The sequence below is a fragment of the Rhododendron vialii genome, chromosome 5a (assembly GCF_030253575.1).
Source record: "Rhododendron vialii isolate Sample 1 chromosome 5a, ASM3025357v1".
Lineage (NCBI taxonomy): Eukaryota > Viridiplantae > Streptophyta > Magnoliopsida > Ericales > Ericaceae > Rhododendron > Rhododendron vialii.
This window is the reverse complement of record NC_080561.1, coordinates 1325842-1396227: the sequence shown is the minus strand read 5'-3', so window position 1 is coordinate 1396227 and position 70386 is coordinate 1325842. Positions and strand designations below refer to the sequence as shown.

At 39.1% G+C, this 70386-nt stretch overlaps 6 protein-coding genes, 2 long non-coding RNA genes and 1 other non-coding gene across 13 annotated transcripts in view; 4 read left to right on the top strand and 5 right to left on the bottom strand.

Annotated features, from left to right (window-relative positions):
- Nucleotides 1-14350: 14350 nt before the first annotated feature.
- On the bottom strand, nucleotides 14351-19099 carry LOC131325374 (threonine synthase, chloroplastic-like). Its single transcript, XM_058357596.1, has 3 exons — nucleotides 18739-19099; nucleotides 16903-17239; nucleotides 14351-15777 (listed from the first exon to the last, which is right to left on the bottom strand). Exons 1-3 carry the CDS (start codon nucleotides 19029-19031, stop codon nucleotides 14770-14772), a joined length of 1638 nt encoding a protein of 545 aa, XP_058213579.1. The 5' UTR covers nucleotides 19032-19099; the 3' UTR covers nucleotides 14351-14769.
- A 3341-nt stretch (nucleotides 19100-22440) lies between these two features.
- Nucleotides 22441-35812, top strand: LOC131325371 (myosin-17-like). The gene is made up of 39 exons (XM_058357595.1): nucleotides 22441-22690; nucleotides 23399-23527; nucleotides 23747-23890; nucleotides 23991-24136; nucleotides 24213-24369; nucleotides 24506-24564; nucleotides 24735-24894; nucleotides 24964-25113; nucleotides 25186-25322; nucleotides 25419-25565; nucleotides 25704-25805; nucleotides 25883-25940; nucleotides 26040-26141; nucleotides 26304-26341; nucleotides 26455-26581; nucleotides 26668-26838; nucleotides 27389-27520; nucleotides 27666-27775; nucleotides 27975-28035; nucleotides 28344-28521; nucleotides 29373-29578; nucleotides 29664-29783; nucleotides 29896-29994; nucleotides 30086-30307; nucleotides 30770-30909; nucleotides 31603-31720; nucleotides 31797-31847; nucleotides 31953-32033; nucleotides 32177-32347; nucleotides 32536-32691; nucleotides 32781-32987; nucleotides 33895-34032; nucleotides 34123-34193; nucleotides 34278-34377; nucleotides 34452-34508; nucleotides 34603-34659; nucleotides 34805-34885; nucleotides 35014-35096; nucleotides 35204-35812. The coding sequence occupies exons 1-39, from the start codon at nucleotides 22688-22690 to the stop codon at nucleotides 35325-35327; spliced, it is 4593 nt and encodes a 1530-aa protein (XP_058213578.1). The 5' UTR covers nucleotides 22441-22687; the 3' UTR covers nucleotides 35328-35812.
- LOC131325373 (uncharacterized) lies at nucleotides 29459-31596 on the bottom strand. The gene is made up of 2 exons (XR_009199673.1): nucleotides 31346-31596; nucleotides 29459-31191 (listed from the first exon to the last, which is right to left on the bottom strand). It is a non-coding gene; the product is annotated as an uncharacterized LOC131325373 (long non-coding RNA).
- Nucleotides 35813-37353: 1541 nt separating the features above from the next.
- LOC131326829 (uncharacterized) lies at nucleotides 37354-44468 on the bottom strand. The gene is made up of 3 exons (XM_058359714.1): nucleotides 44341-44468; nucleotides 43405-43762; nucleotides 37354-37919 (listed from the first exon to the last, which is right to left on the bottom strand). Exons 1-3 carry the CDS (start codon nucleotides 44466-44468, stop codon nucleotides 37872-37874), a joined length of 534 nt encoding a protein of 177 aa, XP_058215697.1. The 3' UTR covers nucleotides 37354-37871.
- Nucleotides 44341-56009, top strand: LOC131325369 (ethylene-overproduction protein 1-like). Its single transcript, XM_058357594.1, has 2 exons — nucleotides 44341-44621; nucleotides 53404-56009. The coding sequence occupies exon 2, from the start codon at nucleotides 54259-54261 to the stop codon at nucleotides 54754-54756; it is 498 nt and encodes a 165-aa protein (XP_058213577.1). The 5' UTR covers nucleotides 44341-44621; nucleotides 53404-54258; the 3' UTR covers nucleotides 54757-56009.
- Nucleotides 48667-52916, bottom strand: LOC131325370 (uncharacterized). The gene is made up of 2 exons (XR_009199672.1): nucleotides 52184-52916; nucleotides 48667-49561 (listed from the first exon to the last, which is right to left on the bottom strand). It is a non-coding gene; the product is annotated as an uncharacterized LOC131325370 (long non-coding RNA).
- Nucleotides 56010-56081: 72 nt separating the features above from the next.
- LOC131328145 (small nucleolar RNA snoR100) lies at nucleotides 56082-56189 on the top strand. Its single transcript, XR_009200424.1, has one exon. It is a non-coding gene; the product is annotated as a small nucleolar RNA snoR100 (small nucleolar RNA).
- Nucleotides 56190-58367: 2178 nt separating this feature from the next.
- Nucleotides 58368-62372, bottom strand: LOC131325368 (glycerophosphocholine acyltransferase 1-like). The gene is made up of 8 exons (XM_058357593.1): nucleotides 62198-62372; nucleotides 61967-62086; nucleotides 61298-61355; nucleotides 61094-61194; nucleotides 60666-60761; nucleotides 60479-60572; nucleotides 59368-59605; nucleotides 58368-58996 (listed from the first exon to the last, which is right to left on the bottom strand). The coding sequence occupies exons 1-8, from the start codon at nucleotides 62276-62278 to the stop codon at nucleotides 58669-58671; spliced, it is 1116 nt and encodes a 371-aa protein (XP_058213576.1). The 5' UTR covers nucleotides 62279-62372; the 3' UTR covers nucleotides 58368-58668.
- A 6863-nt stretch (nucleotides 62373-69235) lies between these two features.
- Nucleotides 69236-70386, top strand: part of LOC131325367 (protein PLASTID MOVEMENT IMPAIRED 1-RELATED 1) — a 5845-nt gene continuing 4694 nt past the window's right edge. For 2 of the 5 annotated variants that reach the window (XM_058357590.1, XM_058357589.1), the window contains exons 1-2: nucleotides 69247-69366; nucleotides 69482-69544. The gene's annotated coding sequence lies outside the window, so the exon portion shown is untranslated. Of the gene's footprint in view, nucleotides 69545-70386 lie in introns of all 5 variants that reach the window. The other 3 variants (XM_058357592.1, XM_058357591.1, XM_058357587.1) reach the window with 3 other exon arrangements.

Here is a 70386-nt window from a genome sequence, read left to right as displayed (position 1 = left end):
TTGTATCGAATCCATTTTCTTTTCCTTTCATCTTCCAAAAGTGGAAATTAACTTAGGTAAATTTCCTCTATACATCAAGGCCTCGTTTGATAACAGTGATAGATAGATGAAATTCGTAAGGAGATGAGATTATGATTAGGATTGGTAATGAGAAGGGATTGGTAATGAGAATGAATTGATAATGAGTATGTATGTTTGAGATGAGATTCGATGATGTGATTATTAATATTATGTTTGTTTGAGATGAGATTAGATGATGGGATTGGATTGATAGAAGAAATTGATAATGAAAAGGGATTGATAATGAGGAGAGAATGGGTTGGGATTACCAATACCATCTCCAAGAGGGTATTTCTAATACCCCCTAATGGCCGACTTGGACATCCTAATAGACTAATAATCCGGATCTTTTTTTGTTACCAAACAAAGTATTAATACTCTCATGAGATTAGTAGTCCCATCCCAACTTTCAAACCCACTATCAAATGGGGCCCAAAAGATTTTGATATCTCTTCCTATCCTGCTCCCCTTAGACTTTCTTGAATTCTTCCGGAGAAGCCTTTTTCTTGGTTTGATCTCCTGTTCATCTCCTCCCTTTCAGGATCTATGTAGAAAACGGGCCTCCTCCTTTTAAACGACGACGACCAGGGATTAAAATCTACCCGATTGGGGATGGTGTTATGCAATTGTATGCGCATCACTGTGCTGCGCACCTCCGAGCCATTGGATTGGAGATAATGTTGTGCAGTTGTATGCGCAGCACTGTGTTGCGCACCTCCGAGCCGTCAGATCGTGCATCCGACGGCTCAGATCTCATCTCGGCAACGAACGGCTCTCGATCGTTGGTTGCCGAGATGAGATCTGAGTCGTCAGATGCACGATCCGACTGCTCGGATGTGCTCAGCGCGGTGCTATGCACATCACCGCACAGCATCAACCCGGAGTCCCGGAGTACCATATCGACTAACCCGGCCCCATTTAACTTCAAAGTTCAAACAAATGAATGCATAAGTATTACATAAATTGTATATTCTCCTTAAATATATACGCCTCAAACTAAGGTATAGTTCCACTAAGCAGCTAGCACTTTTTGTTCTTATTCAAATTTTTTTTTTGCGTTTGTTAGTTTTGCACTAAAATTTTGTAGATAAAAGTTAAAAAAATTACTTTTATCCAAATATTTGTTGAAATATCCAAGCTTACGAAAAAAATCAACTTTTTGGATTTTTTTAGCTGAAAAGTGCATATTTCTCAAAATATATGTGTAAAAGTAAAAAAAAAATTGAATTTTCCGATTTCTCTACTCGAGTCGAATCAATAATCTATAAAAAATTTGCACAAAACTAATTAACAAACACGAAAAAAAATTTGAATAAGAACCAAATCATTTTTTACCTAGCGGGACACCACCTAATATGGCCTGGTTAAAGTATGCAGTGATCTGTGACAGGTTTGTGGGTACTTCCCCATAGAAACCACTGAATTTGGGGAGAGAGAGAAACAGTACTCATCTCTGAACTCAACCAACTCCAAAGCCTTTAGATATTCCTGTGGCCTACTGATCGATGTGGTCCAAGAGTATGAGTAATGAGGTACTCCTTATACCAGGCCCGGCTCTAAGATTTAGGAGACTCCATACGAGATATGAAAATGAGGTCTCTTAAGTTTTCTTTATATAAATTAGTTGTTCAATTAAGAAGCAAGATTGCCTTATGGGCGTAGTGGCATGCTACTGGAGCGTGACTTTGGAGTCTTGGATTGTGAGTTTGAACGACTTTTGTGCACTTTTTTCAAAAAGTCAGCTCAAAAAATTAGTCCTCCGTGGATTAAACTCACAACCTTAAGGCTAAAGAGCCAAAATCTTACCACCGCCCTACACTTTCTTATTTAAAAATGTTTCACATACATAATATTTAACATCTCGCTATTTTGAGGCCTCATAATTAGGCCCAAAACAGAAGACTCTAGGCGGTCGCCTGATGAGCCTATGCCTAGGCCGGCCATGCCTTATACGATGTGGGTATAACTCATTCATACGGTACCTCGTTTGATCGACTTTGGATACTCCAAACCTTACATAAAGGGAAAAGTTATTAATCATTCTGTCAACTTGGAAAATGCTTTTAAGAAAAAACTTAGGATTGTATTCCAAAGAAGCACTTTTCACCTATTTATGTATGGTTAAAAAGGAGGTATCATTCATCCTCATGCTCTTTTTAGCTGCTCCAAGAAGCATAAGAAAAAAATTGGGCAAAAAATACAATTATATACATATATGTATATATACCAGTATACAGGACGGTTCCGGAGACACTTAAAAAAACATCTAAAAAAACACCTCAAATCTCAATCTCATAGTTCCCAATCAAATTTTGATGATCTGAACCGCTCAATGCGTTCAGAACGTAATTTGAAGGGTACACGCTCGAAATCAACAAAAAAAATGACCGGGAAATGTTTGATTTGAGCAATTTTTATTGAACTGTTCGGATGAAGCAGCCCTTCCCGGTTATTTTTTTTGCTAATTTCATGCGATTACCCTTGAAATCACTTTCTGATTACATTAAGTGGCTCAGATCATCAAAATTCGATCGGAAAACTTTGGAGTATTTTTTTAAGTGTCCCCGAAACCGCCCTTGTAAACACATATCACATTTTTGCACCAAGTTTTGTGAACTGGGTCTAGCTCAATGACATGGTTCATATCGGGAATATTTCGACTCCTCTTAACTCCTACTATCACCTATATATGTTAGATAATCGTTCAAAATGGTCTTCCTTCTATTTTCAATTCTCGCTCTGAGTTCACTTTCTCAATCTTTGCACTCACGAATTTTTGTAGTGCGGGCATGATGTGACTATAACCCACTCTGATGTTCTGCTGTGAAAAAAAAAATTGTTACTTAATTTGTTATCGCAAGATATATATCATGAGTTGAACCTACCCACTAATTTTTGGAAGGGGGGGGGGGGGGGGGGGCGCGGCTGTGGGCAATCACAGTAACGTGTAGTTGTGCCCATCTTACTGTCCATCTCGACAATCAATAGTTTGGATTTTAAATTTTTTTTTTTAAATTCGGACCGTCCAAAATATTTTTGAACGGTGCATGAGATCGAGGAACTGCTACACGCTGCTGTGATTTGCTCACAGCAGCCCCCGCTTCCCTAATTTTTTTTTATCAAGATGCGTGCGTGGTTCATGTCTGGACAGTGTCAATCCAACTTCAGCGTTCAATTTCTACACCAAACGTTTTTTAAAAATATTTTAAGTTGATAAATCAATTGAAAATACAAACTAATTTAATTTCTTAATTTGTTTAAAACGTGTGGCACCAAGGTGTAGTTTGTGCTGTACGTGAGTGCAAAAACCGTAGTTGAATGTTTGGGAAATTGACATCGAAATTAGTAATAGTTTAATTAATTGAAGTTCGATGGATTTGGCTTTGCAATATTGAATTAATATGAGGTTGACACAAAAAGACTTGTATATATTTGCATTATTGCGTAGTTAGCTAAGTGTCAATTTGAATGTGCATGTGTTTGTTGAAGATATATACGTATGCATGGATGCGTAGTGTGAATGAATGATAAATGATAACAAGACAAACCAAACAAAATTGGTTGGATCGGCTGGTAGTCAATGCCGAGACTTAAGGGCACTCTCACTTAAAATCTTAAGTTCAAAGCTTTTGATGTGCTATCAATTTCTTTGAGTTTCAATCCATACAGAGTTTTGCTATTGCTTTAAATGTGTCCCCCGCTGGTGGATGGTGAGATTGGTTGGATTAGTCCAGATGCACGTAAGTTAGTACGAACATTTAGTTATGTAAAAAAAATTGACTAGGAAATTTATAAAAAAAAGAAAGATTTGTGTTTTGAAGGGGGCTTTTGGAGGAAGAAATGAGGGGAAAGAAATGGGGAGGGTTACAAGTATAACAAATATAGAGAAGGAAAAGTGGGAGTTAGGGTTTTCTTTCTTTATTTTTTTAGGATTTTGGGATGGTTTGTTTTAACTAATATAAACTGGTATTGACAACCTCAGTAATTTTGCTGATGAAAAGAAAAGAAAAATAGTACTGCTTGTTAGTGTTTCATAGTGAAAAGCCTATTTCGATGTTGACCATAGTTTACGGATAAACATGTATACTAATTTCAGATAAGCTCGCAATTGTCATGAGATGGTAGAGATTATATCTTTTCGGAGAGCGGATCTCCACCTATTCAATACTTTTGGACTTGCTCTCAGATCCGATCAGTCAATTCAGTCACTCAATGGCCGGTTAAAACACCGCCACTAATCTTTCTTATTATATTTTTCGGTTTCCTTATTATATTTTGGCAGCGGGAATAGACTAATTTAACTTGTTGCAGATGACTAAATCTCTACCCCCATCTTCACGAACAGATCAATGGCCGGTTAAAACACTCCCGCTAATTTTCCTTATTATATTTTGGTTTTGCTTCTTTGTACTTGCTCGGATCTTTGGCCCATTTGTTTAAGTTGACTGATTAATATGTTAACTGTTGTTTGATGTGTTCCTCAAAAGACATTCTCTTTAATCTCACCCATAACACCAAAAAAAAACCTTTTCTTTTATTGATGAGATGATACGCTTCTGTGAATGATTCGAGGTGGAAGATTTGATGCTCATAGTGAGGGAAACTTAGAGGACACTTCGCAGCAATGGGGATGGGGGAGTCTTGTCATTTTGCTAAAGCTGGCATTTTCCCTTAAACCCCTACACCAACAAGGAGACCCAACTTATTAAAGTAATTATCCCAATATCTTTTTTTGATGTAAATTGTTTCGAGTCAGTTTGCGTGCATCACGAACTAATTCTTTCAACATTTTCCACAGCCGTTTCACACGTTTACGCGTGGGGGGGGGGGTTGGCGGCCCCAAGAGTTGTTGGTAAGAAGAATGAACTTGAGATCTTATAATAGAACAAACACCAAAATCTGAAGCCAAGACCACTTGGTCAATCCATTAAGGTTTAATTATTCTAATATTTATAAACACAAGACCACTCCCCGCCCCCCTCCCCCCTTAAGATCTCGAGCTTAAACCTCTCAGTTGTTATCAAATTCTATTTGAGTCTGTCCAAATAGAGTTTTGGCTTCAAATGGGCACCATAGCAGACGGTGGGATCAGTCTTTTGAAATTAGTTGAGATGCAAGTAAATTAGATCGGACACTATAGTTTATTATTAGTAAGAAAAAGAAAAAGAAAAAAAGTAGTCCCAGTATTTATGAACACAATACCAATAAATTAACCACCAAATTTATTATAGTCCCATGATTGAAAAAGCAAGCGCGTAATGTCACGTGTCCAATGAAAGCATGCAAGGTGTTTTTAGTGTTTTACTAATACTAATATTTTAATTTTAAGAACGTTGAAATTCGATTGATTGGTTTGTTGGGAGAGGGACACTTTCCTCTTTAATATCTCTCTCAAGTTACAATGATGGGACCAAACACTTTTCACGCACAAAGGCCTACATTAAATTTGAATCTGACGTTCTTGTATGGCTCTTTAAGGGTTTCGTGATTTTTCAGTTCCAAGCGGGTATTGCCTATGAGGTATTCGTTCAGTGTATCCGAGCCATTCGATATATTTTTAGACGGTTCGGATTAAAATCTTCTCTCTCCTCTCACCCTAACGCTTTCTCTCTCTTTTTTCTCTCCCTAAATCTGAACCGTTCAAACACACAATGAATGGCTCAGATGCGCGATCGGGCACCACGTAGTACCCTCTCGGCACTGAAAATTTTTCCCTTTAAGGGGGTGTTTTTTATTTTTTTTGGGTACTTTGAAATTATTAATTTTACCAAATTCATATTGGGAGTTGGGACAGCATTAAAAATTTGGAAATTCTTCTGAATTATTTGTTCGGTATAAAAACTATGAATAGCAGAAACCATTTTTTGAATTTAAAGCAACTTATTTTAAGGTTTTCAAGAAGAGTCCTACTATATGTATCGACTCCCGGCGTAGAGAAACCATACCGACGGTCGTGTCGGACCGTCTCCGGCTACTGCCGATCCGAGCCGTCTAAAAATTAAAAAAAAAAAAAAACAGAGGGGCCAGCGCGGGAATCAACGGCATCCGATGTGTGTAGGGTACTTGATCTAAACACCCTAGTTTTCGTGTCAAGCACCCTACACACATCCGATGCCGTTGATTTTCGAGATGGGCCCCTTGGGTTTTTTTTTTAAATTTTTTTTGGACGGCTCGGATCGGCCGTTTGATGGCCGGAGACAGTCTGGCGCTGCCGTCGATACTGTTTCCTTACGGAAACTTTCGGTACCTATATCATTTTCATTTCAAGAAAATGAATTTGTTTGTTCAATGTAGTAATAGAAAGCATGTATCGAGAAGTACACCCAATAAACTCTTTGAGACATATCACGCAAACTACTTTTAAAATTGCAAGGACAGAGTTGGTGGAGGAACGAGGCAAAATCAAACTTCTAATTTGGTGTGAACAGATAAGGTCGAATCCATTTCGCCACTCTAGCTAATATGTGACGTCAAATCGTTTATCTTGGATAGGCATGAGAACAATAAGTGAGAGAAATTTTGTATTGTATGCAAAAGAATCAAAAGATTGTGCATCCTTCGCTTAGCGAAGGAAATGATTTTAGGCTAAACGCCGGAAAATGGGCCCTAGAAATGGGGCACTAACTAAAAAGGATGAAGCTTTACTATTCTAATGGATCCCAAGTAATAGATCACAAGAAACAAAGTTGCTGCTTTTTTGTTGCATAATCCAAGAAGTAATTTGAATCAAGCAAATCCTTTAGGTAAATGTTGCTTTTTGCAGTGCCTTTTAAAATATTTCAAAGGCAAATTACTAAGTTGAGTTGTTTCATAAATTAGGTATGCTTTGATCAACCCACTGGTTATGGCCGTATCTGTTATTATATTGGTATCGTTTTGCTATCGTCAGCTTACTAGACAGTAGATAATCCATACTTATAGATAAAAAGTTTGAGTTTCAATGTACTTTCTATAGATAACAATGCACTTTTCTAGATATCTAAACAACTTTCACATATATCAATTTATCAATATGCTTTTACCCTTCCATGTTAAAAACAAATACAATAATGTTATAACCACATACAATCACACACACACTTACACATTTTAGTGTGTGTAAGTGTGTGTGATTGTGTGCGGTTATATAATTATTGAAAAAAAATACACTTTTTGCATAATTAACCGATGTCAACTAAGTTGAGAGTGCAATTTTGTTCACCCTCTTCCTTTTTAAAAGAGGGTGAACATTAATGGTATAAACCCTACCCGTGCAATACATTTTTTGGTTAGCATGACATCATTTTGTGGTGAGATCCACACCATTTTAACCAATGAAAAGAAGAATGATGTTCACCCTTTTAGGTGAAAGGTGAACAAAACGCAACTCCTAATCCGAGTTTAGCTTTCTCCATGTTGGTAAACAAAGGTGCAGGGGAGATTATGGGAACCTACGCCAAATAGCACCTAAATTGTGCACCGCTGAATGTGATGAATGGGGTAAATATATTGTCATGTTGAGACAGTGAAAGGGTACACTTTTCCTTTCTTCTTTCGACAAAGTGATGAGAATTAAAGATGTGTTGTTTGGTGATTTGGTGTAAAGAGTTTGCCTTTCAATCATCACCACCACGCTCCAATTAGAAATAGTGAAATTTCAGTTGTTCGGTACTTCCTCTGTAAAGCCAATGCATGGCTCTTCCTACTGGGAGTGACCACAGAATAGACCTTGTGAGTAATAAATTAAGGATGCACAGAAAATATCAAGAGCAATGCATGTTAGAATTGTTGTAGGGCGGCCCCGAATTACTCGACCCGACCGCAATTCAATGATATTTGATGGTTACGATATTGAAAAAATAACAAATCAAATATATCTGAAAAACAAACAGAGAAATCAAACCAAACAAAAATAAAATAAAATAATAAAAGAGACTAAAATGTACGTGATTCGGCTTATGGTTGACTGGTTGTAAATCTACCTCATAGACAAGCAAACGAGAGAAGATTCCAGCTATGTTCTGAAGAGCTACAATGGTGACAAATAAACAAAGTTCTCAAAAAAAGACTCTCACCAATCGCAAAATGCAAGTTTTCTCACCAAAACACCCAAATTTGAATCAAGGTCTCATCTTTAATGACATTCTGACTCGTATTTAACACGTGTAGTGTGTGTCGAATGGCTGCTAGTAATTTTTTTCAATCTTTATGGGTTTAGTGGTTAGAAATATCCGGATCAACTCACTTGTATTTCAACTGATTCTCTTCCAAGTCTGATCAAACACAAATCGCTTAAGTCGAAATTAAATACTCACAAAAGAAACCTTTGTCGCTTCGGAAAAAAATTACGAACGAAATAGGAGTTGAACTAAAGATTTGTACTTAGTAAAATACTCTATCTACTAGTTCAACCATTTAAGCTAACGTTTTTTGTACCATTAAAGTAGAACTATAATCAGATGAACCAAAAATCCTCTTTAAAATGAGAGACATGTACCTCCGTATTAGCTCCGTACCATATGTTCCTTGTACAATAAAAGCAGCATCCACTTGTCCTATACTTTATTGTTCCATTCCTCAAATATACCTCTGGCTTCCATTGGCTTTGAATCTTTAAAACCCCCTCTTCTCTTCTTCCTCCAAAAGGCAAAAAAAACCATAACCACCCATGGAAGGGGACACACCACCCACCTGGCCCCAACCCACCACCACCCTCCTCCGCCCCCGCCGCAGATCGTCGCCACCGCTTTTCGACCCTGTCATTCTAATCATACTGCTACCCATCCTCGCACTGTGCATTATCTTTTTCGTAGTCCCTTCGTTCTTCTCTCACGCCTCGCAAATCCTCCGACCCGCTTCGATTTTCTCCCAGTCGTCCCAAATCCTCCGGCCCAATCCGGTCAGAAGAGGCTGGGACTCCCTCACCGTCGTGCTCGTGGTGTTCGCGATTCTCTGCGGCGTTTTCGCCAGGAAAAACGACGACGAATCGACCACCACCACCACCTCCACCGACGAAACCAACACCTACGTGGCTTCGAGTTCAACGGTTAGATCTCAGTCGTTGGATCCGAATCAGTGGTACGGGTATTCTGATAGAACGGTGGATAATAATTTCCCGATGGTTCAGGGAACCGGCGGTGGCGGGTTGAGGAGGAACAGCAGCTCGTACCCGGATCTGAGGCAAGTGCCCGCGTACGAAACCGACGATAACCGGTTTCGGTTTTCCGATGATTTTGAAGTGAACAGGTACCGATCGCCACCGTCGTCTGAGCACGTCCGCCGCCGCGCATGGCGGAGCGAGGCGGAGAGGGACGGTTTTGGAGTTAAGATTATTCCGGTGGATACTTTCGTGGTCCGTCCATCATCGCCACCAGCACCACCGGTTAAATCCACGGCGCCACCACCTCCGGCGCCGCCAGCGGTGGATTTGAAACCCAGAAGGTCATTTCGAAGCGTTGCGCATGAAATACGAAGTGAGAGTGAGAGCAAGAGCGAGTTCAAACGCCGGTCGTCGTATGCTCCTCAAACGCCGCCTCCGCCTCCTCCGCCGCCGCCGATGATGCATCGGAGCAAAAGCGAGGGGAAAAAGAGTGGCTCTGCGAAGGAAATAGCTACGGCGATCGCTAATTCGTTTTATAGCCAAGGAAAGCGGAAGAGGAAACATAGGGCTAGGAATAGTTACGATGAATCACATCATTCTTCGCCAGATTCTTCTACTCATTCAGCTTCTATGCATTCAGTACCGCCACCGACAGCGACAACGCCGCCACCTCCGCCGCCTCCTCCTCCACCTTCGGGGTTCAAAAATCTGTTTAAGAAAGGAACAAAAACAAAACGACTTCACTCTGTTTCTATTCCTCCACCGCCGCCTCCGCCACCTCCTCGTTCATTATTCAGTACTGTGTTCAAAAATGGAAGCAAAGTTGATCGATTCCAAAAAAACTGGAATCAGCCGGGGTCCACAACACCTCCGCCTCCACCACCCCCGCCGCCGCCACGTTCTGTTTTTACTAAACATATTTTCACCAGTGGAAGCAAAAGCAAGCGAACTCAATCAGTTTCTACTCCACCGCCGCCGCCGCCGCCGCCGCCGTCTATTTGGAATAATGTATTCAAGAGTAAGCGTTTTCAGTCAGTTGACACTCCTCCTCCTTCGCCGCCGCCTCCGCCCCCAGCACCTCCGTCTACAAGAAGAATGAGCCAGATTCGATCTCTGTCGCCGCCACCGCAACCGGTCACGGACTCTTCACGGCGGCGGAACTCAACCAACTCCGGAAGGCCGCCGTTGCCGACGAAGGCGAGAAGTTACTACGAAGCGGAGGATTACTTGACCAGCAGCGCGCAGTCGCCGTTGATTCCGATTCCGTCACCGCAGCCTCGGTTGTCGTTCAAAATCGCAGCTACGACGGTTGTGGCCCGCGGCGACGCACTGAAAGATTACGTGACTAAGGCCCGGAGCAGCAGGCGTAGCTCTCGCGGCGGCAGTACTGCGGAATTATCAGAAGACGGTGACGTTTCATCGGCCATTGAGTCATCGGACGAGATGGACGGTGGAGATTCAGCGGGGGGCCCAGTGAGCTGTCCGAGCCCAGATGTGAACTTGAAGGCTGATTCGTTCATTGCGAGGCTCAAGGATGAGTGGAGATTGGAGAAGATGAACTCCATGAGAGAGAAGTGGGACATGGGCTCAGACCCAGGCCCACGAACTCTCTAGCCCAAGAAAAAGTTACCAGATTTGAAATCGAGTCGGGCATTTCTTCGCTGCAAATCGCAACAGACGCATACAAAAGTGTATAGATTCGGTCACAGATGTGTTCGGAATTATTCAATTTGTACGGAGACTTCACACCTATCATGCGGGATCTACGTGCATTCGATGATTGCGGACGCGTCTGTGCACGAATCTGTGCAAGTCCGTGTGTGTGTCTGTAGCATCGCTGTTTGTTTGTTCACTCACTTCACTACATTTTCCATATATAAATACATACACATATATAGGTCTATATGAATGGGATGGGCTCTAATTGTGCTTTTTGATCCCCATTGGAGCCCCTTTTTCACCTGTTAGAGGATCATCTAAGTTTGGGAGTTTGGGTTTGAACTGTTCTGTAAATGGGATTAGACTCCAATTGGGATTTTTTGTTCCCCTTTTGGAGAATTTCCTGTTCACGAAAAAGTTGAGTTTAAGTCGGATTGTTTGATGTTAGATCCAAAGAAACCAAAGTCTGTTGAATAGTGTCACGATCCCCAGTTTCAGTGAGTGTTTCATTGGCTTTATTTGTTGATTCTTTTGCATTTTGTGCTAGTTCTTTGACTCTCTTTTTGAAAAGAGTACACTAGTCTAGAGTACAAGACCCTATGGGCATCCGTGCTCAATTGAACAGAAATATGACTAGGCATTGAGTTGGAAACCTGTAAACCAAAATCACTCCGGCAGCCAATGTTGGCTAGGCGATCAAAACATTGCATTGCATTCGCAAAAGCTACGATTCACTTCCACCACGAATCCGCCACTCCCAGACGTCGCAAAAGGTACTTGCATTAATTGTTCGACAAAGTGCTATGTTGATGGGTATTCCTGCATGATGTTCATAGTAAACTAACCAACACCATTAACATACCTGTCTCCACTTCTATAAAATGCAACCCTAAATCATGAGCTAAATTCAACCCTTATCGTATCTTATTCTCACCTTAATCCTATCGAGTTCTCCTTAAAAAATATGTTTTTGCAGGTAAAAAATAATATATAGAATCTAAGAGGAATCATACTGTTTGGTGGTTACCTACCACTAGGCTCCATTGCTTCATAGACAGTTAAGCAACAGCTAACTACACGAAATTAGGTGGACCTCAACAACGTAAATACACAAAACATGCTTTTTTGAAATGAAAACAACTTTCTACTTTAAATTGCATCCTAATGTATGCTAATTGGGAGATAATTTTTTTAGGAACCCAAATGTCCGGGCCAGTTTGTGCGTTTTTTGACTAAACCGGGGTCCTGAAGTTAAACTACCGGACAAACTTTTCAATGGCCCCAAGGAAGACATGGTAGGACAAACACATATATTTGAGACTGATTCGAGATGTCCGGGCAAACTTTGAAATTTTTGGCCTCCGTGAGATTCGAACATGGAACTAGCTTACTACATGAGATAACCGCAGCGTATTAGCATACATATTAAAACTTCTAAAGTTTTTCTCCAATCGCATCTCACGTGTTTCTAATGCTAAAACTTCTACCAATGGGCAAAAATACATCAATCGACGCTGATTAAGATAGAGACACACCTTATATCCCAAGCCATTGATACTCTTGAGTTTGGTGGTTCTCAATCCCCACCAACAGCCTGTGTTGTGGAACCCACTATTCTTGTGAGATTAGAAATATTGTTTGGCTATATACATATCCAAATTGGCCGTGACATATTTCATGCTATTTAGTGTGGTATTTGCGAGTAATTGTTCAATGCTTCTGCGGTACTACCACATGTTGCCTCATCCCCTTTTTTACCACACGTTATAGTAAGATTCATACACTTTGTCTTAGATCCCACCAGAATGTGTAGTGGAGAAGAGATTCGGGACATCATGTGACGATGCTCCAATGACATTGAATGATTTTTCGGTGCTTGCGGTGTATGTAGCACACAAACATCTTTTCATATGGTGAGAATCACATCCATACAAAAATGAGGTTATAAAGTACCTATCACTACCACTATCACTATCACTAATATGGTAACTGAGAGTATTATCCACAACTTTTTGTGTCAATCCCTTGAGCATTTTTATAGTCTTGGAACGTGACCAGTTCTATTGGCCATAACGGAGTAATTTTTTTTTGATTAAATGAAACTTCATTAAAAACGAGAATTAAACGACTACATGTCCGGGATATGAAATCCCAAATAGTCTGCACGAAGCAAATTAGAAATACAAGACGGAATGCAAATATAAAAATACAAATCCCCCACAAAAAATGGGATATCCTTTGTAAGCGCATCAGCACACATGCTGGCCTCCCTGAAATTGTGTTTGATTGTTGTCGTTGTCAAACCACCGCATGAGGGACCTGCAATCAAAAATGATGCTACTGAGAGGGTGATTCTCTATGTTGCTAGCCAAGAGAAGCTAAATAGCAATTTGAGCGTCAGCCATGAGAGCAAAGTTAAGACCATCCCCAATGGCCCGAAGTTCCGCCATGATGCTAGAGTTGGCTAGGATTTTCCGGTGAAAACTGCCACACTAGTGGCCCGAATTGTCGCGGATAAGGCCTCCAGTTGAGGCAGAACCGTTAGCAATGTAGACGGCCCCATCCGTGTTGAGTTTGAAGAAGTGCAAGGGAGGGGGGTTCTAACTGACAAGTATACTACTCCTGCGTTTGGGAGTAGAACAGTTCACAGTGAAAGCCCATTCCATAGATGACCACTTGATCGGGTTGGTTTGAACTCGAGTAGGAATTATTCTCAAAAAGCCCATTTGTTGCGGTGGCCATAACTCATTTAACTACCACGAGAAATTTTTCGGTGCCGGGTGGATATATCCTACTTGGTGTCCATTCGGTATATCTGGGCCGTCCAATGTATTTTTAGACGGTTCAGATTGAAATCCTCTCTGTCCTCTCACCCCACTAATCTCTCTCTCTCTCTCTCTCTCTCTCTCTTCTTTTTCTCTTTCCAAATTCGAGCCGTCCAAAACCGTTATGAACGGTCTGGATGTGCCAAGCGGACACCATGTGATATCACCCGACACTAAAAAATTTCTCAACTACCACAGCCACAAGAGGCAACTAAATACAAGCTGCTTTTTTAGAGGCATGCCATGCAAATGGACCAGTGTTCCTCTGATACAGTTTCTAAAATTATTGAGACCAAAAAATTAGAAAATACTCTAGGAAACAATAAATTCCAAGGCGCTAAACCCAATCCATGATATGTACGTACAAAATCAGTGATTTGTTTGTTTTGGAGATTTTTTATTTTTTGTTTTTGAACAACTTGTTTGGGAGATTTGAGGTTGAGATTGGACATGTAATTTTATGTGTTCTAATAGTCTTACCGCATTATAGACGGGATTACATATTCTGCCTACATCCTAGGATATGAAATCCCAAGGGGTGGTGAAATTTCATATTCCCTCCATCAAAAGCAACTAAATATGATTGTTTTGCCCTCTCCAATTTATCCTTTGCACGAGAATAAAATAAAAAACGCTTGTTGCAATCCCAATCTTAACAAACATTGGATTTATTTTCTCTCCACCATTCACGAGGATAAAATAAGAAATGCATGTTGCAATCCCAATCTTAACAAACATCGGATTTATTTTCTCTCCACCATTTCTATATCCCAAAGGGGAGTTAAAGTCCCATCCATATCCTATCCTGAGGATTTTATATTCCAATCTTTTTTATTTCCGAGCAAACAAACGAGCCCTTAAGGAATTTGCTAAATATTACAGTGGCTGAGAAAACATCTTTATTAGGCTAGAAATGGAACTGGGCACGAAACATCTGAACATCAAAACTCATGTTCCTTCATAGTCTATTCCAATATACTTTCAGTTGCACGATGAGCTCCGAAATTTGCAAATTCCACGGATTCCGGCACATTTAGCCGGCAGTTATATGGCAGTATTTTGGGGAATTTTAGAGATCCCAAGCTAGTAAGGTATCCCTTGAAAAGGAGAATGCCAGTGAAAGAAACCAACATTGCTAACCCCTTCCTAAGACTTGGAACCCTTGTTCAAGTACTGGCTCAAAACATTCATCACCGCCCCAAAATCCGCCTCAACTTCCACCGGCTGATTTGCATACCGGCACGCCATACCCTCGATCCCCTTAGAGTGGTAATTGATCTTCGACTGCGTGAACTTCAACCCATGCGCTGTGCTCACCACCACCGTCCTGTCTGTCTTTCCTATAACCCCTCTCTCCCTCAGCTTCATTAATGCCGAGAGCGCAACCCCAGTATGAGGACAAATGAACATGCCAGTCGAATCTGCCAACGCCATAGCGTCCATCAATTCCTCCTCAGTCGCTTCCTCAACTATTCCATTCGAGTTTTTCAGAGCAAAAACTGCTCTATCTATAGATACAGGATCTCCAATCTGGATAGCCGAGGCGAATGTGGTGTTTGCCTTCACCGGGTTGAATTCAGTCCAACCCGACTTGTAATACAAGTAAAGTGGATTAGCATTCGCGGCTTGTGCACAGACAAGCCTTGGAATCCGATCCACCAGGCCTAGTTCTTTACACATTTGGAACCCTTTGTAAAAAGCATAAATGTTGCCCAAATTGCCCCCAGGTACAATTACCCAATCCGGCACTTCCCAATCGAATTGCTGTAGAATCTCGATCGCCGCTGTTTTCTGTCCCTCGAGTCGTAGACTGTTGAGCGAATTGGCTAGATAAATGGGAAGTTCAGCTGTGACTTCTCGAATCAGTTTCATGCATCCGTCGAAATCTGTATCCATACTCAAAACAAAAGCACCATTTGCGATTGGTTGGACTAATTGTGCAATGGAGATCCGATTAGCAGGGAGGAACACAATGGAGGGGATCCCAGCAGCCGCGCAGTAGGCAGAGAGAGCGGCAGAGGTGTCTCCAGTGGAAGCGCAGCCGACGCCTACCACTGGACGGTTCATCTTGCGAAGGCGGTTCACCTGGCTAACTAGAACAGTCATGCCTAGGTCCTTGAAACTGCCCGTGTGGCTAATGCCGCAGTGCTTAACCTGTCAGAGATATAGACATGGATTGCTCAACATTCCTAACATAGGCTTAGAATCTATGAACCAACTAGTCAGATGAAGGATGCGGATTAAGAATACTCTCGCATAAATAACAAAAAACAATCAGGTGAAGGATGCGACTTCTCTTCTTGTTGGGAGTTTTGAAGGTCATCACTGCCACGATTAGAATCGGTCAATTTGTGTGAACCATTGAGAACAGGTTAAATACCGTGATATGTTTAGTATTTACATAATTGTATCACGGTCTCGAGAAGTGGGGAGCATGTTGTGCACAACATGCGTGCTGTGCACTATCCGAGCCGTCGGATCGTGTATCCGACGGCTTGGATCTCATCTCGGCAATGAATGATCGAGAACCGTTCATTGCTAGGATGAGATCCGTGCTGTCAGATGCACGATCCGACGGCCGAGATTGTCCACAAAAACCATGTTGTGCACTTGTGCAGGGCCCCTGGGTTCATTATTCAATCAAATGGCTACCCAAGTCCGATTTCTCAACTTTTTTCCTAACTTATCTATCCAGAACGGCCCGACAAAACTAACCTAAAAGGACTACGAGAAACTTTATTCTTAAATATTTCAAGACGGGTGTAAGTCTTCCTCAAAATGTTCAAAATTTTAAAAGAAAAACAACACGGAGAGAGATAAATAGAGAACTTCAGCACTTAAGGAAACATGCACCATACAAATGCTCCAGTTTTGAACAGAGCTGACATTATCGAGCCCAGATACTAGAACTCAAGTTGCGTTTGCTCGTTCAAGATCGGTGTCACATAAACAATGTAAGTTTGAATTTTATTTAAGCTCATCTAGCTTTCAAACCAAATTGAACAATCTACTACTCAGCTTACCAGGCTCGTTTCGGTGATAATGTATAAAAAATTTAAGCTACTCAACATTAACTCAATTAAAATTTGTCTAAAATCCACTTGAGCTCGTAAACAAGCTAAACTAGAACATATTTCCAAAGCTCATTTTACAAAATCAACGACTCGACTTATTTGACTCATTTATCGGCCCTAGTGTTGAATCTTTTAAAATGAAAATACGTATAATAGACTGTTCTATTGACATTATACCATATTTTAAGCTTCATTTCCAACTTACCCACAAATCATTCATGCCCAGGAACTTTTTGCCAAAACGCTCAGCCCAAAACAAGTTTGAATTCCCTTCAAACGCGCTCACTATATCATCGCTGTCAATTTCCGGCAACACCCATTCCTTCTTCGACCACACTCCGGAGCCGTAAGGCCACGTGGTCTTTCCCACGCGCGAGTCGAACAGCGATCTCCAGTACTTGCCGTCAAACTGTTTTAACGCCGTCATGTCGTGCAGGACGTCAAGGAGGCCGCCGGAGCGACTCCGGTAAACAATTTCGTCGAGAGAGTAGGATTCGTCTGTGGGTGGTGCGTTGTTGGGGTCGGAGATGAATGGGACGTATCTGCGTGGACGAAGGAATGTAAGATTTAAGCAATTCAATGAACACAACTTTAAAATACAATTTGAAACACAAATCCGGAGTTGTTGGATGCACATAGGCCCATATACATCAAACATCAAACGGCTAGTGATGTTTTAACGATTTGTTCCTGAGAGTTAGAGATAAAAGGTAGTGTTTCGGTTTTCACGGTATTTTATTGATATCATGATCACGGAGGGTCAAGTCACTTGACCCCATTGACTTCTAAACTTCTTCAAACCAAACCAAACCGAGTCTTGTGTCAATCAATTGGGGTATGCTACATGAATCTTAAATTTTCATTGACCTCTGTACAGGACTACCTTTTCACTTAGATTTAGCAAGCCCAAATACTTCCATATCACGGCATCCGAAGTTCTACCTCTTCTCCTAGCTATACTATCCACTACTATCGTGATTCATGTCACTCTTCTTAACTATTACGTCGGCAAACCTATGGAGAATATGTTCAAACAACCTTAATCTATTTTCTCTCAACTTATTCTTTATAGGTACAAGTCCTACCATCTCAATTATCGTTTAAAGTTTTCGTTATATTTTGAAAGCTTTATCCGTTAATAATAATAAAAATAAAAATGTCCTAAACATAATACAGCTCTACTAAATTCAAGAATTGGTTCCTCAAAATAATAAAGTTTTGCCAACCACCACCCAGTTAGCATGAATAAGACACATTTTCTTAGATATTGGCAATTGTTAAACTTTTTGGTTTTAGTCCAATACCCTTTGGAATTAACAAATAGAAAAAAGGAACTAAATATTATTGCAGGTATTGACTCCAATGCTTGAAAATTCCAACTCAAGCACACGTTTTAACCAATTTATTGACATTGAAATTTCTTCTGTTACTAATGGACCATAATAATGAGAATTTCGAAAATCATTTGATTAAATTCACATTTATTGGTCAATTGTTCAACCGCTCGCAAATTTAAAATCCTGTCATAATACAGAGCAATTATTCAGTGCCCTTGGGGCACCACATTTGCCCCACGGGCATTGAATAATTTTCCACAGTGTATGCTTTTCCACCAACAATGGCAACAAAACCTCTTAACAGTGTCAAAAACAGAAAAAAGCATATAAGTTTAACAAGGAAAAAAAGAAAGAGTACCACCTTAGTCAAATAATCATTTGAAAAGCCTTCCGCAGCTCCGCTCGCGCTCTCAATTCTCGCTTTTGCGAATTTTATTAATTCGAAACATGTGGAAAAGACTAAAGAGAGGAAAATTAAAAAAAAAATTCCCTCCCCTTGTTTGGTTTGTAAAGAAAGTGAGGAAAAAATAGAAAGCAAAGTTTTAAGCACGGTATATTTCCCCTTACATTTCTTCACATTTTTCTCACACTTTCTTTTCTTTTCCTGTCCTTTTCATAAGTCCATACAAGCCCTTAAACTGAATTAATCAAAAGTAAATTGGTAAGTTCAACATCGAAAAGCTACTAACTTTGCGCCCACATACCTTGCGGAGAAGTTGTGGGCAGAGCTGTGGCGGCGGGCTTCGTCCCGTATGTTGTCCTCCGCCGGCCGCCGTTGATTCACCGACGTCGTATCCGCCGATGTTGGTATGATTACTGGTGAGTGATTGGTGGTGAGCGACGAGGAATCAAAAGCGGGTGATTGGGATGCGGTGCCGGTGCATTTTACGATGGGTGTGCGGTGGAATTGGAGTTTGGTGCCTGTTTGGTGGTGGGGTTGGGTGGATTTGGTGAGGAGAGAGGAGGTATAGCGTTGGGATAACGGGATCGAAGCCATGTTGTACGCCAACAGTGTTGAGAGAGAGAGAGAGAGGATAATTGGGGGGTGAGAATTTGGATAGAGTTGGAGTATTTATTGGGGTGGTTATGTAACCGATGGGATTAGTAGTGGTGGTGGGATCTTTTGGTCTGAAAAGTATAGCATCCACTACTGAACACGTGTTACATGAGTCCTCTACTTGTTTGCCATGTGTCTGATTCACTTCGATATGAAATTGGAATTGGATTCTCTTTTCACTTTTGGTCTTTTGGAACTCTCGCCTTTGTAACTATCTACTATTCAATACTTCGGAAGTACCCAAAAAAAATATGTGATTATAAGTACTCTTGAGTTTCAAACTATTGTATACTGTCAGCTCATTCTTCTACCCCAATTTTGAGAGTCCAATAATGAAAACTAGACACCTTGGAGTCCTAACTAACACCTCTCTGTGCCCAAGTCATAGTATGATATTTTGAGAGATTGAGATGTAAGAAACGAAGCGAAGAGAGTTAGACAGAGCTAGTTTTGGACATAGGCCTATCAGGCGATCGCCTAGGACCTCAAATTTTTGATCCAATAATAGGGCCCAAAATTACGAAATATGTTAAATATTATGTATGCCAATTATTTCTCAAATGGGCTAATGTAGTATGGTGGTAAGAATCGTGTCTTGTAATTGCAAGGTCGTGGGTTTGATCTATAATTTTTGAATTTGTATGAAAAAAATTATCCCAGCAGACTTGAACTCAAGACCAACGGTGTCAAAAAGTTGGTACAAGTGGCGTGGCACTAAACCACAAGGTAATATTGATTCTAGTATCAAATAACTAATTTATATAGAAAAAAAGAAAGAGAGGCCCCATGTTTGAACATCGCCTAGGACCTCGAAAATCTCAAGACTGGGCCTAGCGTTAGAATGGTGTACGTGCATCCATTGGATAGGGAGTTATTATATAGGCATTTGGGAGCCCCGTTAGGGTTGGATTCTTGAATTTCATAATGTCAATAAGGATGGCACCGATCGTTTCCAATAGCCTTTTAGGCTTTAGCCTTTCTAGATCTGCTAAGATTACGAATCCCCATGGAATTGGGTTGTTTGTAGTTATCTCTGTGGGGATAGGAGGCGGTGTAAGAGAGTCCTAACACGCCTAAGGACTCCCTTGGAGTCGTCATTTTGGTCACTATACTGACTTTTCGCGCACAGCCATGTATGATCTGAGCAAGCACTTGTCGAGCTGAGTAGGCTCTTCGTCAACGGTCGGTTCTCACTTATTATCGACTATTCAACTACATTAAAAGTCACATTGATTGAATTGAACTCTCAGTTACAAGAAAAACATGTTAGATCAAATATCATTTCATATGAGTTAGAGTAAGTGGAAGGTCCCGATCCCATTTATAACTAGTAGTAAAATTGTTTAATAATTTGGATCCACTATTATATTCCTGTAGTAGTGTATTTTACATCACCATAGTTTGATCAATTGACCCATCTCACCAATCAGATACGTAATTGTTTTCCGAAAACAAGGAGACAAAAAGCATATTCCTCATTTTTACTTTTCAACTGCTCTCCAATTTCACAACTTGGAAAGACTTTCTTTAGCTGACATCAAGTGATAACCGACTAAGATTCAGTTTCAAATTCTCAAATAAGTACTAAAAAATAATATAATGAACTATTTTTAAATTTAAAAATAATAGACTTATGAAAATAATTTTTTAATTTTTTTGCAGAGTTTAATAGATCTGATCAAAATCTATCAAATAAGATTCATATTACATATTTTTTGCTTTTAGTAAGCCTATTATTTTTAAGTTTGAAAATTGTAAATAAGTACTTATTTTTTAAGAGGAGAAATTGGAACACCACCCAAACATCTCACAAATATCAGTTTTTATTTTGCTCTCCGTTTGTAAAACCATCGTCAAAGGCAATGCTAAATGTTGTCACAATTGAATAGTTAGGGGTGCTTCCGGTGGTAAAAAATTTATAGATTTTTATTTATGATTAAAAAGTTGTTGGGTGTTTCTGGTAGTGAATAAGTTGTTAATGGGTTTGAGAGTAGAGTTACTGTAGAAAAAAAGTTTTTGTTAACAACTTTTTTGTTAGTGAAAACAAGATGGTAAAATACTGAAACTTTTTTTTTAGTGAAAACAAGATGATAAAATGCGTTAAATTTTAATGTTTTTTTTTGGTGAAAACACCTCCTTAATCGAATAGAAAAGGGTTAACACAAACACTAGATTATGTCTCCCCTTGTAACTGCAAAGTTAATTGTTGTTTGCCTTTAATAGACATAGGAGTATATCGTAATAGTACACTGAGGCTCCGTTCTGAAAAGGAAAATAAGTACTAATTTTTTAAGAAGGCAATTTCAAGCTCAAACATCATGTGCTTACGCAAATTATTTTTCTATCATTATGGATCTTGTTTGATAGATCTTATTGAAATCTTTACTATGGTGCAAAAAAAATTGAAAAATTATTTTTCATTTATATTATTTTTGAGTTTGAAAATATAAAATAAGTATTTATTTTTTAAGAAGGTGTTCTAGAACGGGACCTGAGTCCTAAATACTTTTATTTTCCTCAAAATTTGAACATCACGCCCTAATTCTTCACCAAGGGTGGTTTTTGGACGAAAAAAAGGGAGTTTGTGTTATAGAGTGCTAGATGGAGGGTTTTTTTTTTTATGTGTGTGATAGCGTCGTCAAATGTGGAGCTCCTTAACTCGGGATCAAATAAAAGCGGCAACTCTCAATTTCATATACAATAAAGGCATAAATTTGAGAAATGAAAAGTGTCTAATGAAGAAACCTAACAATCACAATATCAAAACTCATAAAGTCTTGCGTTAATTTCAAGAAAATATGTTCTCACAGAGGCAAAGATAAGTACAAAAATAGAAAAAATACGATGTTTTTTAAGGATTGTTAGCGCAACATGGTCAAGAAGGGGCACGTGACTCCCTGGCCTCTCTTTAAATACGTCATTGATTTAGAAGCCATTGATATTTTTAGACTGCCTTTGTACAAACTTTTCCACTATTGGACTTTCTAAACAAGCTAAAAAGACCAAATGTTTAGGCTACTTGTCTGGATGCTATACCCGCCATATCTTTACCATAAAGACAATGACTTTAGCCCAATCAACTTATTTTCTACTCAAATACTCCTACTAAAAAGTCTGTCCAAAGACACCTACAAATAGATCCGCGGTGAATATTGCTTCGGTTAGTATATGGAGGGAGTTTACTGATAACGAGATGATAGATGGAGGAACAATTTTGTGATTTATCCAACATCCTAACCTATAAATGTCCCGTTTTTCCAACGTGGCGTGCGTGGGGCCCAACGAATTGTCCAACTGCCCGGCTGACCGGACAGAGAGAGTCCTAGAGAGAAACCCGTACGCAAATATAGAGAGAGAAAACTGACGCAAATCTAGCTTTTTGAATACAAAACCCGACACCTCAATTCTAGAGAGAGAAACGTCTCAGCACACCCCTCACCCTTCCTCTGCTTCTCGTCATCGTCGTCCTGTCTGAATTTCCGAGGGTGTGAGCCCGTACTCGCTCCGATCTGACTCGCTGAGTCTCGCTCCCCGTCGTCTCTTTCGCGGTTCTTGATGAGTTGAGGTGGAGGAGATTCGAAATTCAAAATTCGTCAATGGTAAGCTGAAGTTTTTTTTTTTTTCTGTTAGTTATTTCATCGGCTGATTGATTTGCTCTGGTCAAATCTGTTCAACTCAGAGTCCACGTCTAATTGTTTTTTGTCCTTAGAAAAATTGAAACTTTTTGTGATATTTTGCCAAGTACAGGTGGAAGAATTTTGTTTTGAATTTTAATTTGGTGATTTTTTGTCGCTACGTGCTATTTAAAACGGAAAATGGCAGGAATTTTAGGTGTGAAATCAGTCTATTATGGTAGGTCCGTAGGTGTGAAGTTCATTTTACAGAAAATGGATTAATTTTGCAGGCAACTTGATCCATGATGGTAGTTATTGGGGAAATATACTTATGTACGTACATTTAAGTATTCAAGTGTGAAGCAAAGTCTCAACTATGAAAGTTATGTGCAATACTATATTGTATAACATTAACTATTCAAACCCCAACCCCGGTCTTGGCCTGAGATGTTTGCTCCATTTCTAAGGTGTTTAATTCTCCTTGCTAGCAACTCTTGGGACCACCTCCCCCCATGTGTAATTGTGTGGGATGGGCTGGAGGGATTAGTTATGCGCACAAGCTGGCTTGTGACACCCTGCATTACCCAAAAATAAGAAACTATTCAAGTACTTGGGTTTATGGCATTGTTTTGAATTTTGGAAGCTTCACTTATTTCTGTTCCTTACGTGTCCAATGCCTTTATTTGTTTGCAGGAGGCATCCGTCAACATAATTGTAGGATCACACGTATGGGTGGAGGATCCAGTATTAGCATGGATTGATGGTAAGGTTATTAGGATCAATGGTCAAGAGGTCCATGTTCGGACAGCAACTGGTAAAATGGTGAGCCCTACTAGCCTATAAATATTAATTTAGTCAGCAGTACATACAACTCAACTCAACATGCCTTTATCTCAGATACATTATTACTGAAGTTCACAAAGTTTTATAGAGAACTGTGGATTTTTTTTACATGTGCTTTAAATCTAGGTCCCTCACTCTCTTAGAATCCCTCTCATGTAGTGAATTCAGGAATTACACCAAATATAAACCTGATTGCAGGTTGTTAAAGAAATTGCAAAGGTGTTTCCAAAAGACACAGAAGCTCCTCCGGGCGGTGTGGATGACATGACAAAGCTTTCATATTTGCACGAACCCGGGGTTCTGCAAAATTTGGCTACAAGATACGAGCTCAATGAAATTTATGTGAGATTTTAACTCTCTCCGCAATAATGTTGTGCAAGTAGATATTGCATGATAAAACTGGATAATCTGATATCCATTTTAATTTGTATGTTTTTAACAGACATATACTGGAAATATCTTGATTGCAATAAACCCGTTCCAAAGATTACCTCATCTATATGATACTCACATGATGGAACAATATAGAGGAGCAGCGTTGGGGGAGCTCAGTCCTCATGTTTTTGCAGTTGCAGATGTTGCATACAGGTAAGTTTAATCTTCTCTATCAGATATTAATTTTGCGTGTGGTATTGTCATGTATATGTTCATATTTGATTCATAGGGCAATGATTAATGAGGGAAAGAGCAACTCTATTTTAGTTAGCGGAGAAAGTGGTGCGGGTAAGACAGAGACAACAAAGATGCTTATGAGATATCTTGCATATCTGGGCGGTCGGTCTGGAGTTGAAGGGAGGACGGTAGAACAACAAGTTTTGGAAGTAAGATTGAAGCTTCATTTAAGTGACTTGATTACCTGGCTATTGAACTTTTTTGTCGATACTTGTTATATTCTTGCAAGAGCAAAATGAGTGGGATTGCTGCCTGAATTGGTGTTGTTGGTGATATAATTTACAGTCCAATCCAGTTCTGGAAGCATTTGGCAATGCCAAAACAGTTAGGAACAACAACTCAAGGTCAGTAATTGTCATGGAACTATTCTAATTTGAACCGCTATATGTGGATCAGTTCTACCATATTTGTCCTGCTTTCTTTTGTTTTTTCCTGTGAATGTTGTTGGATTTGTAGATATTCTGCATAGAGCTGACCATACTTATTTATCTTTGATCACGGTACCACATTCTAGTCGTTTTGGTAAATTCGTTGAGATACAATTTGACAAAAGTCGGAGGATTTCTGGGGCAGCTATACGAACTTACCTGCTCGAGAGGTCTCGTGTTTGCCAGATTTCAGATCCTGAAAGGAACTATCACTGCTTTTATCTTCTTTGTTCAGCACCACCTGAGGTAACAATTTATTACTGAAGATGCACGTAGACAAGAAGACACAAGTTGACATTTACCTACTAATTTCAGGTACGAGAGAAGTATAAGTTGGGAGATCCTAAATCGTTTCATTACTTAAACCAGTCCAACTGCTATGAACTTGATGGGGTAGATGATTCCCATGAATATCTTGCAACCAGAAGAGCTATGGATATAGTTGGAATAAGTGAGGAAGAGCAGGTTAGTCTTCTCATAAGTTCCCATGAGATATACTTGGCCTAAGATGAATAACGCCAAAATAAATCTTTTTAGGAGGCAATATTTAGAGTTGTGGCTGCAATCCTTCATCTTGGTAATATCGCATTTGCAAAGGGAAAGGAGATAGACTCTTCTGTCATCAAGGATGAAAAGTCTAGGTTTCATCTTAGTATGACAGCTGAACTCCTTATGTAAGTCTATTCCTCTTGTGAATTATACAGGCATTTAATGTCTAATATCCAGGTTTGGGACCTTGAATGTGTATTTGCCAATGTGATGTTATATAGGTGTGATGCCAAGAGCTTGGAGGATGCACTGATCCAGCGTGTTATGGTCACCCCTGAGGAAGTTATTACAAGAACTCTTGATCCCGACTCTGCTCTTGGTAGCAGGGATGCTTTAGCTAAAACCACATATTCTCGCTTATTTGACTGGTGAGGAATTTTTTTTTGCTGCGCCTGTCCTGTAAAATTATGCTATGCCTGTGGTGTAAAATTTTTGTGGAAAGATGCAAACAGATCTTTAGAACGTCTGTATGCTATTCCTTACACTTTATTCTTTACTGTTCATAGGATTGTGGAGAAAATAAACATTTCAATTGGGCAGGATCCAAACTCAAAATCAATAATTGGGGTTCTTGACATATACGGGTTTGAAAGTTTCAAGCACAATAGGTAACACGGTTCACAATTCAAACATATCTCATAATATAACCTTCTTGGTGGTATACTGACAAAATCATACAATGTAGCTTTGAGCAGTTCTGTATCAATTTTACAAATGAGAAGCTGCAACAACATTTCAACCAGGTTAGGTATTTGTTTGCAGTTTGCACAAGTTCTTGTTCGCTGTTCTGTCTACTGTGCCTGGCCTTTCTTAATTAAGATGATGTCATTGTATGGTTGCAGCATGTTTTCAAGATGGAACAGGAAGAGTATACAAAAGAAGAAATAAACTGGAGCTACATAGAGTTTGTTGATAACCAAGATGTCCTGGATCTTATTGAGAAGGTGTTTAACTGTTCTTTACCCAAAGTGTTTGTGTAACCAAAAATTTGTATGGTCATACAAATTGTAATTAAATGCTGTGGCCAATGTTCAGTTTAACACAACATTAACTTGTGTGATGCGTCATTTTCGATAGTGAAAGCTGACAAATTTAAGCTTTTGCAGAAACCTGGAGGAATCATAGCACTTCTCGATGAAGCCTGGTTAGCATGTTTTCCATTCTTGCTTGACATACCAGTTATCCTAGTTCTTGAATTCTTGATGATTACTAAGGATTTATTGCTTACACCGATACTTGTCTAATTTCTGGATGCAGCATGTTTCCTAAGTCTACTCATGAAACATTTGCTCAGAAGATGTACCAAATATTTGCAAAAAACAAGCGTTTCACTAAACCTAAGCTTTCTCGAACTAGTTTTGCCATATCGCATTATGCAGGAGAGGTAAGCTATTGGTGTACATCTATTTAGGTTACTATTTTTATCTCACTTTGCCTTTATTTTGATTCAGTATTCCCCATGTTTTTCAGGTTACTTATCAGGCTGATCTGTTTCTGGAAAAAAACAAAGATTATGTGGTGGCAGAACATCAGGATCTGTTAACTGCATCCAAGTGCCCCTTTGTGGCTGGATTGTTCCCTCGACTTCCAGAGGAATCATCAAAGTCTTCCAAATTTTCCTCCATCGGCTCAGGCTTTAAGGTATTATAAACTTGGGTTCTTCAGCTTCCCTTGTATGGAAGACATGCACCGCTTCTGACTTTGGAAAACTAACGTCTTTGCTGAATTTTAGAACGCTCTACAGGAATACTGCAACAAGATAAATAATGTCTAGCAATGGTTGGATTTGTTATGACCGGCCTTTTTTTTTTGTTACAACTCCATTGAAATAGTATTTCATCCAGAAGACGGGTTGTCATTTATTTGGAATGTCTGGAGTTGTAATTGCAAAATGCAACTCAGCATCTATAATACAATTACTTGCAATGACTAAAAACAGTGTCATGGCTTCTCTAAAGTTTTGGTGAAGTGTGTTAAATTGGTTGCTCTCTTGCTGATCCCGAGTTGCCAGAATTCTGTCTCTCTCATTCCTTCGGCAATTTCTGATCAGGCATAACTGTATTTTTCTTTACTTGATGGGCTCTATCTAGTGCACGTGCTACTAATTGAATTGTCAAAATACAACTATATGTAGTCATAAGTGTGGATGCAGGGTATATGCTAATGGATAAGGTACATTTTGACATTGCAGCTACAACTCCATTCATTAATGGAGATCTTAAGTTCAACGGAACCTCACTATATCAGATGTGTGAAGCCAAACAATGTACTCAAGCCTGCTATTTTAGAGAACCTCAACATAATCCAGCAGTTACGTTGTGGTGTAAGTATATCGAAGCCAATTCCCAATACCTCAATTGTTCCTTGCATTCTTAGTTCATATCTTCTAGCCTGCTTATCTAATTTCGGATTTCATAGTTTGCCCATTAACTAAATGTTGAATGGTTGGTCATTCTGTTGTGCTGCAGGGTGTTCTTGAGGCAATCAGGATTAGCTGTGCAGGATACCCCACTAGACGATCCTTCTATGAATTTCTTGTCCGTTTTGGTGTTCTTGCTCCAGAAGTTTTGGATGGAAAGTAGGTTTACTCGCACTCCTTTTCTTATTTCTAGTTTTTAATTGAACGATCAGGATTGTTACACATTTCAAAGTTGTTCGGTTATGTATTGTATAACTCAACTAAATGCAGAATGCCATTTGTTGGATGTCTTCTTCCTATTTTGTCTCCTGTCCTTTGTTTTGTTGTTTTTCTTCAACAGCAATTACTTTCTGTGCAGCTATGATGACAAAGTCGCATGTGTGATGATTCTGGATAAGATGGGGTTGAAAGGATATGAGGTAATCGTGATATTTCCTCCAACTTATTTTCCTGATCATGCTACTTGTAGACTTGATGCCCACAGTGGCTTCCAAATTCTGCTACCTCCAGGGTAGTTGCCAAATGTTTTGAATCGTGCCTAATATGTTTCTATTTCCGTCTTGCATTTTTGAGGGCTGTAATATTTTTTAGTTTTTTTGTTCTTGAGTTTTGCTGCTAACTGTCTCTGTACAACCACTTTCATCTGATACAATTTACCCATGGGAATTTTCCCGTGGGTCTGAGAACTCATATTTCCATATGTTATTCAATGAGGTTGGTTTGGCAGATAGGCAAGACAAAGGTCTTCCTGCGAGCCGGGCAGATGGCTGAGCTGGATGCGAAAAGAGCAGAGGTTCTGGGAAATGCTGCTAAAAAGATCCAAAGGCAAATTCGTACATACATTGCTCACAAGGAGTTCATTTTGTTACGCAAAGCTGCTATCCAGCTGCAATCATGTTGGAGAGGTACCGCTTTGCCACTTTTACATCATGCCTTTTTGAGTTTGCTATAGGTATTGCATGGATGTTAGCCTGGAAGAATGTAGACTTTTTAAGTTTCTGTAGAAGTGCTCAGACATTTCTGTAGGCGTGGGACTGACTAATTGGGAACTCCTGCTTGGAAGATGACCATAGGACTGGTGGAGTCTTGTAATATTGGAAATTGGAAGCGGTGAGTGTGCTTCAGAACTATGCCCAGTTTAGTCTCCGTACACGGGGTTCTGGGAGGGTTGGTTGGGCACAAACCTAAACTTTGGCATTACATGCGCTCAGGTTGGATTCCATATCCTCAAAGTTATTGGGTCAAGTTTTGAATAACATAACCAGTGGTCTCCATGGGTGCATATACTTGTGGTGTCTTGGTGTCTACTGTCTAGGGGTTGACAAGTAAGATATATAATCTAATAACGTCCGCCGTATATATGTTGGTAATGGTCCGTAATGTCGGGGGAGAAGGTGGACGATTGGTTGACCAATGGCAATGAGTAACACCAGAGGATTAACCCTTTGCCTTGGCATAGAAACCTCTCAACCCGGATGAAGGCGAGATTTTATCCTAGGTCTCTTGTACAAATAAATTTCAGCAACTAAGCTCACTGGAACTATCTGGTTCAAGTTTGTGCAGTTGGCTCATGCATGGTTCTGGTAGTACTGCTGAAATTGAAGTCTTAATCGGCAATTTAATTTTCACAGAAGCAAGCACTTAAATGTAGACTTGTGCTGTTCCATTGCCTGCTTCATCTTGCTTGATATTCTGATGCATATGTTAACATTTTCCATTTCCTTTTTTCCTGCCCTTTGTGTGTTTATTTAATCAGGTATGCTGGCGTGCAAGCTCTATGAGCAATTGCGACAGGAAGCAGCAGCTCTGAAGATCCAGAAGCATTTCCGACGTTATGTTGCCCGGAAATCCTACATAACAGTGCGATCCTCTGCAATCACATTGCAGACAGGCTTAAGGGCAATGAGTGCTTCCACTGAATTCAGATTCAGAAAGCAAACTAAGGCTGCAATCACTATCCAGGTCCTATCGCCATATAGTATCTATCAATCCCGCTTCATTTGGTTTCCAAGTGACTGAATATTAAGCAAATGATTTTGGCTTGCAGGCTCATTTGCGTCGTCACAGAGCATACTCTTATTATAGAAGCATTCAAAAGGCTGTAATTGTTTCTCAATGTGGTTGGAGGCGAAGAGTTGCTCGGAAAGAGCTCAGGATGCTCAAAATGGTTTGCTCTCATTGCTTAGTGTTTTTTCCTCTCTTGTTGAAAGTTTAATGCTTAATGCGGTGTCGATGGTGAATAACTTTCTAGTTCTAACTGTTCATGCAAATTCTTCCAGGCTGCAAGAGAAACAGGGGCCCTCAAAGAAGCAAAAGACAAGCTAGAAAAGCGTGTGGAGGAACTTACGTGGCGGTTGCAGCTCGAGAAGCGATTAAGGGTATTTTTTTATTTAGTTACGACTTGTCTCTGGATGATATGGTAGTGACCAAACCTGATTTGCACCATATTGTTGTTTCCTCAAAAAACAGACTGATCTGGAAGAGGCAAAGGCCCAAGAAATTGCCAAGTTACAGGTTGCTTTGCATGCAATGCAAATACAAGTAGAAGAGGCAAATGCCAGAGTTATCAAGGAACAAGAGGCGGCACGCAAAGCTATTAAAGAAGCACCTCCTGTAGTTAAGGAGACCCCAATCATAGTTCAAGACACAGCAAAGATTGATTCTTTAACAGCTGAAGTAGAGAGTTTGAAGGTACACTCTCTGACTTGAACTCTTACCAATATTTACGGCAACAAAATATACACAATGTGAAACGATGCTATCTGTAGATTAGAGTCATTAGGCAGCTAACGAATGGTGGATCTTTATGTTGCTATTTCTCGGGTTATGTTGCCTCAAAGTAGACTATTACTACCACTTCAATCTGGTTAGACAGCTAAAGAATGGTGGATCTTTTTGTTTAGCTATGGTTTTATATTTGTTAGGTTTGTTTTGCTAAATTACTTATCATCTCATTTTTCGCCTCCATGGAATTGAAATAAAATAATAATGAACAGAACCGATGCAACATTCCAATCACCATTTAAGCAATTCATGTCACCCATATTAGCCATATCAGATCAGTTTCATCCGAACAAAAGCCTTATTAGTTACATTGATTCTCAAGCTACACGAAAGTTGTGGAGTTCACTGACTTGGAGGAATGCTTTACAGGCTTTGCTGTTGTCGGGGGGACAGGCTGCTGAAGAAGCTAGGAAGGCTTGTACATATGCTGAGGTCAGAAACACAGAGCTGGTTAATAAACTTGAAGATGCGGAGCGAAAAGTGGACCAGCTTCAAAATTCTGCACAGAGGTCCGCAAATTCAATACAAAATAAGAAACTTTTGGAAGCTAGTATCTTATCTGAGGAAACTTATGCTTTGTTCGGTTCCTAATTTGAAAAAAAAAAATTCAAACTCCAAAAACACTCATTATCCCTACTTCCAATCATTTCTCTCTCCACTCATTACTCCATCTCAGATTATTACTCTCATTTTTCTCTCCCCCCTCATTACCCCTATCTCTAATTATTACCCTAGTTTCTCTCTCCACTCATTACCCCAAAAACCAAACCCAAAAATTTTCAAATCACCAACTGAGTTCTTTTCAGTTTTCAAAAAGAATTTTTCAAAAAATACCCCCTAGATTCTCTCTAGATTCCCCCTACTTCCAACATTTCTCTCTCTATCTCTCTCCACTTATTACCCCTACTATTTTTCAAAAAACTTTTCAAAACCCAAACCAAACACAGCATAAAGGCATTAATGTATGAACTAGCAATAGAAGTTCTACCGTTCTAGTGGCTTCTTGAAGGTGATTGCATTAACCTTGTTTCCCATGAATGTGAAGATTCTTTACCTTAAGTTCAGCCTGTTACTGCATCTTTAGTTTGTCGTTACCATGTTTTGTTATGCATTCAGAAACACACACGCTTTATACTTCACTTATTGTTTTGACTTTTCAGTTCTGAATTATGTGTGAAGCTTCTCTACTTTTTCTGAATCAGGCTTGAGGAGAAACTTACCAACATGGAATCAGAGAATCAAGTACTTCGTCAGCAAGCATTGACCATCTCACCCAATGGGAATAGTTTATCTGCACGGCCAAGGACAACAATTATTCAGGTAGTGACGGAGTACTGTATTTTTATGGTATTTGTGCATGTAGATCCGTTCTGAGTGTTCCTTTACTTACTTCCAGAGAACTCCCCAGAATGGCAATGTTCCCAATGGAGAGACAAAGATTTTATCGGTAACCAGATATCATTACTTTCACCATATTCAGAATTGAGCAAAATTTGGTGAGGTGGACCATATCAAGAAATTTGTGATGCTTACAAGATGCTATTCATCTCAGGACATGACGCTTGCAGTATCAAATCCTCGGGAGCCTGTATTTGAGGAAACGCCGCAGAAGTTTCTTAATGAGAAGCAGCAAGTAAGCAGCCATTTGCGTACATAGAGCAATTTGGACCCATGATGCATGACTAAAGTCTACTTGGTTTACCACTTTGATCTTGGTTTGACAAGGTTCATGTTTATTTTCTATTTTGCTTTTTGCAAACTGCTGTACTGGTACAGGAGAACCAGGACCTGCTAATCAAGTGTGTTACCCAAGACTTGGGATTTTCTCGGGGCAAGCCTGTTGCGGCTTGTCTCATTTACAAATGCCTCCTTCAGTGGAGGTCATTTGAAGTTGAAAGAACTACTGTATTCGACCGTATAATTCAAACAATAGCTTCAGCGATAGAGGTAGGTATCTTGATATATTTGATCTATTTCAAAGTGCAAACATCGTTTTTATTTGCATCGTCCTGTGCCCATCTCTTTCCGAGTATGTTGTAATGAATATGAAGTTGGCTTTGATAGTATTCTTTCTCCTAAGATGTGAGCTAGATCACCACCTGTTGCTAACATTAAGAATTTGTAATTTATTGAAGGTGCAAGATAGTAACGATGTACTAGCCTACTGGTTGTCTAATACATCCACTTTGTTATTGCTGCTCCAACACACGCTCAAAGCAAGTGGAGCAGCTAGCTTGACTCCCCAGCGGCGAAGAACAACTTCAGCTTCTCTTTTTGGGAGGATGTCTCAAGTATGAACAAAACCTACCTTGTTACAGTCTTCTTGCAGCTAGTCATAATTGTCTTCTCTTTCTTATATTGTGTAAACTGTTTATTCCAGGGATTAAGAGCATCTCCACAAAGTGCTGGGCTCTCATTTCTTAATGGTCGAATGCTTGGTAAACTGGACGACTTGCGGCAAGTTGAGGCCAAGTATCCAGCTTTGCTGTTTAAACAGCAGCTTACTGCCTTCTTAGAGAAAATATATGGAATGATAAGAGACAATCTAAAGAAAGAGATTTCCCCGTTACTTGGTTTTTGTATCCAGGTATCTCAAGCCTACATGATATGTTTTTTTTGGTAAATACCTACATGATATGTTTGGTTTCATTTGCCCAAAGTCCAAGCCATACATGCTGGTTTTGAAGGTGGTTCTCATAATCAAATAACTGGAAACACGAAAGTTTGCTTGTTATATCTTTCAACTCAGGAGTAGAACCAATCCTCCTTTTCTTATTGCCCAATCCAACTCAACCCATCTCAATTAGTTTGCTCTGCCCTTGCCCATTGGGATTATACTCAATGCGAACCGTGCCCTGCACCCTACTTGGGGCACTTTATTAGTCTTCACAGTACTTGACTTGACTAAACCGTTGTAACCAATTTAAAAATTTTCACTCATTTATCTTCATTAAGTGCTAGCTCTTGTTCATGATCGGACCATCTTAAGATTCTTAACCAATTTTTTACTCATGCGTCTTCATTAGGTGCCACCTCTACCATCTCACAATCCGTTTATTCCTAACACGTAACCCTGTCTCTCCGAGGTTTGCCTCATATGCTCCATGCATTATTGCCCATTGCTCGGAACTCATATTTTGGTACAGACAGATGTAGCTTAACGTAGTTGAAAAGTCTGAACTCTCAGCTGAGATAGTAAAACAAGGAAATATACACGGAGTAGACTCCTGACTATCAGCTAAGACTTAATTTTAAAAGGTATTAAAAGTACATTATTCCTGTTCTTGAGGACCTTAAACAAATGTTCTTTTAGCACTCATAAGTGTCCGCAACTTTGCTTAGTTTCTGTGGATAAGATGTAATTTTAGAAAACCCCTCAAATAAGTTGGCTAAGCCATATGATGCAGCGCAACTCGTCCGAGGGCTAGAAACCAAGTAGGATACATTTCAAACTCTTGCTCTACATCCAAAGTGATTGTATTGGATCCATGCAGGCACCTAGAACATCTCGAGCGAGTTTAGTGAAGGGACGTGCTCAAGCTCATGCTGTCGCTCAACAAGCTCTGATTGCTCATTGGCAAAGCATTGTCAAAACCCTAAACAACTACTTGAATATGATGAAAGCAAACTACGTAAGTTATTCAGTTTACGCAGTATGGCAAGCACAGAGATTACTTTTTGAGGAATAGCATCAGTTTCTTATGCTTTCTGTTGCTCCACAGGTTCCCCCCTTTTTAGTACGCAAAGTGTGTACTCAGATATTCACGTTTATCAATGTTCAGTTGTTTAACAGGTAAATGATTTCCATACCATATATGGTCCGATTAATTATTGACTTTCTTATTAATTTGTAATTTTTTTCTATTTATCTTCGCAGTCTTCTTTTGCGTCGCGAATGTTGCTCATTCAGTAATGGGGAGTTTGTAAAAGCGGGATTAGCTGAATTGGAGCAGTGGTGTCAGGATTCAACAGAAGAGGTAAGCAGTATGCAACAGTGTTACCTTTATTATCTGATTAATTGTTTACTTATCACACGTCCCTTGGTGATCAGTATTCAGGCTCAGCTTGGGACGAACTGAAGCATATTAGACAGGCAGTAGGGTTCCTGGTATGACATGGTTTTGTGCCTTGTAGCTAATTTGATTGCTGTTACGATTACACATATTGCTCAAGCACTTCTATTTCTTTTCCTTGCGACTCAGGTTATACATCAAAAGCCCAAAAAGACCTTGAAGGAAATAACCAATGAACTTTGCCCCGTGAGTGAAACCTATCCTTTTAACTGATCTTTCGTTTTCCAAAAAAAAAAATTTGGTTGGTTATCTTTTGTCATCTCTTAGTTTCCTTCTTTTGTATTTATTGGGTTAGCTTCCATTCTATAGCAATTGTATGATGCTTCTTCAGGTCCTCAGCATACAACAATTATACCGTGTAAGTACGATGTACTGGGATGACAAGTATGGCACACACAGCGTGTCTTCAGAGGTAAGTTATGTTCTACCCTTGGTTTGTTTTTGACAACAAATCTTGTTAACTCTGGTTAAGAAGAATTCATTTTTTGGAGTTAGTATTTATACCAAATTCATTTTGGATATCTTCTCCATTGGGCACAGGTTATTGCAAGTATGAGAGTAATGATGACAGAGGACTCGAACAATGCTGTAAGCAGTTCGTTTTTGTTGGACGATGATTCGAGGTAACAATATTAGTCACTGAGACACCCTGTTTTGTGATGCTTACTAGCTTATTATAAGATTCAGTGATTAACTTTCCCATTCATCTTTCAATTAAATAACTATGCAGCATTCCTTTCTCTGTTGACGACATCTCCAATTCAACACAACAAGTAGAGATGGTGGAAATCGATCCTCCGCCATTGATTCGTGACAACTCAGGGTTTGCATTTTTGCATCAACGCCCAGATTGAAGAAAACATGGTGTCTGACACTTGAATCCCCATCACCCTTAAACACTTTGGCACATTCTTTCACCGGAACCTTCTGTACCATATGTTTTCCTTTTGCCCGGGCAAGGGACCTATATTTTTTAGTCCATGCCCATTTTTTTTCAATTTTTTTTTTTTTTTTTGCCGTTTATCCTCCTCGCTTTTCCACTTGGGATAAATTCTTTAGGAAGCTGTGTTTTTCATTAGCATGACCATATGCAGGTACAGGAACATAGGAACATGCAGTTGGTTTCTCGTAACTTGTCTCTTCATTAAGGAGCTTCTTTTACATTGCGTAGTCGGGTTTTCATCTCATTAGAGCTTTAGTTGGTCTTATTAATGGCAGCACCTGCAAATTTTAGGTCAGTATTTGTCGTAATGTGTAAGCAAAAGTTATCCATTGATGTAATATTTCCAATACGATGCACCCAGCTATTCTCTAATTGTTATCGCAGCATTGTAAATCAGTTTCTTTGGTTTAAAGTTTTTCCCTTTTATTGGGTTTCTTTGATTTAGTTTTCGGTGCTTTTTCGCTCATTGGATCACGCAAGAAATGCATCAGAACATCTCTAATAGCGAAAATGGGTATAGAGGATTTGAGCTCCTTCTCTCTTTGTTGGTCTGAATTCCTGGAGATGAATTCATGTTTCTCCTTTCTTGTCAATGATGGATTTCAATCCAGATTAACTCTATTCTGGAAAGTACCGTCCGGTTCAGCACAGGAATTAATTCAAAAAATTTAGCAAATTATTCAAAAAAAAAAAAAAAAGAATTGGAAAAGGAAAATGGGTAATCTTAGAGGTGGCAATTTGGGTTCAGTAATGTGGTTTCACCTAAATTCACCTATTTATAATTAGCCCAAATTTACTCATATTTAAATATGAGTTCTAATTGAGCCAACTTAATAAACATACTGATTTTATGGGTTTAGATGGATTGAAAATGGGTTCAACTTTAAAAACCCATCCATTCTCCCGTCTCTCGCTACAATCCAATTCCCCCTTTTACAGGCCCCTTGTACAGTTGTATGGACCATGTGTGAGAGCTAGGGCTGGAAAAATGATTCAGTGCTTTACAATTGATAGTAACTACAACAATATAAATAGACTCAGTGAGAATAAATTGGGGGTGCTTATATAAACATTTTTTTTATTATAAAAGAAAAAGGTTCGAAATCTTTGGTATCAGTGATTTTTATCTTAACTCTTTTTAAAATTTTTGGTCCATATAACATATTTGAACAAAATTGCACTTGCATCATTTTTTTTTCGAGCAAGCTTCTGAATCTCAGTCAAGAGTGCACTCGCATCTTTTTTTACTAGCTTATGGTGAGAGCTCACTCCTAAGTCTCATCGCACTCACATTCCCAGTCCTTATATATTTTATGCTCTTATTTTTGTGTCTTGAATTTGCTATCCACCGGTTTAAATATTGTTATTGTGGAAAATGATATTAACATATTTTTTCTTTTAATAAAAATAACTGGACCATTTTTAGCAAAATTTGATCGACTATAACTTTTTTGACAAAGTGTTCATCTTATACTTTAACTTTTTTGAGAAGGAAAAGAAGGAAGCGGGGAAGGGTTTTAAAAAAATAAAAAAACCCGGGTTGGGTCAAGTCAGGTTTGGGTTTGACTTAACCCATATTCGACCCAACCCGTTTCAACCCGCTTACAATCTATCCATATTCGACCCGTGATCCGTTTCAACCCGCCCATTTGCCACCTTTAGTTAATCTAAAAGCTTTGTAGAACCTGTAATGTATAGTGGCTTGTGAATCGTGATTGGTTAATTATGACTCATTGACGTAGTTGTTTTTTGGGTATCTGGGCTGAATCCCTCGGTGAAAGAGACCAAAGATTCATAGGTGAATGCAACCAAATCACTATCTGGTTCCATTCCTTCAAAGGAAGTTAATTCAGGTTAAGGATAAGCAAGGGCAGAGCTATGGTCTATTAAGCCGGGCCCTCTTGGGTCAAAATACGGGCTCCACCATGAGACAAAACTATCACAAGAACAGCATACGTCTCTTCCACATTTTAAGAACATAATTGAAGTTTTTGCGGGAGCGACTTTATGCATCCTTTCACTCTGTATTCCATTCGTCTCTTCGCATTTTATCTTCGGGAGCTAACCGTAGTTACAAGTACACATCTGGGTTTATGTAAAACCATTGTATTCTTGTGATTGGGGAGGTATGTTTGGATTAGGTTCAGGGCTGTTCCAGGGAATTAACACAGGCCCCAGAATAGAAATGCTAAAAAGAAAGGCCCCTACTCTGTATTAGATCTTGTCGATGAGTCCCTCTCCCTTAGGGTGGGGTTGCTACTCCTGAAGTGAGTTCTTGCTACCCGGCAGAGAATACTGCTGCTGATAGATTCAAATTCCGCAACTGAGTGTTATGAGGACCCCTTGGAAAGAGAGAGCTCATAATCGCTAATTGCTCTTGAAATCCGTTTCAAAGGTTTACTTTGAAAAACATCCCTTTGTATTTCACCGCAGTGTCACCATCGGCGTCCAGGGCTTACTCCGAGCCCATATGTGAACCAGGCCTTTCTTTCTCCATGATAATCTGCATTCGTCCATTGAAAACACAGCGAGTAGGTCAGTTAAATGGCACTAGTCAGAGACGGGGCTAGGTAGCTGTTGGTACAAGTCGAAGGCAGAATCGGGTCAGAAGCAAGCACAAAAGATAGATATAAGTAATAGAAAAAGTCACAAAAACGATGGATTGTATGAGTAAGCATTTGGATATGATAACAGGAAGCTAAAGTCCTTAATAGCTCCTTCTGAGCTTGGAGCTTCAATATTGGCTTCGGAGATCGAATAGAGATCATTAGCTCCCATTGGTCCCGGTGAAGGGGGAAGAACAGCTTGAATCCAGGGACCACCGGGTTCCGCTTTTGCTGCCAAAGGTTCCGTCGATGGCTTTCTTACCTTTATAATTGGGCATCGAACAAAGGATCTAAAAAAATGTTTCCTGAAAATAGTTCGAAAAGCAAGATTCTCCATAAGTGGGAGACAACAAATGGAAAAAGAACTAAGGAAATTTTTTTAAGCCATTGTACCAGAGAGGGACCCCTTGGGGAGCGGGGCTTACTCAAAAAGAAAAAGGTGGAGCGAAGAAAACTACAGGTTAGTACTCATAAATCTCTATCGGATTACAGATTGTCTGACACTAGTGGCGACTCTAGGATTTTGGAAACGTAGGGTCATTCATAAGCATAAATTCTCTTACCAATTATAAAAAAAAAATCAATAGGAATGACAATTGATAACCTTGTTCAACAAAAAACACGTCAAAAGCTCAACAAGCTTTTCAACTAAAAGATAAAAGATATCAAAAGGTTATGTACTTATAATCTTATTGTCAGTTTAAAATTAAAAAAAAAAAACCTAAAGAACTTCTACAATTGCATTCGACGGGGTTTTGCCAAGTGGTGTCCCAACACTCCTCACTCCACACGTTTTTGTGGAGTCCATACACTTAGCGGTGGACTCCTCAAAAATGTGTAGAGTTTAGAAGTATTGGGGCACCATGTGGCGGTGCCCCAAGACCACCAAATAGTTATTCTACAAAGGGTGAGGTGGGTTTCAAGTGGGGAAATAATGTAATGGGGTGTGGTCATCAAAATGTAATGGGGTGGTGTTTTGAAATTCAAACCGAAAGATTAGCACTCTCCATTGTAAATGAGAAAAATAGCAATACTTTTTGTCTATGTATGTGGTGATCAGCTTCCACAATCCCTTTCGCTTAAGCGTAATTTCCATCGAATGTTCTACAAAGGGTGAGGTGGGTTTCAAGTGGGGAAATAATGTAATGGGGTGTGGTCATCAAAATGTAATGGGGTGGTGTTTTGAAATTCAAACTGAAAGGTTAGCACTCTCCATTGTAAATGAGAAAAACAGCAATACTTTTTGTCTATGCATGTGGTGATCAGCTTCCACAATCCCTTTCGCTTAAGCGTAATTTCCATCGAATGTCCACAGCCCTCTCATATTTGCTTTCCCAAAATTTATGTACACAATAACTCGATAGTTGCTTTGACCACGATTGTTTTTTCATCAGACATCATAAGATCGACTATATTGCAAACTCGGCTAGATTGAACCACCGAAGAAGAGGAACAAATTCACTGCAGTTGTGGTGCTGATGAGAGTAGAGAGAAAGTAAAGATGGAGTAACTTTATAGGAAAGAAAACAGAATGGACTCTCTCCTGCATAATCACCAGTTTAGATAGCTTTCGAGGAGAGAAATGGGAACAAACCATATTCCTTTCCCTAATAAGCACAAGATAAAACTATCTACTGTCTCTCATTCATCGTTTATCTTTTCCAAGCAAGGGAGAGAATAACACGTCTTGCTCTTCTTTTCCTCATGAACTATCCAAACAAGATGGAAAGAAGCCATGCCATTATCAATTTTGTTTTCTGTTTCTCTTTCTTTTTTTCTTTTTTTATCCCAAACTTCACCCTTAGGCTTGTTTTTGTTTCCCTACTAGCCTCTTTCCTTTTCTCACCAATTTCGCCAATTGGACAGTAATTCAGGATGATGTAAACCTAAAATACACCCGAATCAAGATTTATAGGTCGTGGTAGTTCGCCATGAAGCATATCAAAGAAGAAAAATGAAACAAGTAGGCTGAATTAAAAGCAACCAGCGAATGATGCACAAAAAATGTACTGGTGCAAAAGTACTAGACCACGATACGTATGAATTTGGGAAAGGTCCACTTTACCGGCACTTTACCCCTGAGGTTTAAACTTGACCACATAACCCCAACTTGGTTTATAGATCTCCATCCATTTTAACAGTTCATGTGCCATACGTGCGTAGTTTGCAAAAACTTATGTCAATGAGCATTTGCCCTCCCAAATGAAGACCAAAAGTTGACCTTAGGCTATAAATAAAAAGGAAAGCCCTAATGTTCTCCTCTTCATAAATTACCTGTTGAGTAAAAAATTTACAAGGAACACTAACTACATGCTAGGCCCCGCCCCCAGTGCTCTCTCTCCTAATCCTACATAAAGTGTCAAGATACAGAAACATATGCTCGTGTGCAGCCCTTTTAGCTTTCCATAAGCAGGAGTGCCAACTGGGATTATTTTTTGATCGGAAAGCTTGTTCAGTAAATCCGTGAACAATAGTGCAGACATGACGTGAAGCGGAGATGTTCCATGTCCCTCTTATAACATCTAGATTTCAGGAATGTTCTTGCCAAACAACTTGAGACACAAAAGCATGTAAACCATCGCTTTGTACCATCAAGACTGAACCAAATGGCAACCAGCCAACCACTGCCCAAGAATTTTAATCACCTGATCTCTGAACCAAACCCATCAACCACATAACAATGGAAGTCTGGATGTTCAGCCTTGGATTAAATCCATCATTAGGGATGGTCATGACACTTTTCTGTGGCTTGATAATTGGCATCCTTTAGGAATTCTTAAAGACAGATTTGCTGGTAGAATGGACGAGAATTTACTGAGAAGTATTATCTCTAGAGTGGCCTCAATTATTCGGAATGGCACCTGGTTCTGGCCACACAGTAGGAATAGGGTGTTTAATGGGATAAGAGAAGGTATCCCAAATTCCTGGCTCCCTAATCCTGCTCAGCGGGATTCTGTGGTGTGGACATTGCACCCAAGTGGCAACTTTACAGTCAAATCAGCTTGGCAGGAGTTCCGTATTCCTCCGCCTGAAATTCGGTGGTGGAAAGCTATTTGGTTTAAAAGACATGTGCCTAGATGGGCTATTATTGAGTGGATAGCTGCGTGGGGAAGGTTGTCTACCAAAGCTAGGCTTCAATCCTGGGGGGTTATCTCTGAAAATTCGTGTGTTTTGTGTGAAGCAGAATTTGAGAGCCATCATCATCTTTTTTTCGCCTGTTCTTTTTCCTCTTATGTTTGGAAACAGTGTATGGCCAAAAATAATGTGGATAGAGTTCCAGGTAGCCTTGATCCGGAGATGGATTGGGCAGTATCCAACAAAGGGGTGAGGGTATTTTTCATGCTCTTTTCAAACTCCCCCTTGCAGCCACCTTGTACCACTTATGGCGGAAACGAAATTTCAGGGTGTTTCAAGGGAAACGGGCAAATCCAGATGAGGTCCTTCAGAGAGTAATTGCTGATCTGAGAAGTTGTTTGAGCTTGTGGCGGATGAAGCGATCAGCTGCTCACCAACATTTATGTCTGATTTGGAACATTTCATGTGCCGTTCTCTGTTGATTGTTTTTGTTAGTAGGGTGTTTTCTAGTCTAGAGCTGTTCTAGTTCATATGTTGTTAGGGGAGGGAGCTTGTTCCTAACCCTTTTCTCTTTCCTTGTCTGTATGTTGTGTTCAGGGGATAGCTCCTACGTTTGGTAATAAAATCTTAACTTACCCAAAAAAAAAAGAAAAAAAAGTCTGCGTTCTAATTAGGCAGAAATCATCATTTTCATCTGACTATTAGCGTTAAAACTACTTTGACGTAGGAAAACCAAAGTTTCTTCACTAAATACTGTTCCATAACTTCCAAACAGTTAGTATTTACATGACCATGCTTCAGCACATTATTCTTTTACCTATAAACTAGGAGAAAAGAGACTCCAATGGATCAGGGGCCGAGGGGCGAGTGAAATGGCCCATGGCCTCTATAAATTTCCCGTAAATAGCACAGGTGCGCAAGATTTTACTTCTTAATCCCCCAAGGTAAAGAAACTACCCGCCCCCAAAATCTAGTAAGGTGGCCCTTGCAAGGACCATAAGACCTTCAACACTCACACTAGCCTTCCTCTTCCATACGTTTAGATAGGAAAATACAGTCCACTTCTCTCTTGCTATGGCATACTTGTAAGAAGCCTGTGGTGTACGTGCAGGACTCAAACCAAGTAATTAAGTAATAGTTGGAGAGCCAAAGCTAGAAATAATCAACAGAATTGAACCAACACCTAGAGAAATAAAATCTCCCATTTTCAGAAATACAGACTCTTGCACTAGGTATTCAGACTAAATGCTATCCAACACCCTGACTCATGTGCAACTGCAGCACGTGGATATGCGAAGTCCCAAAATTATGTGAATAAACCCACTACTTGGTTTAACTAGGCTTGTTCCCAACCCTGTCAAAGTGAAGTCATCTGCTTCCTCTCAGTAGTGAAATGTCTTTCTCAAGCATTGCAATACTCGAAACCATTACAAGCAACCAATAAATGATCCGAAGCTATATAGAGCTAAGTCTACAATGAGTCTGGTAGACTTATATGACATAAAGATTGGTCTCAGGGCCGGCCTTGGGCATAAGCCCACCAGGCGACCGCCTAGGGCCTCCCGTTTTGGGCCCAATAATAGGGCCCCAAAATAGTTGGATGTACGTATTAAATATTATGTATGCAAATTATTTTACAAATAGGTTGATGTAGCACGGTGGTAGAGGCGTGCTTGTTTTGAACAAGGGATCACAAGTTCGATCCTTGGCAACTTTAATTTTGAAGGCCATTTTTGTTACCCGTACTAAAAAAGGTTTCAAAATGCAGCTGTCTTGGCTCAAACTTGCGACCTAAGGTACCAATGTAAGTGGTACAACCACTTTACCACCAAGCTACAGAGCTGGTTTGTTCCTAATAGTGAACAACAAATTTTTATACTAACAAATGAGAGGCCCCATTTTCGAAACCCTACCTAGGGCCTCGAAAATCACAGGGCCAGGCCTGATTGGTCTAACCTCACATTTCGAATACGAGGTTCTAGTAGAAGCCTTACCATGCACAACCAACCGCGAAAGCTATGAATTCAGAAATGGAGTTCAAGTTTATAAGAGGCATCTTGTGCTTTCCACATCTGTCCAACACATCTTTCAATCCTTTTCTAAGTAACAATATTGAATCAAAAGACTTCACAAAAATCATAGGCCGGGAAAGGACTTCCTTCAGAAGCCAAATGTCAAACACGTGGGAGGCATATACCTTAGCATCGATTTCTAATGCCGTAAGCCATATAAAATCAAAACCCGAAAAGCTATTATAGAATGTGCGCCAATTGAAATTGAATTAGATGCAACAACCACTCATTGTACCTTAGATTTTTCCTCACAGTCTTGGCTGCAGATGTGGTTATGTTTCTGAGACTTTTGAGGCACAAACAGCAAACACTCGTTGTTGTAGAGAGAGAAAGATACGATGGGTGTGGCCGCGTGGATGAGTTCACCAGCTCCGATCGCCCGAGTCGCGAACACACCTCTGCCGGCTGACTCAGTGGTCGGAACGGTGACGGTGAAGGTCGACTTGGACGCGACGATGTTATAAAGGACTACGACTAGAAGGCGGGAGGAAAAAAGTCTTCTAAGGTTGTAATCAAGTGTTCCCGGTTCACTTTTTTCCAAATTTTTTTGACATGTTTCTTCTCCGATTAAATACCAATAAGTATCTGATTGACTTGAAATCAAACAAAATCATTTTAATTGACAAGTTCTGCAATGTGGACAAATCGGATCATAAAAATAATTCCAAAATAAGGTCGAAATTTTCAAAATACGGAGGAGAAGCCTTCTTCTTTAATAAGGGTTATAATCAAGTGTACTCAGCTAACTTTTTTTCATTTTTTTTTTATATTTTTATTCTTCGATTAATAACCATTTGTTACTCGATTGAATTCATAATTTACATAAACATTATAATCCACAAGTTATACAATAAGAACGAATTGGATCATCTAATTAATTCCAAAACAGGTTTGAAAATTGCCAAAAAAGGGGAGAATCCTTCTTCTTGACACTTCGCAAGTTAAGATGAGAAGTATGTTTACTACCGAACTCGCGTTTCTCAAGCCCGCTTTTTCTTGTTTCTCGGACGTGTTTTATTCTTCCATAAAGCGTGTTTCCTGAACACGATTTCGTTACAATACACATTGCTTGTTCCAGTCGCGAGCTTATGCCAATACGGAACTCGGTTTTCAATAGAACATATATCAATACTTGATAGTTTTATTTTGTTTTTCAAGATTTTCCTCTCACTCTACGTCGATCACCTCTGATTTCACTGATCCAACCAACCTCCTCCTCCTTCTTGATTCACTCTCTAATCTATGCTTGCGCTCAAAACTCAAGGCCTTTCCCCTGATGCCTTTATCCTCCAACGTCATGGATGATAGGTTCATGGCTTTGCGTCGGTATTGGGATCGATTCAGATCCCTTTATCCAGTCGTCCTTGGTTTATGTATGTGTCAAATGCAGTCTTTTAAAAGATGCCCATAAACTGCTCGATGCAATATCTGAACCAGACGTGGTTTCTTGGAGTGCTTTAGTTTACGGGATATGCTCAATTTTGGGCAATGGGGAGATGCCATTAACTTATCCACAATTTGCTGATGATACCGTACTATTCGGAAATGCAAATATCGAAGAAATTACTGCTATCAAGGGGCTACTAAGGAGTTTTGAGATAATGTCTGGGTTAAAAATTAATTATCATAAAGGTATGGTCAGTGGTGTGGGGGTAAATGAGGTGTCTACAAGAGATTTTGCTGCAGTGTTGATGAGGTGCAAAGTTAAACCACTCCCTAATTATTTGGGACTGCCACTAGGAGCTAACCCAAGGCTGGAGAAATTCAGAAAAGACTTAACATCTTCGAGGAAGAAAGTCTCATCATTTAGAGGCAGAATAACATTGACATAGTCAGTTATGCACACGGAAGATGCCAAGTCTATTCACTACCGAACTCGCGTTTTGTACAACCGCATTACTTATTTGTCGGACGTGTTTTGGAACTCCACTTTTTCCCACAACCTGGTTTAAAAAGGAAGGTTTTGTTTCTTTATTTAAAGTATGTGATGATTGTGTTGAAGGGTTCAGTACCCATGGCTTTTGGTGGAACTGAGCAGCCAGCAGCTAGTTGGTTTCCATTGGGAGCCTCACTCCAGATGTGAATTAAGAACCTTATTGCTGCAATTTCCGCGATACTTGAAACCAAGTTGTCTGTTCCGAAGTCACGATTCTTTTTGAAGTTCTATGACACCAAGGCAAGCTATATCATGGCTTTTAACTATCCCTGAGAATGCGTTACACACTCGTGTTTCTCATTGCGTTCTTCCTGCTTGTTTGGGCCCATCAAAGTCAACAATATACACAGTGTCTACATGCTTTACACCAGTCCCAGATAATGTAAATAAGCCCTTATTGTTCAGAACAATGGATGGTGCTTTCGTTGGTATCTCTACTTCTTAAGATTTCAGCATCTATGGTTTTCTTTTACCCTTAGAAAGAATTTATATTATGCCCTCTCTATTACAGAATGCCCACAGTTATCTCCTTCAATTTCTTATGGTGCTGACTCTTTCTTCTTCGCTTTTTGTTATTTTTCCCTTCCACAGGGCTCTAACTTCAGATGGAATGGGTACAACTTCTAAATACTGTATTAATCTTGTGAAAGAGAATGGTCGTGATGTTGTATACTCAGGGTTCATGCTTTAGGTCTGGCCCGTCTAGGTATTACCTTTGCTTGCTGACTTATGGTTTGTTGTTTCATTGGTTTGAGGAGATATTGTCACTTATCACTTACTACACTCGTTAGAAAGTTGCACTGGGTCATATTTAATCAATTCTTGTCCAAGGGAAGTCATGTCTCCTCCTTTTTATCCTTTCAAATTCACACTACCTTTACAAAGGACTAGTTTGGTGCGAAGGTTAAGTGTCCGTCATGTCTGGTTCGGCTTTGCAATAGGAGTTTGGTCCTCTGTGGAGGATGGTCATAATTAGCATTGGCAATCTCTGTTAACCAGTTTATAACTTCCTAATGTCATGGACTTGGGTACAAGTGTCGAGTTCGAGTATGTGTCTAAGTATCGGTTTCAGTTAATTTCTGTCTTAAGTAGATGGGAATAAGGCCAAAAGTTCAGATTTGGTAGCATATTTCTTCTTCTTTTTTCCTCGATTAATTAGTGTTTGCTAATTCTCTTAGGGCATTTCATACATCACATAGGAGTTTCACACATAGTTCATGGTAAATTCGAATGTGAATATATGCTTGCTAGGTGAATGTTCCACTAAATATGTTGGATACAGAGTCCATATCCTTGTCTGAGTGTTGAGTGTTTTAGTTATTTGGAAACGTAGGTCATGCCCATGCTCCTTATCGTTATCGTTGTGAAGTAGAGACCTAGATCATACTCATGATTGCAGAAATCTCTGCAGCTGGTTCTTTTTTCTCTCTGGTAAGTTGAACTTTTATGCATATGGTCTTGCCACCCACATCTGGTTTGAGCTGTTCAATCCTTGTGGGTATGTTGATGATGAGGAACCTCTTTCCCCCTTATGGGAGACTGTCTGTACTTTGGGTTGTATTCCAAAAAGAATCTCAAACCTGTCATTCTCTGGTCTAGCTAACCTTGTATGTTTTTGCCATGTGCAAAACCTTCAACATGTGAGTTATGCAAAAGAAAATATTTGACAATAAAGTAAGTCCAATGACCTTGTTTACCTTTTTTGTTGATGGATTTTTGAAGCAATCCTTAGCAGTAATGAGGAGTCCAAGCTGGTGCCATTTTATTTATTTCTATCACCCGGTGTTAGAGTAGGTTTTCTAGTCATTTTGCCAACTTTATCACTTTGATTTCCTCGGGACATCACATCCCTAGTTTTCTCTATGCAGCCGGAACACTAGACTATGTATATAAGGTTCATCGCTTCCTTTAAGCACTCTATCTTTCATTTTACATAGCATGATATTTTGTTTGGAAGATAAGCTAATATGGAGTTGTATCGACATTAAAAGTAATATTTGACCTCAGATATGCTTGCTTTGATGACTGTTGTGGGAGACAATTCAGGAAAAGTCTCAGTAACCCCACTTAGAGAAGATATGTTTTATAGGTTTAAGGAGGAATTTATTTGGTTTGGCATTAGTTCAAACAGACATTGTCTGATACGTGGACATAACAATATCTCGTGCGATCTCATTTGGACATGTTTTTATTGTCTCCCAGGAAACTGAAAGCTTCGTAGGAGAAAATGGAATTGCCATTTTCTGAAATTTGAAACTGATATATTGCCCATTATTTTAAGAGATGGAAGTGTTGGAAGTCAGCATTTAGCAGGTATTGGGGAATATGGCTCAACATAATCAAGAACTCAGCTTCTTGTCATTTGCCAATAGGCTGACCACCTGGCCCAGAGGTTTTTAACATGAAAAACAGATGGTTATTTTTTTCATCGTGACACTGTTTTTTTGGGTTAAACATAAACTTAGCATAAATAAAATTAAGAGTACATGGTTCGGGAATAAGAAGCACCCCCTCTGGTCCTCCAACATTTGGAATTTAATAGATATACAAAATTGCAAGATAAACTAAAAAAGGAAAACGGTGCACTTTCGCTTCTTGGGCTAGCGCACTTGTTGCATTCGTGCATTACATGCTTAACCGGAGGATTGCCCAACTCTTGGAGAAGGGGCCTGCAAACAGTGATGATGTGAAGTTGGTGATTGCTTGTAATAAAAGCAAGCATATCTAAGATCAAATATTCCTTTTAATGTCGATACAACTCCATACTAGCTTATCTTCCAAACAAAATATCATGCTATGTAAAATGAAAGATAGAGTGCTTAAAGAAAGCGATGAACCTTATATACATAGTCTAGTGTTCCGGCTGCATAGAGAGAACTAGGGATGTGATGTCTGGAGGAAATCAAAGTGATAAAGTTGACAAAATGACTAGAAAACCTACTCTAACACCGAGTGATAGAAATAAATAAAATGGCACCAGCTTGGACTCCTCATTACTGCTAAGGATTGCTTCAAAAATCCATCAACAAAAAAGGTAAACAAGGTCGTTGGACTTACTTTATTGTCAAATATTTTCTTTTGCATATCTCACATGTTGAAGGTTTTGCACATGGCAAAAACATACAAGGTTAGCTAGACTAGAGAATGACAGGTTTGAGATTCTTTTGGAATACACTCCAAAGTGCAGATAGTCTCCCATAAGGGGGCAAGAGGTTCCTCATCATCAACACACCCACAAGGGTTGAACAGCTCAAACCAAATGTGGGTGGCAAGACCATATGCATAAAAGTTCAACTTACCAGAGAGAAAAAAGAACCAGCTGCAGAGATTTCTGACATCATGAGTATGATCTAGTTCTCTACTTCACAATGATAACGATAAGAAGCATGGGCATGACCTACGTTTCCAAATAACTAAAACACTCAACACTCGGACAAGGATATGGACTCTGTATCCAACATATTTAGTGGAACATTCACCTAGCAAGCATATATTCACATTCGGATTTACCGTGAGCTATGTGTGAAACTCCTATATGATGTATGAAATGCTCTAAGAGAATTAGCAAACACTAATTAATCAAGAAAAAAGAAAAGAAAAGAAATAAGAGTACATGGTTCAGAAGCACCTCTCTGGTCCTCCAACATTTGGAATTTAATAGATATACAGAATTGCAAGATAAACTAAAAAAGGAAAACGGTGCACTTTCGCTTCTTGGGCTAGCGCACTTGTTGCATTCCTGCATTACATGCTTAACCGGAGGATTGCCCAGCTCTTGGAGAAGGGGCCTGCAAACAGTGATGATGTGAAGTTGGTGATTGCTTGTAATAAATTGATTACATTGATAGCACTAGCGGCATCTAATTCGATTTCCACCAAGGATATGTATTCCTGTTTGAAATGTTTTGAGTCCATGATAAATAGCCCAAAGCTCATATGAGAGACCCGGGACAGAGCCCAGTTTGCACGAAAACCTGGTGATCCAATTTCCTTTCCAATCCCTAGCTAAGCCTCCAGCGCTTGCCTCTGAATCTGTAGCGCTACCACTCCCATCAACATTGAGTTCCATCCGAGAAGGGCATGGCTGGGCTGGGTACGGATTGCAGTAGGGGTTGGCTGCACAATGAACTCCCACTTAAAGGCTTTGGCTAGGATAGTGGCGATGGACGTTTTGGACGGGGGGAGCTGGTTGCTATTGCGTAGCAGGCATCTACCATGACACTGTTTACTCAAGCAACACAGTCGCCACTCACTCTTTCACAACAGTAGTGTCCAGCTTCCCAGTAAAAGACCCAACTCGCCCATTCTGTAAGGGCAAAGCTTTCTTGGGAGATAATGTGCGGCCATATCTTCGCCAGCAATTTCGCAATCCTTAAATGTTGCAAGTTGCAACGATAAAGCTAATGCACCAGCAGATGAGCTAGTAGGGAATGTTGCCAACTCTTCCTTCCAACTCCTACATGAGCCCAAAAAATATAGTTAAGTAATACAGAAAAAGTAACCAAATCTGGCAATAATTAAGTGACAACACAACGCTTGGGCACAAGAGTGCATGCATGTGAAAAGCAGCTTCATGACAGAAAATGAGTATACCAGCATAAGATCTGTCTCCAGTATGTTAACTCAAACAGGAAAAAAACCAAAAGGGAAAAAAGGTCTTACAAGCAAATACAGAAAATCAATATAAGAAAATCCACAAGCCCGTGTCTGATGGTTATGAAAAATAAGAGAGAACTTCAAATACATTTTCCATGAGCTCCTTACAGAACTACAAAATAAAGTTAAGCTTAAGGGCGGAGCTACCACGGGTCAAGTGGGATCTAGAGACCCCACTGACTTGTACATTTCTCCATGAACTTTAGAATTTTGCGACATTTTGCAAATTCGACCCCATAACATAAATGAAATTGCCTAAGCCTAAAGTATGAAGCAATCCCCCTGAAGCTATGACTTAACCCTCTTTTTAACACTAGAATTTCACTAACCATCAGCCATAAGAGTAGATAATATTCATTCCATCCTAAAAAGCTACTTTCGATACACATTTCTCTATTAAGAATACACATTTGCAAACTTCCATGCATAATTCATGAATATCGAAATATTTTTTGCATAATATTGCTCCCCTAAGGGCAATCAATCACTAACAAGTTAATAGTAGTAATACAAATTCGACTAGAAAATAAGAAGATCAAATGCTACTAGATATGGCAACTAGCTTTTCTAAATATTGACCCACACTGTTAGAGATTCCTCGCTCTTGCCACTGGATAAGTTCCTTTCCCTACAGAGATGAGTGTCCATGAGGTTCTTCGAATAGATAATCACTGAATCATAACCAATTACCTGAACACTTAATTGGGTAAAAAAGCAAGCAAAAAAACTGCAGGCGTCTCATATTCTTAATTGGCATAGTGGTTAGGTCATTTAAGCAAGGAAATAAGTGGATGTACCCTTATTTATATATTCCTCGCGAGGTTCCCATTATCGTACAGGTTTCAAGCTTTCAGCTTCCAGCCAAACAACTAACACGAGGTCAGTAGAAGCAAGCCCAACTTAACAGTTTTTTGTCAATTAAGTTCACTCGGAATTCATCGGCCAAGTAACATTGCTGCAGATGAACAATCTTTTATTGCGTGCTACTTCCGGAAAAGTTCCAGTCTGGACAGTACTAATCTCATGGAGAAGTACCATCCAATTCAGCACAGGAATTAATTCAAAAAATTAGCAAATTATTCAAAAAAATGATTTGGAAAAGGAAAATAGGTAATCTAGAAGCTCTGCAATGTATAGTGGCTTGAGAATCATGATTGGTTGGTTAGTTATTGCAACCAGCCAACCACTACCCAAGAATTTTAATCACCAGATCTCTGAACCAAACCCATCAACCACATAGCCAAGGAAGTCTGCATTCTAATTAGGCAGAAATCATCATTTTCATCTGACTATTAGCGTTAAAACTACTTCGACATAGGAAAACCAAAGTTTCTTCACTAAATACTGTTCCATAACTTCCAAACGGTTAGTATTTTCATGACCATGCTTCAGCACATTATTCTTTTACCTATAAAACTAGACTCCAAAGGATCAGGGGCCGAGGGGCAAGTGAAATGGCCCATGGCCTCTACAAATTTCCAGGCTTCTTAATCCTCCAAGGTAAAGAAACTACCCACCCCCAAAATTCTAGTAAGGTGGCCCTTGCAAGGACCATAAGACCTTCAACACTCACACTAGCCTTCCTCTTCCATACGTTTAGATGGGAAAATACAGTCCACTTCTCTCTTGGTATAGCATACTTGTAAGAAGCCTGTGGTGTACGTGCAGGACTCGAACCAAGTAATTAAGTAATAGTTGGAGAGCCAAAGCTAGAAAACAGAATTGAACCAACATCTAGAGAAATAAAATCTCCCATTTTCAGAAATACAGACTCTTGCACCAGGTATTCAGACTAAATGCTATCCAACACCCTGACTCATGTGCAACTGCAACCTACCCTGCGCCCATGCGGAGTCCCAAAATTATGTGAATAACCCGCTACTTTGTTTAACTAGGCTTGTTGCCAACCCTGTCAAAGTGAAGCCATCTTCTTCCTCTTTGTAGTGAAATGTCTTTCTGAAGCATTGCAATACTCGAAACCATTACAAGCAACCAATAAATGATCTGAAGCTATATAGAGCTAAGTTTACAATGAGTCCGGTAGATTTATACGACATAAAGATTGGTCTAACCTCACATTTCGAATACGAGGTTATAGTAGAAGCCTTACCACGCACAACCAACCGCAAAAGCTATGAATTTAGAAATGGAGTTCAAGTTTATAAGAGGCATCTTGTGCTATCCACATCTGTCCAACACATCTTTCAATGCTTTTCTAAGTAACAATATTGAATCAAAAGACTTCACAAAAACCATAGGCTGGAAAAGGACTTCTTCAGAAGCCAAATGTCAAACACGTGGGAGGCATATACCGTAGTATCGATTTCTAATGTCGTAAGCCATATAAAATCAAAACCCGAAAAGCTATTATAGAATGTGCGCCAATAGAAATTGAATTAGACGCAACAACCGCTTATTGTACCTTAGATTGATCCTCACATTCTTGGCTGCAGAAGTGGTTCTGTTTCTGAGTCTTCTGAGCCACAAATAGCAAACATGCACCCGTTGTTGTAGAGAGAGAAAGAGACGATGGGTGTGGCCGCGTGGATGAGTTCATCAGCTCCGATCGCCCAAGTCGCGAACACATCTCTGCCGGCTGACTCAGTGGTCGGAACGGCGACAAGGTCGACTTGGACGGGCGACGATGTTATAACGGACGAAGGTGGGAGGAAAAAAGTCTTTTTAAGGTTGTAATCAAGTGTTACCGGCTCATTTTTTTCTAATTTTTTTTGACATATATCTTCTCCGATTAGATACCAAGAAGTATCCGATTGACTTGAAATCTGACGAATTCATTTTAATTGACAATTTCTATAATGTGGACAAATCAGATCGTAAAACTGATTCCAAAATATGGTCGAAAATTTCAAAAACTGAGGAGAAGCCTTCTTCTTTTATAAGGGTTGTAATCAAGTGTACACAGCTAACTTTTTTTCATTTTTTTCAGGGATTTTTCTTCTTCGATTAATAACCATTTGTTACTTGATTGAACTCATACTTTTCATAAACATTATAATCGACAAGTTATACAATAAGGACGAATTGGATCATCAAATAAATTCCAAAACAAGGTTGAAAATTGCCAAAAAAGGGGAGAAGCCTTCTTCTTCATACTTCTCAGGTTGAATATGCGAAGTATGTGTACAACCAAACTCGCGTTTCTTAAGCCCGCTTACTTATATCCCGGACTTGTTTTATTCTTCCACAAAGCGTGTTTCCTGAACACGATTTCTTCACAATACACATCGTGCTTAGGCCAATACGGAACTCGCGATTACGCTTTTCAATAGAACATTTATCAATACCTGATAGTTTTATTTTGTTTCTCAAGATTTTCCTCTCGCTCTACGTCGATCACCTCTGATTTCACTGATGCAAAACAACCTCCTCCTCAATTCACTCATACTAAGTCCTCAATTTATTTTCATGAATGCTTTATCAAGGCCTTTCCTCCGATGCCTTTATCCTCCAACGTAAACGCTTGGATGACAGGTTCATGATTTTGCGTCGGTATCCGGGATCGATTCAGATCCCTCTGTCCAGTCGTCCTTGGTTTGTTTATATATACGTCGAATGCATTCTATTAAAGGATGCTCGTAAACTGCTCGATGTAATGTCTGAACCAGACGTGGTTTCTTGGAGTGCTTATAGTTTTCGGAGTGTGCTCAACTTGGACATGGGAGTGTGGCAAAAGAGGTCTTTGAGGACATGGTGAATAAAGGGATCGAACAAAACTGAGTCGATTTTGGGCAGTCAAATCCATGGGTTTGTGATCAAGATGGGAATGAAATCGGACAAATGCATTGTTAGTGCCCTTATTGATATGTATGGGAAGTGCAGTGGTAGTTCACAGATGCCACAAGTGTTTCATGAAGTGGACTTGTTACATATAGGCGCTTGTAGTACACTAGTGCTTTAGAGAAAATGCTGTGTGGATGAGGCACTGATGGTTTTAGGCAACTCAAGGACAAAGGGATAGATTTGAATGTCATGTCTTGTACGTCAGTGATCTCTCCTTGTTGTCAAAATGGCAAAGACATGGAGGCTTTTGGACCTATTCAGAGAGATGCAGATTGCTGGGGTAATCCCTTGTATTTTACCACACTGCAACATTGATGCATGGGAAGGCAACTCATGGTTTTTCTATCAGAAGTGGGATCTCTGGTGATGTGTACGTGGGCAGTGCATTGGTTGACATGTACGCTAAATGTGGGAGGATCGAAATGTCTCATCCTTTTTTGACAAGTTCAGTACATAACCCAAATGTGATGAGATTCTTTTGTAGTGCAGAGGCTAGGGAAAGATTAGCTTTAGCTGGGCATGCTTCATTTTCATTGAACTACTTTTTAAGCCAAATTGCTATGGACGAGGATATGCAATTGAATATGACTGTTATGCTATTTGAGAGGTTGGGAGAGTGTGCATCTGAAAGCTGGCAAAAACAACTTGCATTTCACCAGTTGGGTTGTGTAATGCTTGAAAGGCAGGAATACAAGGATGCCCAAAAAGTGGTTTGAAGAAGCAGTTGAGGCCGGTCATGTTTATTCATTAGTAGGGGTTGCAAGGACTAAGTATGAGCGTGGTCATAAATATGAAGCTTACAAAATGATGAACTCACTCGTTTCTGATTATTCACCAGCTGGATGGATGTATCAAGAGCGATCTCTATACTGTAGTGGGAAAGAGAAGATGATGGACTTGGATACGGCAACTGAATTGGACCCCACTCTTCCTTACCCGTATAAGTGTAGGGCTGTTTTGATGATGGAGGAAAGTAATGTTGATGCCGGCATCCAAGAGATCAACAGAATAATTGGTTATAGGGTCTCTCCTGATTGTCTTGAACTATGTGCTTGGTTTTCTATTTCAAAGGGGGATTATGAATGTGCCTTGATAGATGTCCAGGCAATTCTGACCTTCGAGCCTAATTACATGATGTTCCATGGAAAGTTGCATGGGGACCACTTGGTAGAGTTCCTCCGCCACCATGTTTAGCAGTGGAGTCAAGCTGATTGCTGGATGCAGCTTTATGATCGGTGGTCCTGCGTTGATGATATTGGTTCTCTAGCTGTTGTGCACCACGTGTTAGCAAAAGATCAGGGGAAAAGCCTCGTACGCCTCCGTCAGTATCTCCGCCTATTACGATAAGTATGGCTAGCTCAAATTTGTGATGTGTTACACAACTTAATTCTTCTGTTATGTTTTCAACTCCAAGTGGTTCTGTGACAAGCATATTCTTTCTGCTCTTGGATACATAACTTTCTGTTTTTCAGTGGGATGCTTTAGCTTAAGAGAAACTGTTGATGCCATATGATTCTCTCTCAATTTATGTTTCAGCAAAAATTGGGAATCACTACAGTGCATGTTTTAAAGTCACTCATTTTAAATTTGGACTTTTGGGGAGATTATCGACTAATGATGCAGAACTATGATTCTTACCGCTACAAGTGAAGCATCAATGATATTCATTTGTGGTAGAAAAGAGCCAATTATGAACTGCACCGACAGTTATGAACTTGTTTTTTTTATTTTTTGGTTGGTTTACTTTCTTTCTTTCTTTGGTTCAGATGGGGTTTAAATGACAAGAAATTGCTATTGATTGTGATCAATGCCACTGACGAGCTCACCTACGAAGAACCGGTATCTGCCTTTGTGTTCTGTGTTATGTGTAGTCATCAGCTTCTCAAGAGAATTTAACGAGGCAGGTTTCTAGACACTCGTGCATGAAACACATGGACTCTGCCATAAAGAATGTCATGGAAAGATTAACCCTTTCAAGTGTCCTAAGGGAGAAGCTGAAGAGTAAAGTCCCTGGTATCATATCTTGATTTACATTTTCTAGATATACCTTCAGCAAGTGGAATTAAGATTGAGATATTGTGAGTACCTGAAACACAGTATGAGTGGAACTTGCTAAATATACATGATCAAAAGTAGCACATTGTCATTGCCAAATTCAGATTAGAAGTTTCTTTTATGGCAGTACAATCCAAGTGTAATATGGTGCCTTTTAAGTTTGAAACAAGAGCATAAACCATAATGAAGGTCAACTCCCAGCTATTTTCCAATAGAATTTCTACCCTGTCGAGATTTCGTATAAATGTGGACTTTTTAGTCAACTGTCCTTGGTACTGTGACCAGACACAATTGCGGGCATTTCCACTTCAGATTAGGGTCAGGGAAGTTGCGTAATGTCCATCATTATGAAATTTTCGGGACATCAGCTTCCACTTGTTACATCACGTGTCCCCAGTGTGGGTGTAGGTCTAAGCGTCGGTCCGTCAGACCTAACCTTTATGCATACCGATGCTCTGGACTATCAATGAAGGAACTATGGTAACATGCACAGAAATTGAATTAGGTCTCTTAGCCTGCCCTTTCTGATGCCATTTGACTTTGATTTGAGGGCATGGTTCTGCAGCAAAACAAATATAGGGGGCCACTGTTTCAGTAGTTTTCTGAGAGCAGTCACTCTGTGCATATGGCCAAAAGGTTAGTTCTATCTCCAATCTTCCCCCGCCCATACCCCCAACTATGGAAGAAAATTCTCGAGTCGCGAACACAACTCTGCCGGCTGATTCAGTGGTCGGAACGGCGACGGTGAAGGTCGACTCGGACAGGCGACGATGTTATAACACGACGAGGAGGAGGGAGTAAAAAAGTCTTTTGAAGTTGTAATCAAGTGTTCTTGCTCACTTTTTCTCAAGTTTTTTCGATATATATCTTCTCCGATTAAATACCAAGAAGTTTACGAGTGACTTGATATTTTTCAAAATCATTCCAAATTACAATTTCTACAATGTGGACAAATCGGATCATAAAAATAATTCCAAATTAAGGTCGAAATTTTCCAAAAACGGAGGAGAAGTCTTCTTTTTTAACCAGGGTTGTAATCAATTGTACCCGGCTAACTTTTTTTCATTTTTTTTGGAATTCTTCTTCTCCGATTAATAATCATTTGGTACTCGATTGAGTTTATACTTCACATAAACATTTTAATCGACAATTTATAAAATAAGGACGAATCCGATCATCAAATTAATTCCAAAACAAGTTTGAAAATTGCCAAAAAAAAGGATTCTTGTTACTTCGCAAGTTCAACCAGCGAAGTCTGTCCCTAGACTCACGTTCCCTGTGTGTCCGCGTTACTTGTTTCTCTGGCATGTTTAATTTTTCCTAAAAGCGTTTCGTTTTTCCTAAACACTATTTCATCACAATACAATTCGTATGCTAAAAGAGTCTAGACGCGATCTTAAGCCAATATGGAACTCACGTTTGCGGGACACTGTCTTTATTTGATAGTTTTTTTTTCAAGATTTTTCTCTCACTCTACGTCAATCACCTCTGATTTCACTCTCTGATATGTGCTTGCTCAAAACTCAATACTCCATTTAGGGGTAATTTCATACAAGTCCTCAGTTTATTTTGATATATTTATATCAAGGCTTTTCCTCCGATTTCTTTACCCTCCAACGTCAAAGCTGACAGGTTCATGGTTTTGCGTCATATCTGGGATCAATTCAGATCCCTTTGTTTCAGTCGCCCTTGGTTTATATATGTCAAATGCAGTCTATTAAAGAATGCCCCTAAACTACTCGATGCAATGTGAACCAGACGTGATTTCTTGGAGTGCTTTAGTTTTCGGGGTATACTCAACTAGGACATGGAAGTGAGGCAAAAGAGGATGCCGAAGTCCTTAATTAATAGTACTAGCTTCTTCTGAGCTTGGAGCTTAACTGTTTCCCTCCTCTATCAATAAGATTCAATAAGATTCATCGCCATCTTCTTCTTCTCTCTTCCAGTTTCTTCGTAATTCATCCATCCCTTATCACTGGTACTAGAGCTATCCGTCCTCGGACACAGCTATGGCGGAAACACGAGCTCAAGAACAGAAAAAGGACTGAGGAATCAACTCGTCAGCTCAAGGAGAAGGACGAGCTCCTGGCGAACTCTATCAATCAACTCGAGGAACTGATCACATCCCTGAGCCTGAAATGCGGTCAAATCGCTTCCAAAAACGTACCTCCCGAAGTCAGAATTGGTAGAATCATCCAACGCTGAACAAAAACCACCCCTCCTAAACTCTAATTCTGTCCAAACCAGGTATACCAAGATCGTTTTCCCCCATTTCACTGGTGAGGTCCAACGGGATGGATCTATAAGTGTGAACGATTTTTTTTGAGTACGATCAAATTGAGGATGCACGGAAGGTGAAACTAGCAGTCATGCGCTTAGATGAAAAAGCTATTCAATGATAAAACTTTATGAGGTAACTACAAGAATACGGTCAGCATCGCGAAGTCTTCTACAGGGTCTGTTCTATATAGGATTCATACCACTATGCGTATTACAATCAAATAAAGACTATTGAGCACAATCCAATTAGTCCGGTGAAGATGAATTCTGTGGATAAATGAATTGTCATGGAGCTAATTTGGATTTTGCTCAATTGGATAATTAATTATAGTCACACCAATGGAGCAGTTCCCAAAGTGAAGCAATTGATTCATATAAACTGTCCAGATCCATCTTTGAGCATAACCATCCATTTCATGCAAAGAACTAAAGTGTCACTGAATAATCCTTATCAGCTCCAAACCATCCAATCCTCCAATTGTCCATCGTTACTATCTGAATCGAAATGCAAATTCCCAGTCTTCCAACATCCAGTTTGAGTTCAAAAACATGTTGAATGTGAAAATAATACAGTTCCACTTTCCAAATCTACCACTAAAACTACAAGTTAAGACCCTAAACAACCAACACTCCATAACAAGGTTTAAACAACCAACACTCCATAACAAGGTTTCGTCCGATTGCATACAAATCAAACTATCAAAATTGCATACAAATCAAACTATCAAAATTATCGTGTACAACTAGTGAGATTCATGCCTCTGATCGTGTTCATTGAACTTCTTGCACAACTGAGGAATGATCATGCTGGGTTTGTCCAGGCTGAGTTTCTGTTTTTCTCTTCTCCTTAAGGATCACCTGCTTCGGCATCACTTCAAGTAAAAAGCTTCCTCCGTACCATATCGTCGCAGAAACCTTGAGTATTTGGAAAATCACGTGTAATCGATACGAAAGGAATATGGGGACTGTAAGCGCCATGGTTGCTACAGTGAACAATGCTTGAAGCAGAATATACATGAAAAGACGATTCTGTTCCCCGAGCAAACCACTTAATCTCCACCACATGTTATTAGCTTTCTGCGCTTTTTTTGACAGTTCCCTAGTGCACAAGAAATTTTCCAACAACCATACAAATAGACAATTCAATCAGCCAAAGAATCAATGCCAACAGCCAAAGGAAATGGTTTACTCCCTCGGTCCCTTATTGCTAGTACTGGGTTCTGTTTTGAATGCCCCCAAACATTAGTCCTCTAAAAAAATTCCACAGAAAAAGTGTGTAGGTTTGCAAAACTAACCTCAAAACTTCAATAAAAGTAGTTTTAAAAGTGGAGAATTGGGGGGCAATATAAGAAATCAAACCTCACTTTTAAGGGGAACATAAATTAACTTAAAAGTCCCAAAATGTACTTCCAAAAAGGGATGGATGGAGTATACATTTTATGAGATATATCAGCAAGAGAAATTAGAAACCTGTAAGAAGTCATGACTTCAGGATCTCTTAACATCCTTTGGCGACGCAGGACATCTACTATGAGGAAATATAGAAGCTGCCAGAGGCTGTAAGCAGCCAAGGGTACTAGAAATAGCCATGTCCACAGGTATGATTTACTCTCTACATAAGGCCATGAAGCTCTTGGAGCAGTTCCTTCAGGATGCATGGCTTCAAAGAATACCAGATCCCACCATCGAATTGTGAAGAAAACAATCCCTAAAGAAAAAAAAACACCTCTGTGTTATTTTCAGTTGATAACTGATTGGATATTGTTACTAGAGTATGAATGCCATGCAGAAAAAAATCAGCAGAATTCAGAAACAAATTGGATGCATTCAGTAAGTTAGACAGGAAAATCATTGTGATTAGGTAGATAATTAGCCGCTGAAGATTCTTTTCTTATCAGAAGCAAAAGAGTTTTAAGCCAACCAAATCAGAATTAGGAGTTGAAGGTCTCTGTTTTCAACTGATATTAGCCTATGTTATACGAGTACGAGTTCATAGCCTAATTTCAGTGAGGAAACTGCGATAGAGGGATGTATACAAATTTAAAAACTACATTTAGCTATTACAGTGAGCCCCACACGTTGATTCTTTGACCATTACCGTTCAAAAGCATCCAATTTTGCACTCTTTTCCGCAGAATGATTGTAATCTCATGTTAGCGTTGATGAAGAGATTTATTCTGCCTTCCTAAATCCACAAGGGCCTATAGGCACCAAAAGTCTTAAGTTAAAACTTACGATGGCCAACCCTTGTCTACACCATTTTGTAAGTTACAGAATTAAGCAAGAGAACACGTAAATTTTACCCTCTTATCAGATTAGCATTTGTAAATGCAAGAACAGTTCTATACAACGGATTGAATGAAAAGAAAAGAAAAGAAAAAAAAACTGAGTCCTGATAACTGAACAGCAGTAGTAACTAGTGCTTGCAATTACTCCATTAATTGAGCAAATCTGCTAGAGGTAAAGTGTATGTTAAGTTGGGTAAACAATGTTTTTCCATCGAAACAACAAACTTTTCTCAGTAAGAAGATGAGATGTAATTGACAGCCTAACATCAAGCAAAAAGAGAGCATCAACTCACCGGGCAAAAGATGGATAAGGACGCTTACAAGTTTGTCAGCAGAATTAAAAACTAAGCTACAGCGCCAAACAATCAAAGCCCATGCTAATGGCCCCTGCAGCCATATTCAAAACCTCCATTAAGTATTAAGAGAGTAATATATAAAGCAATTGAGATGGCCCAAATATAACCAGGAAGCATTTCTTACCTCGGCAAATGAGAAACAAACCATGAAAAGCTTTTCATTTCTCGGATAAAACAGTAGCGTGACCAAAAAGATAGCATTGGCATAGTAGCAAAAATCCTGCAAAACGAAATATTGATGTTTTCATTCCCGTGGAACATGCACTTGGATATATTGGAAGCAATGAATCTAGTTTTTTGCCTACAAATATGCTCACTAACTAAACTTTCAGTTAGAAATATTGCTAGCCCTATTGAACAACTTTTTCCAATCATTTACGCGATTCACTACTTTGATTTCATCTTTGCTAGTACTGCATGCTCATCTGAAAAGAGTTACAAGAAACTCAAATGCTGCTCATGAAATAAAAATCCGCCAAAAATAAGAAATTTGTTGGACCGCTATACGCCTTAGTCATATATATGTTCGTATGAAGATGTGGTAGAGCTTACCAAAAGAAAATAATGCCATTTCTTATACCGGTAGTAAATCCACCGAAGAGGAACGAAGATGACGTAGAACAAACAGTATGTGTAGGGAATATCTTGTGGTCCTGAGTGATCAAATTAACCAAGCAACAAATAAACCACCTGTAAGCAAGAACTCATAATAGAATCTTAACTAACTGATTCTATCAAAAAGGGGATTATACTCACTTGCACCCAAAAGAAAGCAGAATGCTCCAAAACCCAGAACACCACAGAAATGAGTCACCTGTAAACAACATCAATACAATAGACCACTTTTCATTCCAATTTCATTACTGAGGAAATAAATGGAACTATGATATACAACAACAGCCACCCAATCTGATCAAGCACAGGGGCGGAAACAAGGGGGTGGCAGGACCCTGCACAGTTTTTGAGGTTAATTTGGAAATGTTTTATAAGATCGGCCCCTGCAAGTCTTTTGAGGAAAAAAAAGTTCATAAAGCTTCTATGTGTATTGGAAGAAAAACCCCCAAGTTATCTACCATTTTTGGGTTGTAGGTACAGTTAACCATACCACACGGCGGTTAAGTGTATACACAAAATCTTGTCTCTTTCTCATAACTAGCCAGTAGCAATACATACTGTGGATTCTTTTCTTTTTTTTGTTATGAACGTAGAAATACATGTAATCAGGGGCCCTGATATCCGCCACTGCTCAAGCATATACCGTCTATACTTTGAGAAATACCATAAACCTAAGAGCATCAAGATTAATTCTCCTCAAAATCAGTTTTTAAAGCTGTTTTTGGACAAAGAAAACTAATGGCCAACAAGTCCTCTCCGCTTAAACACAGAAACATATGGGAAATGCATATGGTTTTATAGGTAACAAACCTTTTCGATGAATTGTTCATGTTCTTCGGCCCGTTTGGCGATCTTAACGGCTTGTTTGGACAAAATCTCCTTGGATTTAACAGCTTGTTTCGACAACATCTCTTTCGTTTGAGCCACTTTCTGCGAAAATCAGAAACAACCCAAATCGAAAAACTTGTCAAAACAGCCAAAAAAATCAAACTTCCAACAGAACCCAGAAAACTAAAACCCTGCAGTTCAGATTTGTCGCACCTTTGATCGGTCTTTGAGGCCATTTTTCACGTCACACGAGGTCCCGTTGAAATCGTCCATAATCTCTTCGTCGCTCGACATGTTCTTGACCTGTGCACGATTCTTGAGAGAGAAATTCGATGGATTGAGAGAAGAACCGATAAGGGAGGTGATGGCGCGACTCTTAGAATATATACGTGGGATTTTGTTTAAGTTACTAATAATAATACTCCTACTAATTTTAAGTTAATGTAATACTAATAATTTATTTTTTGATACTTCTATTGATATCCAATCAAAAATTATTTTTTACATGGATACACTATTATGTGGGGTTTACAAAATGAACGGTTCGCACGGTATGATCGAAAAATTTGATAGTAAAAAAATAAAATTTCTACCGCCGATGAAAACAATTTAATCTCTTAATTGATTATTTACGATTTTCTGGAGTTTTTGACCTGTGGAGCGGTGCAGTGTGAATCCGCGTGATGTTCAAAAGAGAGAGATTAGGAAAATTATACTCCCCGAGTTTAGGGTCTTTTTGGACAAACTTTGTAGGGGAATTTTTTTTTACGGTTTTAGTTGTTTGTTTTCTAATCTTTACGAGATTTTGGTCAAAATATTAGGATCTTTTTGTTTGTCTGATATATAATCTTTTAAAAACTTTGCTCTATATTTTTATACTTTTTTTATGCCTTCTGTGGAGACAAAAAATATGAAGCAAAAAATTTTACTCAAATTTTGTACGTAAAAATTAAGAGAAAACAACGAAAGAAATGTGCCAAATTCCGTTGCATTCGGATTAAAAATGAAAAAACTCAGTTGTATTAACCTCGCAAAGACATGAGTCGTAGCCAAGAAAATGTGTTGGGGTGATTATTCAATGTTCCTAGAGCACCATTATTTTTCATCACACATTGATATAGAAATCAGATAATTAGTGATGGAGCTCACACTAATACATGGTGAAGATAGTCTCTGGAGCACCACGTGGGGTGCTAAAGGATCAATTACTAATAATTTTCAGAATTTGGGAGGCGAGTCAATGAATAATTGCCCTAGATATTATGGTCATCTTGAATCATCTTTTTAACTTTTCCATTACTGAATATTTGAGAATATCTTGCTGCCATGATCTGATTTCGATTTTCATGCGCTATAATTATGGATAACCAAATAATTTATTTTACAAGTTTGTGGAATCTTGTTCCCAAATCAAAAGAATTCAACGATAATTATGGACAAAGTTTCCAAAATCGTCTAAAAGATATGCGGGTTTTAATGTGTTGGAGTGTAATTGGCGCCTCTCTTGTACTTTCATGCACATGAACAAGATTCGATTCTCGTAAGTACTTATTTCCCTTGCCAAATCCCCTAGGATAGAATGAATTAGAATTGACGAAGTATAAAAAAATAAAAAATAGTCAATCATTGGGAATGAAAGAACAGATTAAAATCATCATTTTCCTAAACCAAAACCGGCCCGACAATAGGTCCGACAAAAATATGCTATTAAAGAATTTGAAGGGTTGGGTTCAAGACACACAGTCACACACACTAAAGTTGAACGGAGCATTTCCACTATGGACCCGACAATGGGTACCGACCGACTGAGAGTCGATGGAAACCAACGGGCACTTTACATCAATCGCAAGATCTACAATCACAATCACAAGATATACATATTTTCTATCATTTATACTGATTAAGCCGCAACAATTAATTCCTATACATATATTTCCATTAAAAGACGAAAGTACATAAATACTTTCTCAACTATCACTTTTTTCTACGGAGAACTCCTCGCATTTAAAATCGCGCATACAAACCCCCTCAACTACTAGAAACGAAAAAAATGCTAACTCCGTTAACGGAATAAAAGAAATGACTAAAATACCCTTTTTTTAAAGGCAAAAGTACATAAACACCCCCATCAACTATCACTTTGTTCCATGGAGACCCCCTAACATTTATATTATACCATTATTCTATCAGTCGTTGTTCCAATCGTTTTATTCGTTTTATACAATTTCTTTTTTTCCTTACGTCAATCATTTTAAAGAAAACCTTTTGTATGTAACTCTAAAATTGCATCTTCACTTATTTCATCCATAAAATATCAGATTTCACCAAAAATAGCGCAAAATTTATGGTGCGACGGCAGCATGTGTCACGGTGGTTCTTTTGCTGAGAAAAAATGAGAAAGGAAGAAGATGAGGGAAAGGAGAGAGGCGTGGGAGAAGAGAAGTGGAAGAATGGTGGTGGCAGCCGGCGGCGGGCATGGCGGCGCTTTGCTTTTTCCATCTCATTTTTTGTAACTTGTTAGTGTTATTGAGAGAGAGAGAGAGAGAGAGAGAGAGAGAGAGAGAGAGAGAGAGAGAGAGAGAGAGAGAATGTATTGGAGGAGAGAGAAAAGAAGGTTGCCAGAGTGAGACAAAACAGTTTTGAGACGGAAGTGTGTCACTTAGGCAACGGAGATTAGTTGGGGGTCTGTATTGGTGATTTTAAATGTGAGGGGATCTCTGTAAAAAAAGTGATAATTAAGGGGTGCTTATGTACTTTTGCCCCATTAAAAATCTGAAAGTATGATTTGTAAATATCGTTGAGAAAACACTCATCCGATGGAAAATTGAAAAAGGAAAACAGTTTAGAAAGCTACCCATGAGATGTGCACCACATTGTTCAAATATGAATTTCGCCCACCCATTCATGGATTGTCCCAGTGATAAGGGCAAACCTACGCCTGCAATTTGGCAGAGTTTAATTTCCCCATAAACAAATCATGATTTAAGTGGGGATGTCATGACGGTAGATTGTTGTACTAGTCTCTTCCAAAGATTAGTCAGGTAAGCTGGCTCGGACATCTCGATCTAAAAAAAATATAATATGAACTTCGCCCCACATAATTTTGTTCAATGATTTGATCGTTACGTCTCCACAACCCATTACATTCCGGTTCCTTGTTGGATTTATAACAGAGCATCTAATTAATCAATTCACTCCATTTTTCACTGGGAGAAAATTACGAGATTGTCTTGTTTCCGGCTGTTGTTTACAACACCAACCAATTACAGTCGTCTAAAAGTGTTATGAATGGTTATGATTTTAATGAAATTTTTCCGAGGAATTTATTAACATCCGGACCGTTTAGAACACTTTTGGACGGGCACGATTGAGTGGTGCCGGAAACAAGTTTTTCTCAATCAAAAAAGAGAGGCTTGAAAATTCCAAGAAAAAATTCATTTGTGAATTGTGACATGAGAGGGAGAACTCTGAGAACCTTCTAGATGGGTTATGTGCCCGCTTTCCAAGGATGGACTTCTGCCATTTATCTTCTATCTATATACAGTAGCTGCTAAAATGGTATAGTAGGAGGATATGGCCCTTTCCTCTTCTTGACAAAACCAATGAGAATTTGAAGCTCACATTTATTACTCTTATCCTATGAAAATGTAATCACACAAAACAATAAGGTAGATAATAAATAGTTCTGCACTTCTACTACTTAATTTAAGGAACCGGGGTCTTGGGCGCACTATAGAAATGCAATGTTCATTCGAGCCGTGCAAAAGTGTTTTTTCAAGGTAAATTTTTTTTTTAGATCTTTTTTGTCGTCTTATATTAACTTCTTTTTAAAACTTTGGTAGGAGTATGTTTCTATGCTTTTTCAATTCCTTTCCTCGAGACGGCCAATATTATGTAAAACTTTGATCCGAATCTTGTAAAGAGTAAGCGAAAACAATCCAAAAGACCATGCAAAAAGTCCTAAATATTAGGCCATACAAGCAAGAATAATCAGTACAGTGACGGCCTGTTTGGCAACGGGATGTAAGGGGCGAATATGATGTTCCCTGTATAGTATATCTGAAGTGTTATATCCGCCGTTCGCCACCCAGACATCGACTGCGGGTATAATATCTCCGTACATTATGTTCGCCCACAGGCGTGTATATAATAAGGATGGGGAGAGAGGTTGTGTTATTATATCTGCTCTCTTAAAAAAATGCCATTGTCCTCTTTTAATTCCATATTCACTTACACATATTCACCCCAAAACAAAATCAGCACATTAGTCTAAAATCCAAATGAAACAACCCCATATGAGCTTTAATCCAGCCTAAGCTTCTGTAATATGTAGAGTTCATTAATAAAAATATTTTAGATTCCAGAATCCATTAATAAAATATATGAATAAAAATATCAAGCATATACATATCCGTTCTTCTATAAATTACTCAAATAAATCATTTACCTCGTATCTTTCTTCATATTATATCCACCAGAAGCTAATCCAGTCAACAAATGGCCCGTAATATTTTGGGAAAATAATGGCTCAGGAAGTGTTTTGATAATTAATACCCAATAAAGATATTTTTAGCATTAATAAATATTCTTAACATGTCATTGATGGATATTAATTATTAAAACACGTCATTAGCCGTCATTTTTTCAAATATTTTTTAGGAGTATCTGGAATAAACAGGCTGGCCTGAACTTGATTGACCCACAATCTCGGCGCGTTGCAATGGGCCATATCGAGCCTAAAAGACGCGGATCGGATAGAATACAAAAAGCTAGAATGCAGCCCAATGCACGCTCCAAGTGGGGAGAAGTTTAGGATTGAATTGAGAAGATTTTCGTGATTCCCGAGGGAGGGAATATCCTCCCAAAAGATTTTCAAAATGGTAGGTGGGGAACTTAAATGGACAAATTTTTCAAAAACAATAAAGAGTTGGCCAATCGGAATACAGATGTTTGGACACAAATTCATACATGTATTCTGATTAGAGTCATTTAATATATTAGATCGTTTTAGACACTTGTGTGCATAGATATACCAATGCCTGTCGCATTGGTTTCTCATCAACCCCAAAAAAACACCCATTTTTTTTAAGGCAATTTATTTGGGCCCTAGGAGCGTATCTGACAATGGAAATGGAAAAGGAATTTCTAGGTGAGAGACTTGGGTGCAAAGGAAAAATTATTCACTGCTCTAGATGCTCCAGATTCTACATTGATGTGGGGCTTAAGTCTGCATCAATTTACAATGGAGGTAGGGCAACCCGGGGGCGGTGCTGTGCACCATCCAGACCGTCGGTCTCTATAATCAATGATCTAAAATTTAAAAGATAGGGTCCGTGAGCTGCGGTCATATGTGACGGTGCTCCAGGAGCACTAATTAATTTTTCGATACAAAGAGTTTGTTTTGAGAATTGAGTACTTCATGTACATTAACCATGTGTTACAGGCAAGCAAAGTGTATTTTCAATTTTCAGTGCCTAATGGGACAGCTAAGACTCCCACGTTTCTCATCCAATTGATTAGCGTTTCTTACGCAAGACAAAACATATATTTTTGTGTTGTTTCAATAGATCCTACATCTTTGATCTCACTACTCTATCTCCCCAAGTGTTTGTAAACTATTACTATCACCTCCTTTTATTGAGCTGCCATTTTCATCTTTGAATTCTAGACTTCTCCCCATTTTCAATAGGAGAATAAATTCTTTATATTGCCGGTATAAATATTTGTTTTCTCCAAATCAATTACATCGCGTCACGTTGCAAAAAAGTGATCTCAATCAGTAGAACATAGCGACGTGGCGCAATATAATTAATTTGGAGAAAACAAATGTTTACACCGGTGGTGTAAAGAATTTAATCTCTTTCAATAGTGTTGACTAGCCATAGTCACAGGATAAAATAGGGCGCTGCTATTCGTAGCCTTTTATTTTCTCCCGTAACCCGTTAAAAATTTCCAATTATACTCGACAGTTAGTTACTGAAATTGAGATATATTTTCAGCATTTAAGTACCGAAATATAATATTTTTTTCAATAGATATTTACCGAAAATGTATGTTCGGCAGTTGTTTACCGAAAGTTGAACATATTTTCGACATGTAGTTACCGAAATATAATTTTGTTTTCAACAGCTATTTACCGAAATGTTATGTATGATTTTCAACAACCATTTACCGAAATGTAGTGGGCTATAGGAGAAAATAGAAGGATGCGAATAACAGCGTCCATAAAATATCATTAAACTGCGTGCTTGACTAAGGAAATTAAACAAACTTTATACACCAAACTAATCATTATCGCTGACAAAGCGTAAGTTAGGGTACCCTACCTTTTCTCTCTAAAAGAAAAACATAACTAGATAAAATTCAAAAGCTTGTCAAATAGTTATACAATAAAAATCATTGAATTGATGAATCTTAACTTACTTTTTTTTTGACGCTGCTATTCGTAGCCTTTTATTTTCTCCCATAGCCCGTTAAAAATTTTCAATTATACTCGACAGTTAGTTACCGAAATTGAGATATATTTTCAGCATCTAATTACCAAAATATAATATTTTTTCAACAGCTATTTACCGAAAATATATGTTCGGCAGTTGTTTACCAAAAGTTGAACATATTTTCGACATGTAGTTACCGAAATATAATCTTGTTTTCAACAGCTATTTACCAAAATGTTATGTATAATTTTCAACAACCATTTACCGAAATGTAGTGGGCTATGAGAGAAAATAAAGGGCTGCGAATAGCAGCGCCCTTTTTTTTTTTTGGTAAACAAGGAGAAAAAAAACTACACTTTATAGTGCAGTCGTGTTCTTCATTTATTTATTTATTTTGAATAAAGTCATTTCCAAAGAAGAACGTACAAACCAAACCACCATAACATATCTCTTGAATACATAGAATTAAGTCGGGAAAAATACTAGTAACAAAACAAGGTCTCAAATCTTCCTACAATCAAACTAAAAAAAGATCCCTATGATGTAGATTAGCTCAATTGGTCACCCTGAACATTTCAAATGAAACAAGCCGTCTTACTTATTCTGAAAAGTGAAAAATAGATAATTAACAGATATAAAGGAAAATGAAAAAAGAAAACGTAGGCGAGGATATATCAGAAAGAACCAGAGAATCCAGGGTAAATTACGCAAACAAACAATGGTATAGGTGATAAATATACTATTCTCCAAATACACAGGGGCTCCACTGTAAATATCACTCCATATTTTCTACGCTAGTTTTGGTTTGAACTTTGAATGTGACATATGGTTTAGCCAAATAGAGAGGAGAGATAGGAAGAGAGTTTTAGAGAGAGAGAGAGAGAGAGAGAGAGAGAGAGAGAGAGAGAATCTGGGGAGAAATCCCCGGCCTAAGCATCGTCGCCCGTCATACTCCGTCTCTTCTTCACCTTGTTTGTACTATTCAGCTATATATAACGCTCATACGATTGTGTTGTGTGTATATATATGTGCAGTAAATTGACAAACGGAATTGTTGCAGAGGCTGAAACGATGAAGTAATCGACGGTTTTCTTTATCTGGGTCACGACAGATTTGAATCCAGGTAAGCCCAAACCTGTCAATTTTTCTTCTATTAGGGTTTGATTGGTGGTTTTAGCCTTTAGGTTCATACATATTTTGGCCAGTTAGGTTATGTAATTTCACTACAATAGAGATATGCACCATAAAATGTTTGTACTACATGATTGAAATTGAGTAGTTAACAACATCAGTGTTCTAAAAGTCAGCCGCCTAGGCCGACTAGTCCCCGCCTATGCACTAGGTGGTGGTCCAATGCCTAGATTAGGCAGCCGACTAGTCGGCCTAGGTGCTAAGCGCCCCTTTTTCGCCTGACTAGCACCTAGCAATTTTTAGAACATTGGTTAACATGGAGTGATTGGATTCATATTCGGTATATTGGTTGTGTACTAAATAGTATTGAGCTTGATGGGATTGTTCACTTAGCCATGTGCATTTGTTTTGTTATTTTGCCTAAGGTCAATTTTGCGTGTTGACTGACAATATCTCAACCTGTAACTAAAAGAGCGTTATAAATATTAGGCATATTGCTTGGTAGAAAGACTGCATGTAGGACCGTTCCAATGATTTGAACGATATGCCCCAGCCTCCAGGTTTTTTTTTTCAAGCATAGAAGCCCCAGGACTAGAAGGAGTAGGATTTATTCTCATGATTATAAATAAAGTCCATCATGCAATCAAAAGAATTGATCTTATTGAAAAATCGATGTCTTGCTTCCTAACTCTGAGGGAACAACAATAGCCAGACAAATGATCCATTTTTTTCCATAGCGCTGGGGAACACCATTGCATACATTGTATTATTCATCATTTGCAAAACAACCGCAGTCAAAAGTTGAGATAGCCCATAATGGGTGAACTAGATACA

Bases quoted from the DNA above. Each gene is read 5' to 3' on its own strand.
- LOC131325374 (XM_058357596.1), bottom strand. From the start codon at position 19,031: ATGGCTTCGATCCCGTTATCCCAACGCTATACCTCCTCTCTCCTCACC. The intron at 17,240-18,738 runs GTATGTGGGCGC...TCGTCCACGCAG, and splicing joins GCCCACAACTTCTCCGCAAG to ATACGTCCCATTCATCTCCG. The intron at 15,778-16,902 runs GTAAGTTGGAAA...TATCTCTGACAG, and splicing joins TGGGCATGAATGATTTGTGG to GTTAAGCACTGCGGCATTAG.
- LOC131325371 (XM_058357595.1), top strand. The intron at 24,895-24,963 runs GTAACAATTTAT...TACTAATTTCAG, and splicing joins TTTGTTCAGCACCACCTGAG to GTACGAGAGAAGTATAAGTT. The intron at 26,142-26,303 runs GTGTTTAACTGT...AAGCTTTTGCAG, and splicing joins TCCTGGATCTTATTGAGAAG to AAACCTGGAGGAATCATAGC.
- LOC131326829 (XM_058359714.1), bottom strand. From the start codon at position 44,468: ATGACGTTGGAGGATAAAGGCATCAGGGGAAAGGCCTTGAGTTTTGAG. The intron at 43,763-44,340 runs GTGAGAGGAAAA...TTTGATTTCAAG, and splicing joins TCAGAGGTGATCGACGTAGA to TCAATCAGATACTTATTGGT. The intron at 37,920-43,404 runs GTACAATGAGTG...GGACGAATGCAG, and splicing joins ACTGTGAGGAAAAATCTAAG to ATTATCATGGAGAAAGAAAG.
- LOC131325369 (XM_058357594.1), top strand. From the start codon at position 54,259: ATGCCCAAAAAGTGGTTTGAAGAAGCAGTTGAGGCCGGTCATGTTTAT.
- LOC131325368 (XM_058357593.1), bottom strand. From the start codon at position 62,278: ATGTCGAGCGACGAAGAGATTATGGACGATTTCAACGGGACCTCGTGT. The intron at 62,087-62,197 runs GTGCGACAAATC...TGATTTTCGCAG, and splicing joins GCCTCAAAGACCGATCAAAG to AAAGTGGCTCAAACGAAAGA. The intron at 61,195-61,297 runs GTGAGTATAATC...TTGATCACTCAG, and splicing joins CTGCTTTCTTTTGGGTGCAA to GACCACAAGATATTCCCTAC.